Below are 66,155 nucleotides of genomic sequence, written 5' to 3'. Positions count from 1 at the left end.
GAACTCGGATGTCATTGCCAAATGTCCAAAGAGCCTGGATTCCTGTTTAATGCATTTTTACACCTACCTAATGCCTGAAAAATCTCAGTTTTAAATTGTGGTCTGGGCCAAATTGTCAAGGCAGGTTGGCGCTAGGGTTGGCATCAAGGGTTGGCATGATTGGTCATCAGCCAGGGGCCCATGTGCCAAAAGGGGGTCCACTGACAAAAGTCTCCTGCAGCAAGGAGGGATGGGGACCCATAATGGTTGTCTTGTTCCAGGCCCTCCAGATCTCAAGTGATTGGCACTGTCTTCTCTGGCCTCTCTTGTGAGGTGGGAGACATCTGGGAGAATATCATTACAATTCAAAGGAAAATGGGTTTATATGTTATTGCCCTGGCTGCAGAAAATCATCTAAATCAGTGGTGGCAAATATTTTGGCAGGTGTGCCACAGCATAAATCTAACGTACAAGATAATGTCACTAGAGTATGAGATTTGACTCTATGCCAAAGGCTCCTTTACAGACATGCCATATATTGCCATTGCCTATGTTAAGTTGTGGGTGAACATATCAGACGACACAGCGATTCTTCAAACAGCTCTTGTTTATTCACAGGCCAGAACAGAACTGAACTAAAGGGTTCAGCCAGCCTGCTTATATAGAGCTCCACTACAATGCAACAGTAACCATTTTCTGTAACTATCCAATCACTGAACGTCACTTTCAATCCCTTATTTGCATATGTGGACCTGAGTGAAACTATCTACAGTATCCCCCTGCTGGCCCAGGGTGAGAACTTCAGTACATAACAGCCTACCCAGCGGTGGGCACCTTGTGGCCCTTTAGTTGTTGTGGGGCTCCAACTCCCATTAGCCTTTGCAAGCATGGCCCATTCCAAGGTATGATGGGACCTGCAGTTCAGCAAGTTCTGGAGGGCGACAGGACAGAGCCATTTGTGGCCTTTCTGCTGCAGGCAGGCCGCCCACTAGCATAAAAGTTTAGCAGAAGAGTTTATGCAATCTCAAAAGAGTAATTATCCCTGTTGCAATCATCCCTCACATTCACATAACCTTTCCCCAGTTTGGTCTGCCTTATTTTAAAAAACTATTCTTCCTTCCATCCTTCTCAAATGTTTCTTCTTTCCCTCCGTTACGATAAGAGTGTGGAGAAAGGCATTGCAATAGGAGACCGGAAATTCTAAACTGTGTGTTTCAGCTATAAATTTCAACAATCTGTCACTTAATACCATCAGACTGTACAGTGGAAGTCTGAATTGCACAACCAGACGTATGTCTTTAAGGAAGGAGGATGCCGGGCAAATGCAACCTCGAAACGCTTGCACCATCCAACTGCTGAGAAAGGAAGCCTGAGCCTTAGTCATTGTCTGCAGAGACTCCAGGGAAGCTAACTAAATTCAGGCTAATTTGGGGCACCTTTTATAGGCATGAAAAAGATCTGCGCAGCACTTTTAACCATTCTTTTCTCCAGTTACAAACTGATTGTGCATGAGCCAGGAATCCAAGGAACAAAAGCTTTCAGATGTTGAATTTTATAAAGATATGTGCAACTGGCCTGTATCCATTTTTGAGGGAAGATTTGCTAAGGAAAACATGGCAATAGTTCAGTATCAAAGCTGGAACAGCTTTCAGGAATCAATGCATGCAGTCATAGCTTCCAATCCAGGCCACTACCCTGATAACTACATATGTCACGCCTCTAGCATTGCTTCTGAATAACAGTTGCTAGGAAGAACTTTCTGACAGTAAGAGCTGTTCAATAATGGAAGAAACTCTCACGAGAGGTGGTGGACTCTCCTTCCTTGGAGGTTTTTAACCAGAGGTTGGATGGCCATCTGTCATGTATGATCTAGTTGAGATTCCTGCATTGCTCTAGTTATCTCCCACTTGGACTACTGCAATGTGCTCCACGTGGGGCTACCTTTGAAGGTGACCCGGAAACTACAACTAATCCAGAATGCGGCAGCTAGACTGGTGACTGGGAGTGGCCGCCGAGACCACATAACACCAGTCTTGAAAGACCTACATTGGCTCCCAGTACATTTCCGAGCACAATTCACTGTGTTGGTGTTGACCTTTAAAGCCCTAAACGGCCTTGGCCCAGTATACCTGAAGAAGCGTCTCCACTCCCATCGTTCTGCCCAGACGCTGAGGTCCAGCGGCGAGGGCCGTCTGGCGGTTCCCTCATTGCGAGAAGCAAAGCTACAGGGAACCAGGCAGAGAGCCTTCTCGGTAGTGGCACCCACCCTGTGGAACGCCCTCCCATCAGATGTCAAAGAGATAAACAACTACCTGACATTCAGAAGACATCTTAAGGCGGCCCTGTTCAGGGAAGTTTTTAATGTGTGACATCTTAGTGTATTTTTGGTCTTTGTGGAAGCCGCCCAGAGTGGCTGGGGAAACTCAGCCAGATGGGCGGGGTACAAATAATAAAATAAAATAATAATAATAATAATAATAATAATAATAATAATAATAATTGCAGAGAGTTGGGCTAGATGACCCTCAGGGTCCTTTCCATCTCTAAAATTCTGTGATCTCAGAACCCTGGCATTTATACATTCAACACGGGGGGGGGGGGATACAAGATTGGTCCTAGACCGAGTGGTACCTACTTTCATTTGTGTGCATGATGCCTTGAGTGGATAGATTAGATAGCTTGTGATGGCTGCCCCACCTTCGCCCAGCATCCAGGGAGTTGCCCCCAAAATCCAGCTCAGACCTGAACTCAGCCAATTAAATCATTATTAATTATGAATGAATTAATAAATTAATGGATATGCAGCTTGATGACAAAACAGGCTTCTAATTAGTTCAGCGAAGTATGAAAAACCAATTACACACACATTAAAACATAAACCTCCATAATTAAAATACAAAAGAAAACAATCCCCTAATAGCACTGGAATATGAACATCGATGCTTTAAAAAAGCGATAAATACAATCCCATTAAAGCAAACACAACAATTAAAACAGGAGACTCAGGTTGAGAGATCAAGGGAACATTTGGGTAAACAGCTGCATCTTCAAAAGCCAGTGGAATGTTAATTAATTCCCTAGCTAGTCTACAGCAGTGCTTCCCAACCTTTTTCCTACTGTGGCCCCCTTCCAACCTTGTTTCCTTCCTGTGCCCCCCATGGGAGTAGCCGGGGGGCAACTCCCCCCCCATAAGTAAAAATCAATACAAATCTGAGGTTCTGCCCTCCCTAACAAAAGCCTGGCAAAAATCCTGACTACATCCATGCCCCTGCCCCCTATCCTGCTAGTAGAAAGGTACCGGTAGCTATTTGAATGTTTTGTATTTAAGCAGAACATGTTTTATTTATAATTTTTATAATTTATACAAAATACAATTACATAAAATGACAAGGACCTAATGAAATACTAAAACATCCCTGAGAGATGGCCATCCAACCAATGCTAAAAAACATCCAAGGAAGGAGAGTCCAGAACCTTCCGAGGGAGATCCATCTTCCATGTATTATAAAAAGTAAACAACCCTTATTTGACCCCCATTATTTGACACAGAGGGGGAAACCTACAGATAGTCCAAAAGGTGCATGGGGAGTTCTGTATACATGGGAGAAATTTAAAAAGCAAGTGGTCCTCATTGACTAGGTCCAAAAACATCTTGTCATCTGGAGGAGCCCTGGCTGCCTAGATAAAACACTGTGGCCCCACACACCCTTACCTGGGACTAAGGCCCAATGAACTCAGTGCAGCTTTCTTTTGAGTAGGCACTTAAGTTATTTACTAGATGCAAGTCAGCAGCACCAGAAGACCCCCCTCGGCTAGGTGCTGGGGTGGGTTTCACCCAACGCCTTGCAGAGCTGAGCTGACGCTTATGGGCCCTGCTCCCCTCAGCAACCTCCAAAGGCCCTGATCCGCTACGCGCTGGGGTAGATCGCACCCAGCACTTTGCAGAGTCAGGCTTTGCTTACCCAGTCTTACCATTGCATCCTTAATGATTTTTTAACCATCTTCACTGCAAAGCCCTGTGGCACCTTCTCCTCATTCTTGAGAAGTCTCTCTCCATCTGGTTTAATGTACTTTTATATTTTAACAGGGTTGTTTTTGATGACCTGAAGCCAAGTTTATAGCCGTATGAAAATTCCATGTTACCACAGAAAGAATTACCTGCCTACCCCACACATTACAATCCTTAATTCAAGTAATATTGATCTTTGTGTCATGTGACCAGACATTGTGCAAATTTATGGGCCTGCAGAAAAATAAGAATCAGGTTGGCTAAGCATAAAATTAAGAGCTGCAGATATATAGGATTGTGGTGAACCCAGCCCCATCTCACCAACTACATAGCGCAGAGTCAGTCTAAGAGATAGCAACAGAGATTATGTGGGTTTGCCACATTCATTTATTTCCCTACCTAGCACATATTGCAACTAGCTTCATTGTCTGGTAGTATATAAGGGAGAGAGCATGTCAGAAAGGAATGCCAATATCCTGCAGTCACATATCATTAGTGAGCAATTGCTGCCACTTCTTCCATGTTTGTTTAACATCTCCTTCTGAGGTCTGTTATTCTTGGCACTGCCAGCTATTGTATTATTTAAGTAATGCGAAACGAACTACGTACCAATGTGAAGGATACTGGGCAAGATACAAACTTAAAACACTTTTCTATCTCATTTATTTCAATGTCAGTGTTAATGCCTGAATTTAACTGAAAACAATAGGACTTGCAGTCTTTTTTTAATGCAGTGTTTAAAGTGATTAACTTTGACTGATTAGTGAACATTGTTTATTTCTCCTCTAGTTTCCAAGTAGAATACTCAACTGCCTTTTTTAACCTTTGATACATATCCCTTTAGGGTCTTAACATTTAACTGGAAAGAGGAAGTGTGTTGATAAGCAATATCTGTTAAGGAAGGAATGGCAACTCCTACATGATTTAAATCTCTCTCTCTCTCTCTCTCTCTCTCTCTCTCTCTCTTTTTCTGTCAATTAACAAACTTCCCAAATGACCGTTCACAGAGTTCAGGGTAGGTGGGGTAAAAGCTATGAGGATTAAGCAATTTCAAAACCAGTTTAAATTTGTAGTGCAAATGTGCTCATTTCCATCTCTTTGGCTCCACTGTCCATTGGAAACTAAAGAAATCACATATTAATATTAATGAATACATCTGCATCCCACCTTACCTTCAAGGAGCTTCCAAGCAGCATACTTGGCTCTTCCCTCTTCCATTTTATCCTCACAACAACCCTGTGAGGTATGTTAGTCTGGGAGATAATGACTATCCCAAAGACAGCCAGTAAACTCCATCGCTGAGTGCAGTGTTGGCTATTTACAGATTACTTGCACTGCAGAAAGCATGCTGGGGAGACCACACATTCAAGAAACGCAAAATAACACTTGCTAGGTTTTAATAACAAAAACAAAGACTCCTTTTACACTAAATTACAATATATCAATAAGCATGACCCATCCACCAGGGTACTGAGAGGGCTACATGCTGCTCTTTATATACTATACCCAACAGCTTAATTACCACAACTTAACAGCACCTGCTATACTGCTTCACAGCTGTAAAATTAGGTCACGTTATTTGCTCTGGCCTTGAAAGAAATACACATCTTGTGAAACAATAATGAACCGTCAAATTTAAAGAGACCATTCAACATGCAGTACCTGGCAGTCCTTCAAGGGTGTGGAACCTCAAGCCTGGGGGACAAATGTGGCCCTCCCGGTTTCCTTGTGTACTTTCCTTGGGACTTTCCCCATTTCAAACACCCCACACTGGCCTTGTTTCACACCTTCCCTGAATGTTTTTTCCTGGCTGGAATATGAACTTGAACTCTGATAATGCCTCTTCCAAGTCCGAATGGAGGATAGAGAGGGAAGTGTAAAGAAACTAGCCTACTGTATAAAGAGACAATCTCCATTCACTTCTCTACCCACAACTGCTTCTGGCCCCATCGACCTCTAGCATGTGGCCTTCAGCAGGCTGCCCAGAATGGATTGCTGTCCTCAGGCTGAAGAAAAGTTGCTCACCCCCAGGACTCCTGGGTCCCAGACCAACACTCCAACCACTGCTACACCATGCTGCCACAATCTGGGGGGGGGGGTTGGACTAGATGACCCTTGGGGTCCCTTCAAACTCTATGAATCTATGATAATCTACTCCTCTGAATGCAGCCCTTTCTTCACCTTTTGTTCACTAAACATGGCGTGCTTCAAATTTCTCTGCATTGCTTCTCTCTCTCATTCTCGCTCTCTCTCTCTGTCTCTCTTTTAATGCTCTAAGTATTTTACACGGCATGTTATACACAAATCATGCTGGGATTACTCTGCAGCATACATGGGGTTTAACATCAATCATCTGCAACAAATTCCGTGCATTTCACGTAGCCCTTCAGTCACTTGTTTCCTTTCCAAGAAGTTTGAAAAACACCCAGCAAAAGCGCCATTCCAGCACTTAATCTTCCCCGTCTCCTTCCCTCCAGCCTCGCATGAGACTTACGTCTCTCATACCGCGCGAGGTCAAGGAAACATTACTCAGCTTAAACCTTTCAACTCGCAAACAAACAGCTTAATCAGCGGTTAGTGGGATTTGCACACACACAGTAGGTATAACATCTGCAACAAAGGAACGAGGAACAAGGAAGCAGCTCTAGAAGTGGAGAAAAGGAACACGGTGAAGACTTTGCCACAAAGTCTTTCCCCCACAAACAGTTCTATAGCCAGGGGTTCCACCGACTGCAATGAATGAAAGCTTTGTGCTGAAACTGAACTTTTATGGGGAGTTCTGGCAAGAGCTGCCTATTTCATTTCATTTCGAACCAAGTTTTTGATTAATACAGCATCCATTGTGTTTGTCGTGACAATTATTTTCAGCAAGAAGCAGCTCTGCTTGGGCTGCTCGGATTTCATACGGGTGAGGGATGTTTGGGGAGAGTGTGTGCTTTGTTCAAGGAGGAACTACACATCTTAGGATGCTAAATTATGTCCAGTTACAGATAGGTAGCCGTGTTGGTCTGCCATAGTCAAAACAAAACAAATTCCTTCCAGTAGCACCTTAAAGACCAACTGATCAGTTGGTCTTTAAGGTGCTACTGGAAGGAATTTGTTTTGTTTTAAATTATGTCCCTCTTTGATTTGCAACCTGTCTTTCCTAGTTGTCAGTGTCCTGGCACAACCTCAGAAGGGAATGGATTCAGCTCAGTTGTGGCACCTTCCAGCAGATCCACATCACAGGGATCTGCGACTCATCAGATAAGATGGCTCAGAATTATGTTCGTTTGGACTAGGATTCATGTGGATAAGGATTCATGTTGCCTCAAAGGGGCACACTGCCCTATCATGGCCCCATTCTGACAGCAAATGAATTGTTAGCACCCCTAATTTGACAGTACAGTGGTACCTCGGGTTAAGTACTTAATTCATTCCATAGGTCCGTTCTTAAGCTGAAATTGTTCTTAACCTGAAGCACCACTTTAGCTAATGGGGCCTCCCGCTGCTGCCACGCCACCGCCACACAATTTCTGTTCTCATCCTGAAGCAAAGTTCTTAACCTGAAGCACTATTTCTGGGTTAGCAGAGTCTGTAACCTGAAGCATATGTAACCTGAAGCGTATGTAACCCGAGGTACCACTGTACAGCAATAAATAAGACAGCAGAACAGATGCAAGGGGTAACTGGAGCCTCAATAATATATACATGTGTCCTCGCCCCGGGATCAATGGAAGACATGGCTATAATATGAGCCACCTCCAGTAGCATGGGTGTAATGTACTGCACATAATATATGGCAAAACCTACCAAGATTTCAGTATGTGCTACAAATTAAAAAAAGACAAAGGAACTTGACGTTAGATTTTATTTGCAGAGGAATAAAACCATATTGCATTTCTACATTATAGTTTTACTTTTTCATAAATTATTTTGCAACATACATTTTCCCTGTATAAAATATACTTTCTGTATAAAAGCCAATTTATCACAATTCAGCTTTGTGATTTTGGAAATCAAACGCTATTCTCAAATCCCAGTGTAACAAAAAGCAGCAGGGGGCAAGGAACAATTTATCTTGCAATTCCTGGGAAGATGTCTACCTGGACCGTAGGATGGAGTGGGTTTCCTCCTCTGAGGACAAAGAGAGAAGCTTGCCTTCACATAGCGAGGCCCAACCCCATAAATCCTGTTTCCCATTACTAAAGAAACTTTCACAACCCTTGCCTTCCCTGAAATCACAACGCCAATGCTGATAGAAACTAACAGGGAGTATGTGTTGGGGACAGATCTGGGGAAAGCATGAATCCCAAGCATCCCAAGTCTTCCCCAAAAAACAATTCAGGAAGGAAACTACGCCAGCAGCGAAGCTCATATGGGGGAATTCAGTAAATCCAATCAAAATGTAAGAGGACGGGGGAGCTCAAGAGTGCTACTCTACTTTGACTTCCCCACTGCCAGTGCAAAACCAGCAAAGTACTGGATGTGGGAGGGGATTGATTAGTCTTAATTTCTCCCTCCTCCACTTTTATGGCTGCAGTATTACAAGGTTAAAAAAAATGAAATCCAGCCAGAATGCAACATTTTCCCATTTCATTCATTTCATTTGTTTTCCTTTTTCCGCTTGCAATCAGTGGAGCCTAAAAGTGTTCGACTTTTGTGGCATTGTACCAACAGCACATAGCAGACTGGTAAGATTTCTCAATGCAACAGCAGTTCCGGTGTATGGCAAGCTGTGTCTTGCAACAATGCAGGCTGCTTTTCTTTTAAAACAAGAAAATGATAGCAGCTCAGTGCCATGTGTGGGTCTAGACACGTACATCTTGGGATGAGAATAGTTACTTTTTGAAATGAGAAATGTCATTAACTAACCAGCTGACTGTCCCAAAGCTATTTTGTCTTTTTACATATTCTGATGTATTATTAAGTGTTCTCTCTCTCTCTCTCTCTCTCTCTCTCTCTCTCTCTCACACACACACACACACTCACTCACTCACATATACGTATAGTCACCTCTCATTTCTGCACCTTTTGAAACCAGCACGCATTTTGTCAATATCTAAAGCAGAGGGAAAGGTTGGACCCTTTGGTAGCTAAATCACACTGTTGCAAGCTTTAAGTTATGATTTCTAGAAGAAATACTCTCCTTAACATTTCAAATAAAGCTTACCGGATATTTTTTTAAAAAGTGTATTTTCCTTAGAAATGATAACTGAAAGCTTGCAGCAATGCAATTTCAACCAAACAAGAATAAAATAACGCACTGACTGTGCAGCAGTCTTCTGTGGTATTTAAGCATGAATGGCATCAGGCCCCCACAACTAGGGGTGGTGGAGAAATTTGATCCAGTTTGCCTTTATAGGCAAACCTAATTCTCGCTTTCCAAAACAATATGTGAACTAAAACTCAGCCATCCTTTGAAATTCACATTTCTCTAATATTTTCAGTGCAGTTCACCTGTCAAGTAATGATTAAGGGGGTGAATGCACTAGGTCGCATAGAAAAGCATGTATTTGTGAAAATAACAAACGAAAATGCATTATACTGAGGGAAATTGCTTTATAAAACTAAGCATATTGGGAGAAATTCGCACTAAAGGGCTGGCGAATTTTCATGAAGACTAAAAATAAAATTCACAAGAAAATTCACAAACTGATTAGGAAATGTGGGAAACTGAAGATCGGAAAAATGAGAAACTGAAATTTTCAGAGTGGCCCACAGCGCATAACCCAACAGCAGAACACAGACCAACAGGTATATCTTGTTGGCAATCTAGGACAAGAGAAACTGGACGTCAAGTCCCTGGCAGACCGTAGTATGTGACGGGTGGCTCACGCTTGACTCTACAGACTTGTGGTAAGTGTTGCTGTGTTTTACAGTGTATTTCTGTTTCAACTTCATATAGTAGTTTGAAGAACACATTCTGTGATACAACAAAACAGCTTCATTTCTGCTGTTCTAATACAGAGTTCTTACTGAACCTGTTTCAAGCTAAATCAGTTCTTATTTTGTGCAACTCGAGACAGAATTTTGGCCCAGGCTTGGCAATATACAAGAGGATATATTGCTCTAGACTAAGGCATAAACATAAAGATAATGCTGCAGACTGGCCGACGGCCATGCAGATTTGCTATACGGATGAGAGGTGAAGCATGTATTTTTTAACTACGTTCAGCATTTGTAACGAAAAACACACAAAGCAGTGAAGGCTCACGACAGCACATGCCCTATGCCATCCATTTCATCTGCTCAAGAGAATTGTGGCTTCCTTGCTCACAAACCTAAACAAATACCTTTCAAAATCACCATGACACTGTTTTGTCTTCCAATTGTGCCTTCTGATTGTGCCAAGGTCAGAAGGATGTGGTAGAGATTAGCACCAGGCCCATTATTTTGGTGGGGGAGGAGAATATCCACATCTTTTTGAAAGCAAGTAGGCTCAGTATACGAGAGAGGGTGCAAAACTGCTGATATCAAGTTTGATTTTTTAAAATTGTTGTTGCATAGAAGCATTTGCACACATTCCCCAGCTGGTTGCAAAAGTAACAAAATGGACACTTTTCTGAAAATAGAGACTCTCGAGTCAAAGATTGCATATTTTACCCATAAAACCCTAAGTCTACAAATGTGCATAGAAGGATACAAAGTATTATGTGATTGATAAGATATTTATGGTTTGGCTGTCACACCAAACCATAGCTTGGCAATACTTGAAAAAGCCCTGTGTTTGCACACGCCCTTCTCCCCCGTGTGCTCCACTTGATCCGTAACTTCCTGGTCTGGGGCAAACCATAACTTGCCATTACATCCAAACCAGCAAACTATGGCAGGTACAAACCCTGCAAGTCACGTTAGATATCAAGGCTCCATCTTTGTTCCAACATCTGTTGACAAGGCAAAAGCCTGGCCAATCTGGAAGTTTCACAGTGCTTATCAGAATGTTGCACCAATTCCCTGCTGTGATTTAGGGTAGCTCTAAGACCCCAAAATACACCCTCCTTGCAGTTCACCAGTTAAGCTAGCCTTTCTCAACCTGTGGGTCCCCAGATGTTGTTGAACTACAACTCCCATCACCCCTAGCTAGCAAGGCCAGAGCTCAGGGGTGATGGGAGTTGTAGTCCAACAAAATCTGGGGGCCCACAGGTTGAGAACTGCTGAGTTAAGCCCTAACCTCAGCCTCTAAACTACCTTTGCCTTTAGGACACTTCTGTCCCCAGCTATTTCTACAGGGATGTGGCCCTCTGCTTAAGTCTTGGCGGGTAGCAAGAGGGAAAAGGATTGAGAGAAGGGGGGCAGAAACCAAAAGAAAAGGTGGCAGAGAGAAAGAAAGAGAGAGGTTCACTCATTTCAGGTCTGACTCTGCCCACTTCTGGCTCAAGCCCAAACTACCCCTAGCATGTGGTGGTTAACCCCTGAGAGAATGCAGTACTCAACAGAATAAAGGCTCCTCACCCTGATGCAAGAGCTTTTGTGTGCACTAACTCTGGAAATACCAGCTGCTCCAAGCAGAATAGCACTGAGGCATGTTGGGAAGTAGGCACATCATCTTAGATATTCCCCCAATACTGCCAAGCCACCCAAAGTGGGATGAAGTGGCCCCTGTGCCTCTTTCTGGGGGTTTTTTGCTTGTGCACTGACCAACAAGATTGGACCTTAAGTATCTAGTTCAGGGGTGGGTTACCTTTTTAAAAAAAGCTACCTTCCCTTCTGGGCTGCATGCCAGTGGTGGCTGGGAGCCAGGAATGGACGTGGATGGAACAAGGCATGCTAATTCTACTTTTGTCCTGTAGGGCTGGATCTAGACACATCAAAGAAGCAATTCGGTTAAACACGTTGTAAACTTCATACAGCGAAATCCCGTTGGCGAAAGACGGGACTCCACAGTGCCATCTGGCGTCACAGTGTTGTTAACACATATAAAGCGCTTTATCTTTACGAACGTAGCTGAGTCCTATGTTTGTTTCTACACATCCTCACACATCCCTCTCTGCCCTCCATCCAGACAACTTTTCAGAGGACTCATTCTAGCCAGGCAAACAGACTCAGGGAGGATGCAAAGCAGGACTACTGAGGAGGGTGGTTGGGGAAAGTCCCAGAAGCCAGGTAAAGTTGCCTGGATGGCCACACTCAGCCCCAGGGTCTGAAGTTCTAGCTGAAAGTCCACTAAGATATTCACTTGACCTGCCAGGGCTTCTAATGAGGCAACAACCAGGGAATGCATATTTTAACCTAAAATAAATACATGCCATCAAAAGCAACCCAGTGTCAAAATGGAAAAAGCCCACATGTTCCTCAGTTGATGCAATAGCACACTAGACCCAATACTGGTTGCGCTTCAAAGTTGGGTTGGTTTTCCGACAGTGCTGGATCATTTCCGGGTCAAGTCTCGACCAGCTGCTTTGCAGAAGACTTTCTTTGGCTGGAGCTGGGGCAACTGGCACAGGATGAAGATGCTCCTGTCTGACCGCCATGAACGGGAAGGTGGTTGTTTTGCCTGTGCCTTCTAGCAGGGGTGTCATTGTGACCACGGGGACAGTCAAACGCCTTTCCTGGCAAAAGCCTGGGCTGCCGAGAGCTGCTGGCGGCTGGTCTGCAACGAGAGGCTTGGTCTTTTTGGGATTGTGACACATTAGGAAGACGCAAACGGCCACTGCACTCGCAATGAACAGAACTGCCACAGCGGCGAGCGGTACAATGATGAGCAGTCGGTTGCTGCTATGAGGGGGCTGAACCCAGGTGCTTCTGGAGCTTGTTTTGATGGTGGTCTCAGCCCAGGCAGATCTGCCTCTTGCAACCTCCTCGTTAAACCATGCCTCTTTATCATTTTGATGCCCCTGGTGATTTTGGTTATGCCACGGAGTGTGGCTTGGTCCTTCAGTGTGCCTGTCACCCTCTGGAAAAATCACAGGTTCATTTTTTGTAACGGTGTAAGTCTTTAAAATGTTTGCACTAGTACTTAAGAGAGGCATTTCCGGTGTAAACATCTGAATCAGCGAGGGATCGTGTGGCACTATGGCATAGTGAAACTGGCCCATGGCAGGCTGCACTTTGTCTGCTCTGAGCACAAATGTGAAGGAATCATTTAATACATCAACCCCTGTCATATTGGCATCTGCCTTGAGGAATATAGCACCCTTGTCGATGTCGCTCTGTGTGAATGCAGTTTCACTTTTAGAATTGCTTAATGACCTCCTTAGCAATTTCCCATAAGCTGGAGGCACCATCACTTCAAACTTGGGGTTGCTGTTTGTCAAGTTTGCCAGCTGCGAAGCATCCAGGTCGCTGGCTTTTAGCTGGTAAGTCGCCCTATTTGGAATGTTCAAGCCAAGTACTGTTCGCACAAGAGGCTGGATCGTGATGTTCATAGCTTGTCCTGTTAGATTACTGTCCAATGTGGACACCATGAATCCCAGCCTATCTCCAGTTGCGGTGAGGTCCGTCATACAATACTCTAATCTACTTGCATATAAATCGGCTTGGTAAAACTTGGTGACGCGCTCGTTGCCGATCAATAAATGTCCGTATCTGGGGGGTTCTGTTACTTCAAAACTGATCTCAGCGTTTCTCCCATTTGTGGTTGCCGAAAGGTGTACATTCGTAATAGCAGCACTGCTCTGCCCTTGTGAAAGCACCACCTCTGTTAGGTTGACCAAGGTGACGGACATGGGTGTCACCTCAAGGTTAAAAAGCTTGTACAGTGGACGGTGTTTTCCATCTGTCACGCTAAAGTAGAAGACCCCAGAGGAAGAAGTTCCATCTTGCACAAACCAGACTCTGCCACCATCGACATCAGCTTGTGTAAAATCCTTGATGGATTCGTTGAGATGCGTCTGCAATGCTAGGTAGCCATTTGCGGGATTGCTTATGATAGTGTATTTGATCTCTTTCGGGGTGTTATCCAAGTCTTCCACTTTTAGGTTTTCTGGTCCTAGAACTGCTGTATCTCCTTGTAAAACATTCAAATGTAGCTGCTTTGTCTTTAGCTCTGGAGTGTGGTCGTTCACGGGCACAACAGTGATATTAAAAGTCTCTTCTAAAACACCAGAATCGGGTTTCACTGCAGACTTGCCTTTCTGGTTTAGCCACACAGCAAAAATAAATTGGTCCATGAGTGATTCAGAGTCATCATGTATATAGGTGATTCCAAATTTGTTAAGGATGTATTGGGAGAAATTGGGTTTCTCCCTAGTAATGTTTCTTTCTCCCACCACAATTCTGCCATGCGGGGGCAATGATATCACTTGATACCATACTTCATATGCAGAACGTTGTGTCTCGGGTAATTTAAAGAGCAAATTTGAACCATCTAGGTTAGTTTTGTCAATTAAAACCTTGCCTCCTTCATGGACAACAGCACCTATTGTTTTTTCAAAGAAAGAAAAAGTAGTTTTAATTCACAGTAGCAAGAAATCATGATTTAGAGGGCTATGATAGATTATAATATTTTAATGAGTAGGGAAACACAAACTTCTCTCTGAAGTTCTTTCTATCTGAGGCAGGATCTATAATTTCCAAAACAGAAACTAGACAAAAGACTAAAAAAGGAGATGTAGGGGGAGAACGATTTTAGGAAATGTTGGGAAAGAAGTAGCCGTTTACTTAGTTTGCCATTGAAATGGAAGGAAACAAATTATACTTTTAACAATTTGCGCAGAGGAGTTGCTCTAACTAGCCAAAATAAATAGGAGGCCCAGTGCGGAGTAAGATAAGTGTTCGAATTTGTCAGCAAAACTTGAGCTCTAGTCCCTGCACATACATGAAATGACCTTGAGCCACTCATTCCTCTTACTTCACTGAGTAGTTGTGAAGATAAAAAGAACCTAAGACCATAGAAAGACTCCCACTAAATCAGGCCAAAGGCCCATCTTGTCTAGCCTCCAGTTCTCACAGTGCCCAACCATATACCTGTGGGAAGCCCGCATTGAGGACCTGGGTACATGAACACTCTCCCCACTAAAGATTCCCAGCAACCAGATATATAGACATTGGCAGTAGAGCAAGTCATTGTTTCTCATCTTCCATGAGTTTGTCTAATCCTCATTTAAAGCCATCTAGGCAGGTGGCTAAATCTTATGCAAGCAAATTCCATAGTTTAACTAAAAAAAAGGATCCTGGGTGGTTAAGTCTAGTCAAAGGCGACTATGGGGTTATGGTGCTCATCTCGCTTTCAGGCTGAGGGAACCGGCGTTTGTCCACAGACAGCTTTCTGGGTCATGTGGCCAGCATGAATAAAGTGCTACTGGCGCACGGAGGAGGACTGTGATGGAAGCCAGAGCACACAGAAACACTATTAATCTTCCCGCCACAGTGGACAGAACAACGGAAACTCAACCCGTTGCAGGGATTCAAACCACCAACCTTCTGATCGGCAAGCCCAAGAGGATCAGTGGTTTAGACCACAGTGCCACCCGCGGCCTATAGTTTAATTATGCACTGTGTGAAGAAGTACTTTACTCACTGTCAAACTTTCAGCTTCCTTAAATGGCCCGAGATTCTAGTTTTATGAGAGAGAAAGGGGTAACTTCATGTGAGCTGTCGTGAGTTCCTCAATCATACAAATGTGATTGAAAACAATATACTGGTTTTACCTGTATTTGCAAGTAGCTGAGTGGTCCGATCATGTCCTTTAATTTCGTAAGAAATATTAATGAGAAACACCTGAGGATCCAGAGCTGCTGGTGGGGAGGAGACTGTAAAGGTAAAATAATCCTGTGCATTCCAATAAACTGCCTCCTTATTTGCATGCTCATAGATGAGCATCCCTTCATCTACCTGTCCAGAGGAGAGAGGAAAAACAAATTACTGGAACATGCAGGTAAGACAGCAGAACTGGTCCAAAACAAGTTTCCAGCTAATTCTTTGGCCTACAGAAAAGAATTACTTCACATGTGGAATTGGGCCAAACCTCAGAGTTAAAACCTATAATCCTGTGAAAATGCTGTGGGAACTCCATGACCGCAAAACCTTAATTCTATGTGTAATACAAAAGGTTTACCCTCAAGCCGGCTAACAAATCCACTGGTTCATGGCAACGAGTGCTCAGTGGGAGACCCTGGTGCTTTCACAAGTGAAAGGAAGAATGCCTTCGAATCCAGAATCCCTTACCTAAGAATACTGTTAGGGAAGGTGAAAACCCATAAGGGAGTGCATTTTTAATTTTTACATTGTGGTTTTATTGGGTGTCTTCATGTGTGAATACTTCATATGGTACAATATACAATGGTACCTCAGGTTACATACGCTTCAGGTTAAATACGCTTCAGGTTACAGACTCTGCTAACCCAGAAATAGTGCTTCAGGTTAAGAACTTTGCTTCCAGATGAGAACAAAACTCATGCTCCAGCGGCGCAGCGGCAGCAGGAGGCCCCATTAGCTAAAGTGGTGCTTCAGGTTAAGAACAGTTTCAGGTTAAGAACGGACCTTCGGAACGAATTAAGTACTTAACCCGAGGTACCACTGTAAACTGCAACAGCAAGAAGAACAGGCAGGCACATTAGCACACAAGCAAGCTTCCTTCCTCTCAGTGGCACCACTAGGGTCAGACAAGTGACAGTCCCTGAACAGCCTTCCCCCGCCCCCAAACATTTCACAGAGCAGGCAATAAAGACGTCTGAGTGATGCTGCAGACAGTCATGCCTCACATCTTTAATTCTGCAAAGCTGGTGCACTAACCATCTCTACCTAAAGCACTGAAAACAATATTAGAAAAAGTGATCTGTTTGTCGAAACACGCCGGGGGGGGGCACACGCAGCCCCCGGAATGAGACAAACCTCTCCGGGCATCTTCCTTATGAAGCGCAGCTCGGGACGTCCATAAATCTTCAGTCCCAGCACGCTTCCAGCGACACATATCAGAAAACTATGTGCACGCTCACTCAGGAGAGTTTAGCAGAAACAAAGTGGAGCGTTGGTGTGTGCATTCTAAGTATTTATTAAGCGATATATACAGCACAAACCTAGACAGACAAACCTAGACAGCATCCTAAAAAGCAGAGACATCACCTTGCCAACAAAGGCCCGTATAATTAAAGCTATGGTTTTCCCAGTAGTGATGTATGGAAGTGAGAGCTGGACCATAAAGAAGGCTGATCGCCGAATAATTGATGCTTTTGAATTATGGTGCTGGAAGAGACTCTTGAGAGTCCCATGGACTGCAAGAAGATCAAACCGACCCATTCTTAAAGAAATCAGCCCTGAGTGCTCATTGGAAGGACAGATCCTGAAGCTGAGGCTCCAGTACTTTGGCCACCTCATGAAAAGAGAAGACTCCCTGGAAAAGACCCTGATGTTGGGAAAGATGGAGGGCACAAGGAGAAGGGGACGACAGAGGACGAGATGGTTGGACCGTGTTCTTGAAGCTACCAACATGAGTTTGACCAAGCTGTGGGAGGCAGTGGAAGACAGGAGTGCCTGGCATGCTCTGGTCCATGGGGTCACGAAGAGTCGGACACAATTAAACGACTAAACAACAACAACAACATATACAGCAAAAAGCAATCATGGCGTCTCTCCTCTTTCTTCTCCAAGAGAGAGAGAGAAAGAAATAAAGTACGACAGTATAACAGAGTAGAAGAGATAAGACTAGCTTCCGTTCTCACACTTTCCAAGCCTAGAAAGGAAACACAGACATGTGATGTAACAATCACACATCCAGCAACGGAGGAGTGAAATGCTAACACTGTTCACTCCCCACATGGCAGGTAAGGAGTGGTGGAAGAATATGCCCCTTTTTCTTTGTTCTGTTTTGGGGGAAAGAAGGAAAAACCAACCCATTCTCCCCCCTTCCTCTTACCATCCTGGTAGCAGGAAGGTAACAAGCAGATTATTTTTCCTTTATCCCCTCCCCACTGCAAAACGAAAGGAACAAACATCTAGCCACTACTTGGAAAGCAGGATGGAAGGAGCAACTTGGGCAGCATGAGGGGGCTGGGGGGTAAAGGAAGTGATGCTGGCGCCCCAAACCACCTCACAACCTGGCAGCACCATTGCTTCTGCTGCCTGCAACATGACTATGGAAATGTGCTGCTTTCAGAAAAGTAAAGAAAGGATCGACAAGAAGACAAAACTGTCTTAATTAAAACTGAAGTCAATAATCAGAATTTAGAGTCAGTAATATTGTGCTTTAGAATATTTTAAATACATCACATTTGTTGACATGGTTTGGCTGTATATATCTCAGCTTAATAAACTGAGACAGGCTCAAGCCTTGTCCCTGTGTGCTGTCCTTGCATTGCCTCTTCCCTGCTTTATTCTAAATGGGATTTGACCTAACTAACCATAGTTTCTCATTATGTCCGAACCAGGAAACTATGGTCAATCAGATGAGAAAGGTACGTCCCAGCCAGGCCATTGCTGCGATTGTAGAGTTGGAAGGGACCTCAAGGTTCATCTACTAGTCCAACCTCCTCCGATGTAAGAATCTTTTGCCCAATGTGGGGTTCGGATCCACACCTCTTTACAGCAATCTTGTAACCGTATTCTTAGGGCGACAACATTTAGCTGATTAATTCATTTAAATATTTTGATTAACTCTGATCTAAGGAACCTTCAGACAATCAGCAGAATTTTACTTGTTTTAAAACCAACACAAGCACTTATGAAAACTACAGGTGGCAAGTGCTGACTTAAAATACGCATTCCCTCCTGCGTAAGACAATAGTGTGGGGAAACCCTCTTTCTTCTAAGATAGTGCCTGCTGCATCATATTACCAAGAAACAAAGTCTGTTTTATTTCTTTAGAGCAACTTTTCTCATATGCACATTTTAGCTCAGGAGAGAGTAACTTGCCCGAAGTCACTTGGGATGCAATCATACTTTTAAATTAGCAGGTAGTAAAGCCCTCTTAAAAAAAAAAAAAAAAGTTATTACTTCTGAATAAATTTGTTTGAAACTGTTCTGCTAATCAGTTTACAGCAGAGGCAATATTTGAACTAGAAACTTCCTGTAGTTCAGCCTCTTAGCAACTATACACTGCACTCCCTCAAATTTATAAGGTTTCCCCAGAACAAATGCAAACTTGGTTTCTATAACGTTGAGGATATATATATTGCCATAATCTTCCACTCCCTTTTCTTACATAGGTTTAGTAAATGTTGACCCTTCACATTAAACTTAGCACACCATATAACAGTGGTTCCCAAATGCCCCCATCCCCCAAACCATTCATGAATTGTTGTGGGTCTTGGTGGAACACTTAGTAATTCTTCTGGCTGCTGTAGCAACTGTGTGATATTTAATTGTATTTGTACAGGCAAGCCACACAGACCATCTGAATTCCATCGCTCACGCTTTGGGAATCCCTGCTGTATAATATTGTCCCTAACAAGCTTCTGCCCATATTGATCAAATGAAAAGGGTAGGAATTTTTCTGTGAAAATATTGTCTAATTCCCCTCGAATAAGTGTGTAAACATAACGGACAGCAGAGAAGTATTTGTAACAAAGCCATATTGCCGACACCCATAGTAAAACGGACTCTTACCATGGATTGCGTAAAACTTGTAATATCCTGTGTGCTATTACCAGAGACACTGATGAGTCTTCCAAGTTTCGGGGATTTTGCAACAGTAAATAGTATAGTTCTGTTTTCCGACTCAGCTACTTCATTGGTGACAGCTTTTAGATGGTGAGATGTAATGAGTTTCTTAGAACCTGAATAATTATAAGCAGTATATTAATATTGCACTGAGCACTTTTTAGCATATAAATTGCTTAACGTGCAATTGTAATTGGCTGGCTCAAGACATTTTGCCGCCCAAGGACAAGGCAGTGGTCCCTCCCAATTTAATGTACAAAAGCCAACTGAACTCCCAGTCTGAAGTAGTATGGTCTAGGAAGAACTGTTCAACTTCTAGGGTGGTAGTCAACTAAGTTTTACTCAGAGTAAACCCACTGCAATGAATGAACATGAATAAGTTCATTAATTTCAGTGGGTGTCTTCTCGGTAAAACTTAACTGAATACCACCCATAATTTAACTGAATACCACCCATAATTTCTGCATGTTTGAATCAGCTCTTTGTTACTGTTCAGAACAGGTTCTCTCTTCATTTGTAGAAGCTCACTGCAGCAAAGTTTAAGGGGAAATTGATCAGCAGGAGAACTACTAAGTAACTTGTTTTATTTCTACCGAGAATTATAAAGCATTAAACCGAAATCTAGAAATGCAATATTGAGATGGAGAAATCAAGGTAATTAAAACAAAACTGATACATTGCTCCAGCAAAATATTGTCTGCAATCCACAATGATGTATTTCACCAATAATAACGTCCATGCTTATGCGGTTAACGTTTTTTGTTGCTACATCATGCACTCAACAGATGGCTATTATATAATGGGTCAAAGAGGCCAACCAGGAACTCAACCAAACTTACAGAAAGGACAGTAAGAATAAAGAAACCTTTTTTAAAAAAAAAAACAAACTTTTAAACTAGTTCAGTCTTTCACAAGTATAAGAAATGAACTGCAAATCATTTAATTGTCTTGAAATTGGCAGTATCACAGAATCGTGTATTTTAGAATCATACATCTAAGTACAGTGGTACCTCGGGTTAAGTACTTAATTCGTTCAGGAGGTCCATACTTAACCTGAAACTGTTCTTAACCTGAAGCACCACTTTAGCTAATGGGGCCTCCTGCTGCCGCCGCGCCACCAGATCACAATTTCTGTTCTCATCCGGAAGCAAAGTTCTTAACCTGAAGCACTATTTCTGGGTTAGCGGAGTCTGTAACCTGAAGTGTATGTAACCTGAAGCGTATGTAACCCAAGGTACCACTGTATATGATTTTAGTGTCTTGAAACAGGCAGTGCTTTGGGATGTTGTTCAGTTAACTTTGTTTTACTCAGCCATAATAGCCACTGGAAGACCTTGGACTGGTAACCTTCTCTCAGCTTAACCAAGACCACCTCCTAGGGTTATCATGAAGATAAAAGGAAGGGATACTACATATGCCAGCCTCAACTACTAACCAACACGGTCCTTGGGTTATGTTGTACTGTAGGGTACAATCTTGTTCCCTACATCTGAAGCCATTGGGTGTGGTCATTAGGAGTTCTGGAGCAAAGTGTCATCAGCATACTCATGACACACAACTTCTCCATAATATCTGAGTTAGGAGAGGCTGCGTGATCTAGAGCAGTGTTTCCCAACCTTGGGTCTCCAGCTGCTGTTGGACTACAATTCCCATCATCCCTGACCATTGGTCTTGCTAGCAAGGGATGATGGGAATTGTAGTCCAAAAACAGCTGGAGACCCAAGGTTGGGAAACACTGATCTAGAGACTGTTGCTTGAGTGAAATCATGGACTGGATGAGGGCTGATAATCTGAGCTTGAACTCTGGATGAAGACACTTTGGGTGGGGTAGCTCTTGTGTCCGAGAGATTGACCCATTGTTTGTTCTGGATGGGACTGCACTCACTCTGAAGGAACAGGTTTGGAGTCTAGGGGTGCTCCTAGATCCATCTTTATCACTGGAGGCTCAGGTAGCCCCAGTGGCTAGCTGTGCCATAGACTCAATTATTGCAATGTACTTTACTATGTGGGACTACCACTTGGTCTGCTCTAGAGCCTCCAGCTGCTGCAAAATGATTTATGCTACCAGTCAGGTTCAAGGTTCTTGCATTAACCTACAAGGCCCTTTACAACTTGGGTCCAGGACATCTCAAGGACTGCCTGATCCCTGATATTCTTGCCCGATCACTGAGGTTTTCAGGAGGTCACTGTTACTGGTTCCCTGTGGCTAAGATCCACGGCTCATGTTCACGAGGAAGCGTGTGCCCAGTAATGTGGGCCCAATTTTATGGAACTGTTCTCATTTGGGATAGCGTTCAAAAATGTGGAGTTACCACCAAAAAGGCCCTATCTTTCTGGAGGTGGAAGCAACATCGATTGAAGACTGAATAACAATCTAATGCCAAAAAGCAGACACAGCTCCATATATAACTTGCAGGATTGATATCCAGATGAATATATAAAGTAGACTTTAAAAGTGAACCTGAATTAAGAGAGAAGCACAGCACATTTTTTTGTTTCAATATTTGAGAGATTTTCATCTGTTTAATAACAATTGAGCAAAAACAGGGGGGAAGGAAGACTGAAAGAAAGCCTAAGACAGCTTTTGTCAACTTTTGGACTACAACAACCAAGAGTGGGCAGGCAGGAGGTGATGGGAGTTGTAGTCCAAAACATATAGAAGGCGCCATCTGGGCAGAGCCTGGTAGAAGAAATGCAGGACAACTGAGAGGTGAATCAAAGTAGCCAAAGCTGTGTTTAATTTATATGAGCACTTTTCTAACTCAAAAAGTGCTCAAGAGAAAATCTTGGCAGTTATTGCAGCCCTAGCAGAGCAGAGCTGAATGTATGGAGAGATCCATTACTTTTCTCACATGGGGAAAGTGGAATAGTGGAACGGCTCCTTCAAAACTGCACCAGGAATAGTTTGCTTATAATTATCTTTGGCTTACCATAAAAACCCCTATAAAAGCTAATGCCTGGAGCTATCTCGGAAGACCAAAAGTAACTGCGGGGACAGGGGTTTAGATTTTAAAAGCCTTACCCATGCAGCTTAATACGATCACATTTATTCAGACTGAAACCCAAGTCTCATGCTTTGCTTCTTTTGTTAAATCAGCTCATTATGAGCAGCTCTGCATTTTATTTTCATGGTTGGTAGTTTTTACTGTTCAGCACCCAGAGAACATTAAGTTATTGTGAACTGTGCAAATGTTGTAAATAAAATAAATATATAAATAAAAATATGCTGAACCAAAGTAAAACCCAAATGTTGTAAGCATACTGAATTACACAAATTAAGTAAATTTGTGTGTGTGTGAGAGAGAATTTCATATATTCCTCTGCTTCCAAGATTTAGGATTCATAATGGGAAACATACAGAATGTCTCATGTTAGCAGCATCCACCTATAGGGTCTGACAATATATAGTCTTTGAGAGAGTTCATACGTGACTTGAGTGAATGTGCATATGACTATTACCAGATATTAATTATTGTTGACCTAAAGTCAACTACAACTTGAACTACAACTCCCATTGAACTACAACTCCCATTATATCTGACCATTGCCTAAGCTGGCTGGGGTTGATGAGAGTTGGGAGTCCAATTTCTGGAGGACACTAGGTTGGGAAAGGCAGGAATGGGAAACATGTGATACTCCAAAGGTTCTTGGGTTCCAGCTCCCAGCAGCTCCAGTCGACATAGTCAATGGTGAGGGATTATGGGAGTTGTGGTCCATCAACATCTGGAGGACCACAGGCCCTCAACCCTTAGCTTAGGGGCGGGCTACAGCTCAGTGAAGCACATGCTTTGCATATAAAGGGCCCCAGGTCCAATCCCTGACATTTCCAGGTGCAGCTGGTAAACACTCCTTTCTGAAACTCTTGTGAGCTACTGCCAATCAGAGCAAGCAATACTGAACAGGTTGGACCAATGGGCTGGTTTGATGCAAAGCAGCTTCCTGTTTTATAACATGGTGTGGGAGCTCCATGTTTGCAACACCCAAAACCCTTTTTCCTTTCTCATAAAGCAAGAGCTAAACACTGAATATTGGGTTAGACATTCCATAGCCCCAGAGTTTATTCTTATTTCCTGGATATTTAAAAATGAAAATATAAAGTCTCACCTGGAAAGACAGCCAGTCCATTGTTATTTTCTAAGCGAATAACCAGAGTTCGAGCTGTGATGCTAAAAATTTGTCGAGGTGCAAAGTTCAGACCGTCTGTCACTTGAAAATTGAAGCCTCCAGACATGGCCCCTGAGGGAAGATGGATAGACTCTTATAACAACAAAAATTATCCAGAAACTTCTGAAAGTAAAACTAAGTAACTAAGAAAAAATATATAAATCTGGAATGACTATGATGGGTTTCTATGTACAGACAATCTTTGTACCTACAAGTGGACCTTGGACAATGGAGTCCTTTTTATTCTTTTTTAAAAATCTGAACTTCAGTATTTTCAGTCAGCAGATTCGTTCACATATCATGGTAAGCCATAATTGAAGGTTTACCACAATTGCTCCTTTCTGGTATGTTTGTTCCTCCCTGCTAGCATACCGATGAAACAAACCACGATCCCCAGCTAATCGTTATCTGAACCATGAATTGTGGCTTGTTTTACCATCAACAAACCATGATAAGTAGCTAAGGTTTGTTCTTGACTCGCTGGTTGTCATTTGTTGCAAGCAAAGCAAACCAAAATGCCTTGTTTGGTCATAGTGATAAGCCAGGGAACGCAGTTTGTTTTCTCCACATATTAGCAGAGGGAGACATACAGTCCAGGAAATGTATTTTTTGTGTTTTATTAACTATGGTTTACCATGACATGTGGACTGGGTCCCTATGTTCTGGTGTCCATATCGAAGTGAAAGATTTGAGTGGGTGATGGACTCTACTTACTACTCAGTGGAATAAACAAGACAAATTATTGTGGCATTATCTACAGAAGGTGGGATTAGTTCGTAATGCATCAGAAGTTTTCAGAATTCAAAAGAGATCCAATGGAAAAGGGACAGACAATGGCTCAGTTTGCACGTACTGCTAAGCCAAACCATAGCTTAGCACATATGAACAAGAATGTGGGCTTCTGAAGAGATCATGGCAAGTTTGCTCATCCTGATGGACTGCAGAAAGAGAAGCCATGCTTGCCTTCGTCTGTCATCCAAACCCAGGCTTGTAGTTGGTCTCTTCCAGTCAAACTGCAAGCTGGAAACCAAAACAAGCCTTGCCTATCGATCTTGTTTTGTCTGGAGGAGACTAACCATGAGCTTGAGTTGAGACAAGAAGCTAAGCCAACCTATGGCTTAGCTCACAGCTTCACACCAGTACCAGAACTGGAAGCAGAGCAAAGTAGCAGGGATGTCCTCTCCAAAACCTTTCACACTCACACGGTCACACTATGCCATGGCTTAGCACTTATATGCAAACTGGGATGGGTGGTGGAGGTCTGGTTTGCACGACTCGGGTGGTAGCAAGTCACGACTACACTTTTCATTCAGCACCCTTATTCTTCTGGAATTGTTAGGCTTGCAAAAGAAAAAAGAAAATTTGAGCAATCTTTGTAAGGTGATTGAGAAGTATCATATAGTATACCATTGCTCCTTCCATATCCCACTTTCATATCAATGGAATATGGACAGAATAATTTCCATGGGGGGTTTTACTTGTCTTAAAATTTAGCTTCCTGATTTCTGAGTTGTTAGTATGTATTTCCATCTGACATCAATGCTGGCTTGGGCTGATGGGAGCTATAGTTCGAAACATCTGGAGGGCACCAGATTTGCCAAGGCTGTCCTATATTATTATGTTGGGTTATACCGGCATCCTTAAATGAATTAAAATGTAAGAGATATATCCAAAAAATAAATCACAACACTCAACAGCTGATACATGAACATGACATACCATTATGGACAAACACTAACTGTCCTTCCTCAATATGAGCTTGGGTAAAATTAAGGGTACTTTTGTTTGGAGAAGACTTGAGTGCCAAGTGACCATTGCTTGGAGGAGAAATAGAGTACAAGAGTTCTGCGGGAGAAGAATCTTTATCTTCTGCACAGAGGTCATTCACAGTTATTTCAGTGACTGATCCCACCCAGACCTTTAAAAAAAACCACACACACACACAAGAGAAAAACAGGAAATAATTACACAAATTGATTCCGGTTACCCCAAGTGGTTAAATGTACAGCTTTGCAACTAAAGCAGGTTGGCAAGACCTAGGAAGGTCCATCATTAAAATCATTTCAAACTACAAAGACTTAAATAAGATATTGAACCAGTAGGAGAAGGAATTGGGTATAGCCTGAGAGCAGCTGAATGCTTACAAAGATAGTCTGCGTGACTCACTCTGTCTCGATACCTATCTCAATAGCAGCAGTGTTTCATTGAAGTCTAGAACTGCAGGCCAATCTATGACTGAAACAAACAGGGAAATAGATGGGCTAATGCTGATGCTCTGCACCTCACAGTCTGGGTCAAAAGAAAGGCGCCAGGAGAAAATGGCTTGGAAGAATGCCAGAAGCAATAATACCTTGGATATCCGCTTGCAATGTGCACATGGCCGCAAGATAGTAAAAGGGAAAAGGGGGAAAGAAACATACACACATGCTGATGCGGCAATAAATCTGTTAGTCTTTAAGGTGCCACAACATTTTGTTGTCCTTGATGCAAGGGATTAAAAGAAGTTACCCCTCTGGGCCAGGGTTTGCCTGCTGTTCTGCAAGCTCTCTTGACCCATCCCCAAACCGCTCTTTAGCCAATCCGCTAAGCCTTGTCATAAATGCATACTCATCAGACATGACTAATTTCTGGTTTCTTCAGAGGCTGCTCTGTTCTCCAGTTTGCGCCATTTCCCCCCCTGCCACACAATGAAGCTGGCTCCATCTAGCAGCAGCTGTGTGACAATTATGGAAAAGTGTCTGCAACATCAAAGAGCAAATAACAAAGCTGGCTTAAAAGAAAGGCCACCTCATTACTGTTTGACAAGTCAGCTCGTGATGGCTCTTTGGAGATGTTACTTTTGACTAACTGAGAAAAAAAATGGGGGCAGCAGATTTTAATTAACTTTTTAAACTGCATATATGTATGTCATTCCTGAAGAGGTGTTCCATTCTGTGTGAGAAAGATGGGAGAATGCTTCTTCTAAGTTGATGTCTTCTGTGTGCATCATCTAACAGCAAAGTATGGTTTTCCTCTTTAAAACTATTATTTTTCTAATGCAAAAATTTATGCAGATTTAATAAATCAAATCACCTTTGAAGGCCAGTTCCCCCTTTTCTCATGCACAGGAAACAATACTTCCCTCATTCAACATCTAAACATCTTTATACGTACTCACAGTAAAAATTACTTTAAAAGAAAAAATACAATCTGCTGCCCTATTACAGTGGTACCTCTAGATACGAACAGGATCCGTTCCAGAGCCCCGTTCGCATCTAGAAGCAAACGTAACTAGCGATGGCACGTCTGCGTGCGTCGCTTTTTGCCACTTCTGCACATGACGTCATTTTGAGCGTCTGCACATGCGCAAGTGGCCAAACCTGGAAGTAACGCGCTCCGTTACTTCTGGGTTGCCGCGGAGCGCAACTCAAATGCGCTCAACCCGAAGCGCATTCAACCCGAGGTATGACTGTATAATCAGGGCCATATTTTTAGTTCATTAAAAATGTGAGGGGAACTCCCTTTCTTATAAGACTACTCTGAGCCCACTTAGCATTTCTGCAATGCCTCAAAGAGCTAAATATCTCCCAAACTAGACCTTGGCTTCCCTATTCAGTAGGTCTGCTTTCTGGCACAATAACAGGCTTGCTATGGTCCTCAGTACTGCTTGCAACACAGATTTCCAGCTCTTCACCACCTCCCCGACCCCCAGTCTCTTCCACGTCACTGGTAAAACAGTCACGGAAACTTGCTTCATGCTAGGGGGTCTTGCTCACACCTAATTCTGGACCTCCAAGATAATCTTCTCCTGGGACAGTATCAAAGTCTCCACTTCTGCATAATCCCCTCAAATTGTTTTTAATCAATTACTCTGATCAATTAACTAAATATTGTTGCTCTGGTTATAAATATATAAGGATAAACCCGGAAGAGAAACCTGGGGATTGACTGTCCCATCAGTATGTTGTTATCACAAACTGTTTCGGAAATTCCCGTCACTGGTGGTGGTGGCCTCGGATGGAAACAGGGACTGCGATTTGAGAAGTGCAAACGACTGCCCCTGCACTCACAGTTACTTGTACCCTGGCCACAACATTTCAGAACAAATGCAAGCACTGCAAAAGAAAATGAATGAAGCTAACGACTGAGAAAAGACACCCTACGCCCAATAGCACCATTCACAAGAAATGCTCCTGGGCTGAATCAATGGGTGAGTGGGAGTTATATCATGCAAGCAGGCTTGCCCCACCCAACATTCACATTAGATGTACAGATATTGGGTGAGAGGTAATCTGGCATCCATGATGTCAGAGGCAGAACTAATCAATGTGGATCTGCTCACATGTTGACACAGGATTATCACTGTTTCATGAAAAGGCTAATGTCTCCCTCTTTTGTCTTTCATCCTTTGTACATACTTATAATTTCACATTTTATTGTAGCCCCTTCCTCATCACGAAGGAACGCGTCAGATGTTAAGCTGCTGTTGGGCAATAAGGTTTCATGTAATATTTAAAAGAACCACAGCAATCTTTGACAAAATTCATTCTCATGTTGAATTCAATAGAAACACCGCCACCACATCAAACGATACCTGATGATGCCTCTGCTAAGGGAAAACAGATACTTTAATTGTGAAATGGGATCACCAGAATGTGTGTTTAGAGTGAGACAACAAAGTAGCCCCTGCCTCAAAAAGGGAAAGAAAAAAGAATGTAGGTTATTGTGCAGAAATGTCTAGTTGCAACCCTTCTCGACGGGAAGCAAACAGGAACCCCTTGCCATAAGAAATGATCCAGTATTGCAAAATTAAAATTAACTCTCCAGCTTCCTGCTTTCCTGTGCCCAGAGAAAATTTAAAAACCTCAATGTCTTCAAAATGATGAAATGATTTTAATATTGAATTTTTCTATTGTTGTAACGTAACTCTGGGACCACAGTGGGTGTTTACCATCTCCCCAAATCCTGGAAAGGTGTTACTACAGTATTACAGTGGTTACCAACCAAACATAACTGGTTAAGAAATGCCAGGTGTCACTGAATCCAACGTGGGCAGGAAACCCTTAGAAATGGATATAGCCATCATACAGGGAGACATTTGCTTGAAGAAGATCCTATTTATGGCATATATATATATATATATATATATTTGCTTTCGTAGATTTTCACGGGTACAGGAATGCAGGTTTTGGTGTCCTCGGGTGTCTTCCCGTGTAAAAGTTGGGGTGTCTAGGCGACGTTTCGACGAGGTCTCACTCGTCATCTTCAGGCTGGTGCTTTCGGCTTCTTGTTACTGGAACAGGGTGTTCCAGTAACAAGAAGCCGAAAGCACCAGCCTGAAGATGACGAGTGAGACCTCGTCGAAACGTCGCCTAGACACCCCAACTTTTACACGGGAAGACACCCGAGGACACCAAAACCTGCATATATATATATATATATATATATATATATATATATATATATATATATATATATATGCCCCTTTATAACCAGGCTTTTTTTGTCCCTTTCACTTCACCCCCCACCCCCAAACGCCTCCCTCCATCTCTACTGATTTGATTTCATCAGTGTTATTGTTGTATTCTGTTACATAGGTCATAGTCAACTATGTCTTACTCAGAGGAGACCCATGGAAATTAATGGCTAAGTTAGGTGCATTAATTTCAACAGGTCTGTTCTGAGTAAATCGATGGGACATGTTTTTTATGACTGAGTCCTGATTTCAACGGGTTTAAAGCAGGGCTGGCGAATCTGTGACCCTCCAGAGTTTGTGGGGCTGGAACTGTCCATGTCTTCTGGGAGTGGGGGAGCCCAACAACTTGTGGACTGCCATGGATTCCCAATCTTTACATTACTACCTTCCTCATGGCCCAGCCCATAAACTTCAGGGCATTCCAAAAAAGGATCATTATCTGTTTTCCTAGTTTTGTCTCAACACATTCTACAAATATAATACCAGATTCTTTTCTCTTTTTTTTTTCACTTGAGTGGATCTGAGGGAGGGAGTATAAATTATGCCACCGTACAAGGGATTGTTGGAGTTCATGGATATCCAAAGCTCAAAATGTATCCACAATCATTTAATTCTGTCTATTTATTCTTTAAATTCTAAAAGTCACCTGCTTTGAACTGACTCTGCTTCCATGGGGATGTTTCTAGAACGGGGGCGGGGGGGTGTTGTTTACGCCTCACTGCTGTACAATTAAATTAAATACTAAAATGGTATGAACCATCGTCAGGGCACCTTCTCACATTACAATTCTATGATTCTGTTTTCTGATGACTGGAGAAGCTTCCACAAAAATGAAAACATGGCCCCCTTGTGGTTATACAGATATACTACTGTACTACTGATGAACTTCTGTACCTATGCTTGAAATGATGGCCACCTTAGATCCTAACTAAGTGAATGGGAAGTAGCAGATCTTCCCTCCCCTCTGCTTCCTGTGGCTTCTTGAAAATCTGTTCTGGAAGGTTGGGGAACTTTCTGGAGTAGTGTGTGACATAAGAGCATAGGAAGCTCTCTTATACTGGGGCAGAAGAAGAAGAAGAGTTTGGATTTGATACCCCGCTTTATCACTACCCGAAGGAGTCTCAAAGCCGCTAACATTCTCCTTTCCCTTCCTCCCCCACAACAAACACTCTGTGAGGTGAGTGGGGCTGAGAGACATCAGAGAAGTGTGACTGGCCCAAGGTCACCCAGCAGCTGCATGTGGAGGAGCGGAGACGCGAACCCGGCTCCCCAGATTACGAGACTACCGCTCTTAACCACTACACCACACTGGCTCCCAGACAGACCATTGGTCCAACTACCTCAGTACTGTCTCCCTGAATGGCAGCAGCTCTCTAAGATTTTCAGGAAAGGAATATTCCCTGCCCTACCTGCAGATGCCAGGGATTTAACCTGGGATATTCTGCACACAAAGCAGATGATCTGGATGGGGAAGGGGAGATACCGTATTTTTCGCCCTATAGGACGCACTTTTTCCCCTCCAAAAATGAAGGGGAAATGTGTGTGCGTCCTATGGGGCGAATGCAGGCTTTCGCTGAAGCCTAGAGAGCGAGAGGGGTCGGTGCGCACTGCCCCTCTCACTCTCCAGGCTTCAGGAGAGCCGCAGCGCCAGCCCCACAAGGTCGGGGGACAGCGGGGAGGCGCAGCGCGTCTTCCCGCTGTCCCCGGACCGCTCCGGGGACAGCTGGGAGGCGCAGCGCGTCTTCCCGCTGTCCCCGGACCTGGTCTGCAGGTGGGCGGCAGGGAGAAGAGCGCTTCTCCCCGCTGCCAGTCCCGCAAGCTCCGGGGACAGCTGGGAGGCGCAGCGCGTCTTCCCGCTGTCCCCGGACCTGGTCTGCAGGTGGGCGGCAGGGAGAAGAGCGCTTCTCCCCGCTGCCTGCCCCGCAAGCTCCGGGGACAGCTGGGAGGCGCAGCGCGTCTTCCCGCTGTCCCCGGACCTGGTCTGAAGGCGGGCGGCGGGGAGAAGAGCGCTTCTTCCCGCTGCTGGCCCCACAAGCGCCTGGGGGGGAAATAATTTTTTTTCCCTTTATTTCCCCCCCAAAAAAACTTGGTGCGTCCTATGGGGCGAAAAATACGGTAAGTGAAAAATGCCCCCCAAAAAAACTTGGTGCGTCCTATGGGGCGAAAAATACGGTAAGTGAAAAATGTTGCACTACCCCTGGTTTCTCTAGCCGAGAAACAGGGTCCCAGTTTCCTCCAGAAATGGAAGGAGGCCTTGCACTCATGAAAGGCTGGTGAGGATCCAAGTTGATGCCATCTAGATGAAATTGAATTCCTGCTAACTTGAAACAGGCAGGATATATATATTCAAAGGATATATATATTCAAAGGCTTAATAATCCAAAACAGAAACCACATACTGTATATCACTCCCCAAGAGGCCAATCATGAACATGTGATTAATCTTTTGATTAAAAAGGGCTTGTGAATCATTCACTCAGATGGATTATTCCTCCAAAAAGGAAAAGGTGAAGAAAGTTTCAAATGGTAAATTGTCAAAATGACTGATCGTTGCTGAACTAACCACTCCTTCAGAATATCTAACAGCACATTGCACAAGTTGGAAATAACTCAGGGGAGGGTTACAAACGTTGTGAAGGGATAAAGGGCAAATCTATTGAATACCAGAGGGTTGGGGTATTAAATATGGAGAAGCATTTTAAAGCATAGCATGATTTAAGACTCAATCTCTCTTTCCAGGTTATTCTGGGAATAATAGTTCTATGGGGTCTCCTAACAACTCTCACCACCCTTAGCAAACTGCAATTCCCATGATTCTTTAGGGGCAGCCATGACTGTTTAAAGTGGTATGAAATGGCTTTAGATGTGTAGCGCAGATGGGGCCTAAATTAAGTTCCTTAATTTCAATGGCTCCACTCTGAATAAAACTTAACTGGATACTAGCCAATGTTTTTCATGCATGTAAGGTAATTCTACAGAATTTAGGATGACCTTTTCAGTTCTAAAAGTGCATGCTGTCTTTTACAGAAACAAGGCACAATTAACCCAGATGAAAAACTTGGAAATAATGCAGGTCTTACCCGAAGTATTTTGTTTCGTCTTATAACAGGACGTTCATCATTTACTGGTGAAACAGTCACAAATACCATTTGAGGCAAGCTTTGCTTCCACAGTTCGGTGCTGTTTGCTATGATGGTGAAATTGTCAAGTAGCTGTTCGCTATCATCATGAATATAGAAGATGAATCCTTGTTCTAGCTGAAAAGGGAGAGTAACCAAATTAAGAATCTAGCCTGTTCCAAAAATTAAACTGCAAGGATTCAACCACTACATGTACCTAAGTAACAGTCATGTTACTTTTCACATCATTCTTGTCCTGTTTTATATGCAATAAACAATACAATATACAATAATGGAAGACAATATGTTTCTTTAAAATGTGGGAGGTTTCTCATTGTCAGAAGCAACATACTGTTGAGATCAATGGAATATTGACCACTCCCAGTTATACAGTTCCCAAATAATAATCTGAACTGCTTTTTAAAGCAGTAATCTCACCTGTTTTCTGGTAAACTGAGCCAGTGCCATTCCAGGAAAGTTAGAGTTTGCAATCCGCCCATGTTTCGGTGGCTCAATCAAACCAAATTCACATTTGAGCCCTGCAAAATGGCTATTAGGGATTTTTATAACATCTTCATCCAAGACTTTCGAACCCCCTTCGGTGACTGTGAAGTTGTGTACTTCTAATGGGATCACTTTTGGAATGATGTCCACAGCAATTTCTATTCCACTGAGTCCACGAATTCCATTGGTCACGTCCAAGGAAAGCCAGTCTTGGAGTTGGCCGGAGACAGTCTGCACATATTGGATGTTACCATCATTGATATCTTCCTGGTTGAAGGACAAAAGTGGATTTTCTTCTGCTCTGAGGTAGCCTTCCTCTGATGCAAACTTCCGAAGGTACCCATACATTGGAGATGACCTTACTTTGAACTCTATCTCTGATGGCAAACTGTTTTCATGCACAACCTTGAAAAGTACATGTACAGTTCATTAAAAGCATAGAATAACCTTCTTTCTTTTAAAACAGTTTTCACATTTAATCCTTAGAAAGTACAACACAACACTCCTCCATCTATGAGATTATTCACTGAGTCTGTCCAAGGCTTTTTGTAAAGGCTGCTTGCTTGTGGAGAGTTGGTAGGGTAGAGACACACCACCATTTGGGCAGCTGTTGCTAAACTATGCATGCGTATAATCTGCATTCTGGCACAGAATACAAATGTATGAAGCTGACTTATACGGAGTCAGACTTTTGGTCCCTGTAGCCCAGTGCTGTCCATTGTGAGGGTTTCCTTTCCAGGCTCCTTTCTCCAGCACTGCTATGCGAGATCCGAATACCGTGTAGTCAGCCACTGAACTATGCTTGCCCTGCCTTTTAAAAAACAACAACCCCAAAGTATTTTAAAAATGGACCATACAATCTTTCACTTGAGAGCTCAAGCACCAATGCTTGCAAAATAGTGAACATTAAGACAAGAAGCATCACGCCTACTAATAACAGGGACAGGGACCTTTTTTTTCAGCTCATGGGTCACATTTCCACTTGGCTACACCTCTGGGTATCAGGGACTGGGCAGAGGAGGAATGGGGGAGACCGCCTCCCCAGCCTGACCCTTCCAGAGAAGAAGGAGACAGTTCAGAATTACAGCAGGGGTTTGAGGGAGGTCACAGATCAGAGGCAGATGAGGGGGGAAGCTGGGAAATAATGAGAGAGGAGGAAGAGGAAGCACCAGGGGGGCGACAGCTGATGGACACAGTGTCTTTAGAAAGCATTCCAGACCACCCCCCTCTCCAAGAACCAGGCGAGCCTTGAAAGTGGGAAAGCAAAGGGCTCAGAAGCAAAGGGCCCTCAGGGCCACCCGTAGGGGAGAAGGTGACAAATGAGGAAGTGGAAGAAAAAGGGGGTGGAGAGTCACTTGGGACAACAGCATTACTCCAAGAGGCTGCATTCCAAACATCTCTCTGTAAATATTGAATAAAAAGCAGCCGGTAAGGACTTTTCCTTGTCTTATCTGTTCCTGGCAACCTGCTGTAGGGGGATGGTTCCTTTATCACCTGACACTGGGCTTCAAAATACAGTGGTACCTTGGGTTAAGTACTTAATTTGTCCCGGAGGTCCATTCTTAACCTGAAACTGTTCTTAACCTTAAGCACCACTTTAGCTAATGGGGCCTCCCACTGCTGCCGCGCCGCCGGAGCACAATTTCTGTTCTCATCCTGAAGCAAAGTTCTTAACCTGAGGTACTATTTCTGGGTTAGTGGAGTCTGACTGAAACCTGAGGCGTATGTAACCTGAAGCGTATGTAACCCGAGGTACCACTGTATATTGTTAAAATGATTAGACAACTTCAGCTTACCAGCAATTTCCCTTTAGTGATCTTGACTGGTTTCCCTTCCTCAACCAAAAGTCTGCCGTGATTTATGATCACTGGTGGACGCTGATGACTTTCCAAGAATATGCGGATGTTCATTTCGGCATCCAACTGGGCACCTTTAGCATAAACTGTAAAGTTAAACGTGTCAACCAAATTGTTACTATCATCATGTCTATACGTCACGTGCCTTACTTTGAGGTCATGCTGAGTGAAAGTGCCCACTGCTAAATCATTTACCAAGACCTGTCCATACTTTGGAGGTAAAGAGACCTCAAACGTAATTTCGTGTTCACTTCTAATATCTTGGTTCGTGGCAGCGCTCAAGTTAGCTGTGGTGATCACTCCCTCTTGTCCTTTCTGGATCAACAACCCAGTGTTGTTTGCTAGACGGACGTAAGGGTCGGAAGCACTTACTTCAAGAAGTGAGGAAGTATAATGCTTCCCATCAGTTACAAACAGCACAAAGCGACCGTAGTCTGCCCCACGATGCATAAACAGGACTCGCCTTTCTGCCAGGTCCTCTTGCTTAAACTGATACAGCCTACGAGACGTTTCATTGACGAAAACCAAGTCTCCATTAGGAATGCCACGCCTGGTGTACAATAACTGATTATCATCAAAATCAGTATCGGGATCATGGTAACAAAGGTCAGCCAAGGTCAGCAGTTTCTTTCCATTCTTAACAACATGAAATACCTTATCTATGACACGAAGTGGTTTCTCATCATTTTTCAGCTTGACAGAAATGTTAAATTTGATCTCTGCCGATAAAGGGGGTTCCATTTCTGAGTCTGAGCTCACCTTTTCCTCCGACTCCTTGGCAGTTGCTGTGATATGGATTTCATCATATTGCGTCTCAGAATCATCGTGTGCATACATGAGATATCTACCAACTATATCCAGATCTGTGAAACTGCTAATGTTATTGTTACTTTCCTGGGAATCTGAAAGATTAATAAGCATCAACTTTCCATGACGTGGACTCTTTGTAACTTTATACTGGAAGGTGTTATTGGCGAAGGTTTGTGCAAATAATTCTGATTTCGTGATCAGTTTCCCTTCACCCTCAGTAACACTGAGGCCATTGTTCGTCAAAAGAATGTTTCGTGGGTCTGCTTTAATGCTGATTCTGAAATCATAGATATTTGATTCCACATATTTTGTAGAAATTAAGAATCGAAACGAGTCTTCCGTTTCTTCGCGGGGCCACTCGGTTAACTGATATTCTACATTATAATCAGAAATGTCCTGCTGGCTAAATGCTGAATTTATTTGCAAAGGTGTGTTATAAAGCAGAAGGTTTCCTTTCTCAGGCAAGGACTGCAACTTGTAATAAAGTTCATTTCCTGGCACTTCTACTTTTCCTATCACAGCAAGAAGATGATCTGAGCTAAGGTACTCCCTCTTTGATTTGTCAATTACCAGTGGCACATGTCTCAATAAATTGTACTTCAACCATTTCACCATGACCGGGAACAGAAACTCTTCACTTCTTTTACTGCCAATGCTAACTTTAAATTTAAAGTGTTCAAGGGGATTATCTTGCAGAATCTCTTTGAAGGTAGAAGCGTATCTCACGCGGCCACGTTCAATGGAGCGTTGAGAAAAGGAGTTTGCCTCTTTCCATTCTCCACCGGCTTGCTGTCTCTGAATTTCCCCATAACGGGGCGGCTCTGTGATCTCGTATCGTATATCCAGCTCTTGTTGGAAGGCATTTGTTTCGATGGCCAGATTGCTGGGTCTGATCAAGGCTGCTTCGCCTTGTAGCGTATCCACCCCCGTGTTGTTGACCAACTTATACTCTAAGGGAACTGCCATGACACGCAACACAACCGTGTTGCTGACTTTTTCCCCATCGCTCGCTCGCAGAACAATCCTGGAGTTTTTGGCTCCAGTGTGGACAAAGAAAACATTACCATTTTGTAAGTCTCTGTAAGGAAAGGCAGTAATGGCCTTGCCAGGCATCTTGGAATTTTCTAGAAATCCAGCATCTGCACTCAGGACTGTAATACTGAGATCTGCAGCACTTGTATCATCATCCAAAATATTTATTGCATCTACACCCAGGCATTTCTTTGAGTGCTCAAAAAGAAGAAACAAGTTTCCATTGGGGAGTGTGAGCTCTGGAGCATCATTTATTGGCTTCACCGTAATGGTGAACATGTAGTTCTTGTTTCCTTGCAAATATGGAGGCATCTCTTTTTTACCGCTCGTAGAAACTGAGAAAGTAAAATAATCATAGCTTTCCTCAGAGCCATCGTGGACGTACAGAACTCTGCCTTGCCATAAATCTAGCATGGTGAATGTAGACTCTTCCTGCTCTGGCTCAACATCCAACCTCAAATAGCCATGAGATGGCTGGTCTTTAACTTTAAAAAGGATTTGCGACTGCCGAATCCCTAATTTCCTGAATTCGATGTTGACTTTAATGTGCTTAGATTCAAGCGCTGCTTGCCCACCCTCTGGAACAATCAAGTTGTTTACAACTACAAAGTGGTTGTGACTCTCTTTCCCGTGGAGTTTGGATGCTACAGCACTGACAGCAGACATGGAAGCTGCTGTTCCAACAGGTTGTTTTTCAGGCGCTACAACTGGATTTGTACTAAAGGCGCTCTTGGTTTTGCAGCCTGGTGAAATATCCTTAGTCACAAGAACATCCTTCAAGGATTTCCTTTCCGAGTTAATTTTCAAATCTCTCAAGCAGCCTCTGAATGATCCCCCTTGAGCATATCTCCCAGAAAGTGAGGTTAACCCCAGCTTCAGCATTCTGGCACGGATAATATCATTCACTCCACCGATATAAAAGGCCTCCTTGAGGACAGGAAGCTTAGTGTGCGAGAGTAATGATTTTTTCACTGTTTCCTTGCCTAGCATGAGTTCAATATATTTTGCAGAGATTTTCAGTTTGACAGAGTGCCACTGGCTATCATTGACAGGGCTAAGGGAAGAAAGCTGAAATCTGTTCTTTCCCTTTCCAAGATGAGCTTTAATTAGACCATTTTCAATTTCCATTCCAACGAAGTCTCCTGCTGGACCGGAACTATACAGCAGCAAGCCTCTCTGAGCTGTGGTCTGCACTGTACACTCAAAGACCCTTTCAGTCTGGGTGTTCCAAAGTGGAAAAGAAACATACGACTTCGAGCTAAAGAAACTAATAGGTTCCTCTTCGCCTGCAAAAAATTCATCGCTGCAGCCCAGTGACACTTCGTGGACATTTTTAAACCTAGGAGAAGGTCTCAGGGATGACAGGATGTCATGCTGGTTAAATATCACATCTTCAATGCATCCTCGGAAATTTGTTTGTGCGCCATCGAGGTAAGGAACATCAAGGTCACCACGTCCGCCAACATAGAGGCCGTGCTGAAAGTTTAGTTCAGACAGGACACCGGGCAATTTTGTGGCAGCTTGATCGTTTTTGTTAGTCACCAGTATAACATTATCTCTTTCACAATGGACTTCTATAAGGTGCCGCGTTAAATCATTCAGCTGGGAACTTCCTTGGGAACGGAGGACTTGTTCTCCTGCTCCAAGATTGATTCTCACCTACAGAAAAAAGGATATAGTTTTAATTATTCCAGTGAGTGAGTTTTCCAGCATTAAGGAAAAGCTAACAAACAGCATAAGCACAACAATTTCTAATCAGGAGTAGGTCCTACTGGGTTCGATGGGTCTTACTCCTAGGTAGGTGCACTTAAGATTGCAGCTTAAACTAACTGCATGCATGAAACATAGATATAGATATGAGGCAACTCTTGGGATCAGTGCAGACACCTTGCCTTTAAAAGAAACAGATCTTCAAAGTTGCCTACCCCCTACACTAAGTCATAGTTTAGCATTGCATCTGAATCAGACTAGGATAATAAAGGAAATAACTTGCCTTAAGCACTTTAAAACAAAGTAGAAAGGTGGTAAATAAATATTTCAGATCAATCGATAGGCATTTCAAGTGCATGATGCAATCTTAGCCCTGATCACTTAACTGCAATTTAAACCATGCTTTCTGTATTATTTATGCATTTACAAATATAATGTCATCCATGTTCATGGCATTTTATCCTTGTCACATGAACTGTATGAATTAGCGCTGGTAAAGCTCAAGATGACCTTATCTTCCCATTTTCTTTTTGGGTTGCCATTTGAAAAAGAGTAGCCACAGAACTTTAGAATGCAAAGTCCTTTGGATCAGGACGTAATACGTAATGCAGCTCTGAAAACTCCGCAAAGTCAGTTGACGCCATACAAATGAATCATAAAATGCGCCATCTACATTTTCCCCTCCAAAACCTCCTGCAGTCATTCAACTGGCACCACCTCACCCAAGCAGCCATGGCCTTATGTGAATGACTGTAGGTCCTAACCACTTTCAAAGCATCCCTGTCCGTACCATGAAACAACGCTCTTATTCTAGAAGAACAGATGGCTTATAGTTGAAAGGTCCTAGAAACAGCATTCCGCTTCATGATGAGAAGGAAAGGTGTCAATAGTTGCTCCAGTATACGTATCTAGTGCTCGTGTGAATTGTCAAGGGCATAAGAAGTCTTTTGTGCCTTGGTCCTAATAGGTAAAGGTAAAGGGACCCCTGACCATTAGGTCCAGTTGTGGCCAACTCTGGGGTTGCGGCGCTCATCTCGCTTTATTGGCCAAGGGAGCCGGCGTACAGCTTCCGGGTCATGTGGCCAGCATGACTAAGCTGCTTCTGGCAAACCAGAACAGTGCACGGGAATGCCATTTACCTTCCCGCCGGAACGGTACCTATTTATCTACTTGCACTTTGACGTGCTTTCGAACTGCTAGGTTGGCAGGAGCAGGGACCGAGCAACGGGAGCTCACCCTGTCACGGGGATTCGAACCACCAACCTTCTGATCGGCAAGTCCTAGGCTCTGTGGTTTAACCCACAGCGCCACCCGCGTCCCATTTGGTCCTAATATTGAGATATAAATACACCATAGAATCTGCTCCTATAGCTTTAATTTCAATCAAATGGAGCCTGCATTACCTAATGCTGGAAGGCCCAGAACTCATGCTTTCTGTGCTTGAAGCCTCAGGTTTAATGCCTGGCATTGCCAGTTAAAAAGGATCTCAGTGGCCTTCAGGAATGGCCAAACTGGTAAGGCGGTGCCATGGAGCAACCCCACTGCTGCCAGAACCATTGCTGTTTACCTGAATGGCGTGTGGGCAAAGCAGAGCAATGGCAAGGTCAGGCTGCATGGCCCACTGGCAGAATCAATCCAGCACTCTTGTATAGCCCGGACCCTGCTGATACCTTGCCTCCTTCCCATATAGTCCAGGTAAGAAGCAGCAATGCCAGTGTTGGGAGGGTAGTTCCAACCAACAACAGCTCCTCCTGGTGGTCTTGCTGGAGAATGTCCCTGCCTCAGACCTTGGAGAGCCACTCCCAAAACCAAAGCAAATGAGCCACAATCAAAAGGAAATGGAAAGTTCAGGTCGTTTTTGGTTTTACCAGTGCTGGCATATGTAATTTTTGTCACGGAGGACCTTCTGTTCCCTCAAAATTGGCAGTGCTTAGTTAGACAGGCAAATTGTCTGGCTCATAAGACATCTTTGTTCGCATATAATCTTACCTGCACATTTCCGGAATGTAGTTCCACCAAAAAATAAATGTCTTTTCCTGCAGCGAGAAAAAGTAACCCATCTGGTCTGCTTGTTTGAAAACGTAATTTCAGTGAAGTTGTTGAGGACGATTCGGCAATGTTTAAATGCACATAGCTTTCGCCGTAAAATGATACTAAAAAGCAAAGATCAGAAGAGAACATTATTGCACGCTTGCCTATAAATAATGGATTCCACACATTATATGCAGATGGTGCACCTAGCAGTAAAAAATGTGTAGAATTCATTCTTCCTCCCAGTCCACAAGCTTTATGGCTTGCACAATGTTTACTATGAGTTTGTGTTCTACATTCTACCACCATTAACAGCATAGGTTGTGATGTGGTGAGCTCCCTAATCCTGACAGGCTTAAGGAGTGGCAGTTTCTAGAGTGGCAGCTTTTGTCAAACAAGGAAGAATAGAAAGAGGCTTCAGAAGCGAGTAGGGTCCCTCTACCAGCACAGAGGAGATTAGTATGCTGGGGAGAAATCTAGGTTAGTATTCTCCTTGCCATGATAGCTTCCCATGAACAAGGAGATGTGGTTAATCAGGATCTTTCGTCCATGCACACCACCACCACTTGCATTCAGAAATGGTAGAATCCTTTTTCAGAATGTGGAGCTCAGTCCTTGGAGTCACTGCAAGTCAGCCAGGTTTGCAGAACCACAATTTCCCATTACGTCTGAACTGTAACCATGGTTCAGTCTCTACTGTTATGTTGTGCTTAGACAAACAAAAAAGAAATCTGCCTGGCCACAGCGCACATCTGCTTACATGAGTTAAAAGGAAATAAATTGTTTCTTCTTTTAGTCAAATATATATAGGCATAATGCATCATGTTTTTAATGAATTTTATTTATCAACCAGCCACCCCAAAGACTTGGGTCAAATAACCTCAGAAAAACAAAATAAACCCCACCAATCTCATTTCCCCATCTGTTGCTGATTTAACTCTCCCAAAGACTGTCTGAAAGCCAAGCAGGTAGGTTTGGAAATACAACGCATTTGAAATATGGGAAGCAATTTATTTTTTAATCATATATGCTGTGGCCTTTATATGTGCAAAGCGCTTTGCAACCATTTCTTTTCTGTGCTATTTCATTCTCTTTCACAGAAGACAGAGGAGATTACAAGTATGTGGCGAAAGGTGGTCTCCTAAATAATCATGCCTCGGCTAGTTTACTTGTTTTATAGGTCTCACAGAAGCTGTTTGTTAGGAGACTGGTTAACGATGCAGCTGCACCTCATAGCTCTGAACGGATCTTTTTTTACTGCATAACAGCAACCAGGATAATAAAACCCTCTAGTGAGTACGTTGCAAATGAATGGCATTTGCAAATCTCCAAAACACTACCATAATAACAGTAATCAGTGCTTCGAGAGAGAGGTTGCCTGCCACCTGCAGCTGTTTTTCCTCCAGTGGAAAAATGTCAGGGGCATTGAAGGAAATAAAAATGGTGGTTCCCCAGCATCTATTACAGGCTTATATTACATTACAGTCCACAGAGGACAGGCCCAGGTTACAAGGGAACTAGGCCCAGGGCCCCTCAAGCTTGAAGCCTGCCCAGATGTGTACCTGTGTGCATACAATGTGCACCTGACTCATGTTAGTCTGTAAGGTGCCATAGGAAGCCTCTCTGCTGTTTTGGTTGCAACACAAAGAAGAGCTGAAAGTGGTCTACATCCAACCAAGCTGCCTCAGGTCTACCTGCCTGGTCCTCCTGCACTCCCAAACTGGACTTCAAGCATCATTCTAGCATGTTTCAAAATAACAGCAAAGCAGAAATTAAAAAAATATAAAATACTCAAAAGAAAACGTTTACAAAGCAATCCTGGGGATGCCTATCCAAAAATAGGGTCAAGGAAAATTCAGTGAGTCTTAAACCTCAGCAAATGTTCACAGGGTTGCAAATGCCTTGTAACATACAGTTAATATAGGATGGAACAAAAACTATGCCATCTTACATCCCTACCCATGACATTTTTGGTTTGTTTTAGTGCTAAGACGTTCTAACACAAGGTATCAATTTGGCTGAAGAAAATTGGCCAGTTGCCTATTCTGGATAGGGTTGTGCACACCCTGAAGGAACAGGCTTGCAGTTTGGGGGTGCTTCTGGCTCCAGCTGTGTCACCAGAGAGGCTCAGGTAGCCTCAATGGCTAGAAGTGCCTTTTACCAACTGAGCCTGGCTTGACAGTTATGGCCATTATTGGAGCGGGAAAGTCTTGTCACCGTAGTTCATGTGTTGGTTTGCTTCCAGACAGGATTACTGCAATGCGCTTTATGTGGGGCTTCCCTCATGCTTCATCAAGAAGCTGCAGTTAGTGCAGAATGCTGCAGCACAATAGCTAACAGGAGTGAGGTCTTGCAGCGTATAGAACACCTGCGCTCAGAGGTCTGCCCATTTGCTACCAGATTGCGCTCAAGGTGTTAGGTAAGGTAAAGGGACCCCCGACCGTTAGGTCCAGTTGTGACCGACTCCGGGGTTGCGGCACTCATCTCGCTTTATTGGCCGAGGGAACCGGCGTACAGCTTCCGGGTCATGTGGCCAGCATGAGTAAGCCGCTTCTGGCAAACCAAAGCAGCGCACGGAAACGCCGTTTACCTTCCCGCCGGAGCAGTACCTATTCATCTACTTGCACTTCGTGCTTTCGAACTGCTAGGTTGGCAGGAGCAGGGACCGAGCAACAGGAGCTCACACCATTGCAGGGATTCGAACCACCGACCTTCTGATCGGCAAGTCCTAGGCGCTGTGGGTTAAACCCAAGATGTTACTATTAGTGCCCTTAACAACTTGGGAGCAGTTCACCTACGAGATCGCCTGACCTACATGTACCCCATTTGACTGCTTTGATCAGTGGAATTGGCACTAATACAGGTGCCACATAACACCCATTTGTAAGCACTTGATCGTTTAGTGTGAATTAATAAAACAGTAACTTGCCAATTTACTACAGCCACTTTTCCTATCAGCAACTCTCATAATAGAAATCCACAATGCTCTTTTTTCAATGATGTTTTAAAAGCCAATTTGAGGTATAGGGCTGGGGAGGAAGCTCAGAGGCATGTACCTCTGAATCACGTCCAAAGGGTGCAATCTAAATCCCATTACTGTCAGTGAAAAAACTACTATTGATTTCAAGTGTTTTGATTTGCTTCCAAAACCTTTTAATGATGTGTGATTTTAAAAAAATGCAGCATAAATACTAAAGATCAAAGAGGCAATACATCTTCTGTCCTTTATGGTCAAATAGCTAAAGCCTCATCTATCATACTGTAAGGCTCAGCATGAATTAATTTAGAATCTAATTATTCAGAAATCTGATCCTGCAAGTTCTTTTCCTGGAATGGAGAACTGCAAGATGAACAGCTCAGCCTGCAAACCAGTTTGAACAGAGCACTTGCCTTAAGCCTGATGTCATCCTGTTGAAGACTACTCTGAAGTAATTCCAAAAGCCTCAGATTGCTTCAAAGTATGGCTTTTAAGGGACTTACCTGGCAAGGTAAATAAGCTTGAAGTCGCACAAAGTTATCCATTAGGTAGAGTCCTGTGAAACTCAAATACTTGCTAATCTTGGTAACACAACTTGTCCAATAAAAGGGCACTGACGGGGTGGGGGGGGGCAGGTATAGTGTGATGCAGGAGAAACTTATGTCAACATCTTGCCTGGTACATGGGTTTCCAAACTTGATGTAATGCACTGTGCTAGATGCTGGTACACTGCAAAAAGGTGGTAGTCACTTCATTGCATTCCACTGCTGATGACATTGATATCATCCTTGGTTGTCAAAAGGCAACCAAAGTACCAGAATGGGGGGGGGGGGAGAGAGAGAGCACTTGCCATCTCTTTCCACTCTTTGGCTCAGCAGATTATTTCTCAGGTTCTAGCAGGATTCTACTCCAGAAATTAGTTATTATGTTAGGTCTTAGTCTTTGAGCACGAGAAGCAATATACCTGAGATTAAGGTCCCGGTTTACAAACCAAGTTTTGTTTCCGCACTGGTGTGTGCGTGTGTCTATTTATCCAATCTCCCATTTCAGTAAGAAGTTTTGCATCCAAACTATTGGCGTTAACAATACTATACAGCCAAGCTGCAGGTTGCTTTGGTTGTAAAACTTGTTGAAGCTCCCAGGAGAGACATGCGTCTTCTTTGTTTTCTTTTAGCTTCGATTACAAGCCTGGGCACCTGGCACGCATCGTGCCCCCAAACTATCATTTCGTGCGCGCCTTCCCCTCCCGCCTCCTCCAGCCGAGTGTCTGCTGCCAGGCTACAGCGGGCACGAGCCGCAGCCCTCGAGGGCCAGCCTGCGCCATGCGCCGCATTCTTGCAAAATGCAACCGGGACTGGCCAATCGCTCGCAGAGGCCGACGGGTGGGAGCGCAGAGCGGGGAGCCAAAGGGAGGAGCCGCGCGAGCCCTCGGCAAAGGTAGCTCTGCAAGTCCGTAGAAGCCGCGCGGCCCAGATCCGCCCGCGCAGCCCCCACCTTCCCTCCTCGTCCCCGGACTTTTTTTTTTTGCGACGGCGGGGAAAGGGGGTGTCGCGGGCACCCCCAAGCAGGCAGCGTGGTTTCTGACCCTACCTGCCAGCGCCTCTCGGCTAAGGGAGAGCAGCAGCAGCAGCCACAGGGCGCTCCCTGAAGCCCAGCCCGGGGCCATGCCGCCCCGTCTCCGGGGAAAGGGGAGCAGGCGACGGGAGGCCCCCGGGAGCGGCGCCCGCTTGCAGCGCCAGGGAGTGGGAGCTCCGCCCGCCGACAGCTGCCGCCTCTGCTGCTGGCGGGCTTGTTGCTCAGGTCAGGTTACACAGCAGAGGGGCGAGGAAAGGGGGAGAGCGGGGCGGGCGGGCGGGCGGGCGGTGCAGAGATTGGGCTCCTCGCCAGGTCTTTCCCAGAACAAATGGGCTACACTTCTGGACTGCCTTTGGGCCTGGGCTCAGCCCCGGAACCTTTTCTTCTTGTAAGGGCAAGCCTGGTTCTAAAGGGAGCGAAGTCAAAGGACGCGGCATCCTGTTGTTGTTACTGTTATCATCACCGTCCTCTTATAATAAAACACTACAGCATGGCTGGACAGAGGGTTACTGGGAGAGCAACAGGTTGCAAAGTTACAGCCTCAGCTGTGGGTTGTTCACTAGATCAGTGGTTTTCAACTTGGTCAGAGGTTCCATGGGCAACACTGATGGTCAGGGGTGCCATGGACAACACTGGCCTCTGGGCCTCCTTCCTTCCTTCCTTCTTTCCTTCTCTCTCTCCTCTGATGCCCTCTTGCATCTCTGCCTTCCAAAGGTTTGCACAGTTGTTTGTTGCAGCAGCCCTGGCTACAAGCGCCCTGGGCAAATGGTGCCTCCGGGGCTGGCCAGGGGGCACTGGTTGACAGGAGCTGAGGTGGCCTCCGATTAAGCAAGCAGGCGAGGGAGCCTAGCCACCAGTCCTCCAGCCCTTGCTGTTGTCTGTTTATTCCCAACAGCACGTCCAATCCCACACCCCTGTGGGGCAGTGGAAGGAGGCACCTCTCTCTGTGGTAGCGAGGAAGCTCAGAGACCAGGGGTGGCAGCAGTAGCTGCCCAGAGGACTCCCAAGGAGAGGAGGCTGAGGGAACACTCCACAAAGAAGGGTCTTCAAAACAGGGTGAGAGACTGCCAGCTCTGCAGGCAAGGGGTGACATAACTGGGCTCCTGAGCCCCACAGGGGTGCCGCAGAAAGAATGTACAGTGGTACCTCGGTTTACAAACTTAATCCGTTCCAGAAGTCCGTTCTTAAACCAAAACTGTCCTTAAACCGAGGTGCGCTTTCCCTAATGAGGCCTCCCGGTGCCCTTCAACCGTTCAGATTCTGTTCTTAGACCAAGGTAAAGTTGGCAAACCAGGACACTACTTCCGGTTTTGCGGAGTTCTTAAACCAAATCGTTCGTAAACAGGACTGTTCTTAAACCGAGTTACCACTGTAGTTTGTCAAGAGAGCCGTGGTATCAAAAAGGTTGAAAACCTCTGCACTAGATAGCTGAATGTAGTCCATTGGTAAACCACTGTTGATCATCTACCTGTCCCTGCTCAAAAATATGTGACAGACTGTAAGGGGCCATAATAATAATAATAATAATAATAATAATAATAATAATAATAATAGATCTTCGAATTCAGGTGGTTCAAAGCAGCCAGTGTCATTTATCTTCATACAATTGCATTTCTCACAATTCATGAAGAATCTCCCATTGTTATACACCTTCCACCTTTGAATTTTCATGCTAAAGCTGTCACCTGATTAAATACTTCTCAGTCCATCAGTTGCCCAGGTTTTTAACTGATTAATCATTTAACAACCTATTAAATTGACGTAAGATTTCTTGTGGATACAAAATAATTTTGAAGGAGAAGGTGAACTCTGGGGGTGGGGGCAGGCAGATGCCTCTTCTGTGATAACCGCCCACCATGTTTTTCATAAGTATGTGCATTAAAAATAATTCAATTTTTAAAAATCAACATTAAAAAAAATATCAGTCTAACCAATTTGTTGCTGCATTCTGATGTATTTCTGCTCAGAAATAAGCACCACATAATAGGAGCCAACTCCCAGCCCACCACCCAATAAATTATTTGAGGGGTCTGGGTCCCCACAGAGTTTATAGGCATTGCCATTCAAATGGTGTGTGTGCACCACATAATGTGATCAATTATGTGAGGTGGAGCTTACCTGGGCCCCTCCAATATTTTGTTCAAATTGGCACCCTTGGTCTATAGGATTGCAGCCAACATGTTTTAGCTCAAATTAATGCTATTGTGCGACAAGCATCCCTCAAGTGTCAGGCTTAGTACTGGATTCCTTTTTTAAAGCTCATTTGCTCGTAGCTATTTGTGGGATTATACTCTGCTTTCAATTAATCTGTGACGTTTCACTGGTTCTAACTATAATCTCATAAATCGCGTTTGTTCTTTGTAGAGCAGGACAACAACTGTGTGAATTGGTCACTCTTTACTGAGCTATACTTGATTCAGTTCAGTCTCTCTGACATTAATATATCTTCCAGGAGCCAATATAAAATGAGCAAACACTCTTTTCTGTGGTTTAGATTTGATGACTGTCTGAGCCCATTGAACTGAAGCAAACAGTGGTTTAGTGTCTACAAACAGCAATTTCCAGAGGGGCAGCCCTGCTAGCCTGTTTTTGCAAATACAACAGTGTCTTGTGGCACGTTAAAGACTTAACAAAATTATGACATTAATTACATTACATTAACTTACATTAACTATTGTCCTGTTTGTCAGATGCATGAAGTATTAACCCTGACTTACAGGTATATGTATAAAAATGAGAAGAGATTCATTCATGTTCACCTATAGATAGATCTATCCACACACATGTAAACCCTCTATAGTTGTAGCTCAGGATGACACTTCATACATCTGATGATGGAGAGACTCTAGTCCATGAAAGCTTATGCCATAATAGACTTCTTGGTCTTTAAGGTACCACAGGGCTCTTTGTAGTTTTTATATACAAATAATGATTTGCAAATTCTGAAAAGTATTTGCATGTTATACATTATATTCACGGTTCTCAAAAGTGGAAAGTAGGCCTCCCTAAGACAACACTAGGGACGCGGGTGGTGCTGTGGTCTAAACCACTGAGCCTAGGGCTTGCCAATCAGAAGGTTGGCGGTTTGAATCCCCGCAATTGGGTGAGCTCCCGTTGCTCAGTCCCTGCTCCTGCCAACCTAGCAGTTTGAAAGCACGTCAAAGTGCAAGTAGATGAATAGGTACCTTAAAAAGCGTTACCGTGCGCTGCTCTGGTTTGCCAGAAGCAGTTTAGTCATGCTAACTGCATGACCCGGAAGCTGTATGCTGGCTCCCTCGGCCAATAAAGTGAGATGAGCGCGCAATCCCAAAGTCGTCCACAACTGGACCTAACTGTCAGGGGTCCCTTTACCTTTACCTTTAAGACAACACTGGCAATTGCTGAAGTATCCATGGTATACTTTCTAAGTCTTTTCTTTTTCAATGAGGAGCAGTTGCCATGGAGAGGGATTTATTTCTGCTTGGCATCCTGTTCAGTTATGCTACACACAAACGTTCTGCAGTAGCAGATTTATATCTGAAGTTAAAACCCCATCGTTGTGATATAGGGCACTATTACCACTGGAGGGCGATCCAAGGCTGAAAACCATGATGTAGTAGTATAAAACAATACTTTTCTTCTTTTTAAAGCAAATAGAATAGTGTGTCTGTAACAAAACAAAGCAAAAAGTGTTATGAAAAGTGTGTTCATAACAACTTACTTGTTGCATAACATTGCATTTCAGTTTTGTCCTGTTGGATAATAGTGAACTTCTAAAATAGCATCCTTGAGCCCAGGCAGATATTCATCTCAATTAAATTAAATGCACTTTGCTGGGGGTGGGGGGTGGGGAGGGAGGAGTAAACCTTAAAATAAGCATCAAACATTACAACATTACACCAAGCAAATTTATAACTAAGAATGTTTCACGATAAATAACATAATTCCAAACAATGTAATAAAAAGGAAGGATGTATCCTGTGGCACAATGGGTTAGTGCATCTGGCTGTTAACCAAAAGGTTGGTGGTTCGATCCCACCCTGGGATGGCTGTGGGCAGGTTTCCTGCATTGCAGGGATTAGACTACCGTTGGGGTCCCTTCCAGCTCTGTAATTTTGTGACCTAATCCAGCATCCTGTTCCTGCAGTGGCCCAATAGATGCTTCTGGGAAGGCCACAAGCAAGACCTGAGCACAGCACAACAGCACTCTGCCCAGCTGCAATTCCCAACACTGGCTTTCAGAGGAATACTGTCTCCAGCGATGGAGATGAAACATGCCTTCATGGCTAGTCATTTTAAAGCACCTAAGTTGGCATCAAAGTCATAAATACCAGTTCCTTTCTTTTGAGCCCAGGTGGTGCTGTGGTCTAAACCACTGGGCCTCTTGGGCTTGCTGATCAGAAGGTTGCCAGTTTGAATCTCCATGATGGGGTGAGCTCCTGTTGCTCTGTCCCAGCTCCTGCCAACCTAGCAGTTCGAAAGCATGCCAATGCAAGTAGATAAATAGGTACTGCTGTAGTGGGAAGGTAAACGGCGTTTCCGTGTATTCTGGTTTCCATCGTGGTGTTCCACTGCACCAGAAGCAGTTTAGTCATGCTGGAAAGCTGTCTGCAGACAAACGCCAGCTCCCTCAGTCTGAAAGCAAGATGAACGCCACACCCCATAGTCGCCTTTGACTGGACTTAACTGTGCAGGGGTCCTATACCTTTCACCTTTTTATATACCAATCCAATGCCATTTACAGTTAGCTCAATTAAAAACACCTGAAAATTCCTACACTTAGCAATGAGGGATGCAGGTGGTGCTGTGGGTTAAACCACTGTGCATCTTGGGCTTGCCAATCGTAAGGTCGGCAGTTTGAATTCCTGCGACGGGGTGAGCTCCTGTTGTTCGGTCTCAGCTCCTACCCACCTAACAGTGGGCAAGTAGATAAATAGGTACGTACCGCTCCAGCGGGAAGGTAAACGGCGTTTCCGTGCGCTGCTCTGGTTTTGCCAAAAACAGCTTAGTCATGCTGGCCACATGACACGGAAAAACTGCCTGCAGAAGCGGACAAACGCTGGCTCCCTCGGCCTGTAAAGCAAGATGAGCGCCGCAACCCCAGAGTCATTCGCAACTGGACTTAATTACCGTACCTTTACCTTGCACTTAGGAATATCCATGTTCCATCTTCATAAGTGAAAAGTGTCCAACAGTTTTGAAAAAGAGCCATATTCCGTCTGTTTTCTCTCAAGTAGATATATTTTGTTGGTATAGAGATTTCTGCTGCTTTTGGAACTCTCCTTTAAACTCCTTTGTATTATTATTATTATTATTATTATTATTATTATTATTATTATGCAATGAAGGTTCTGTGGTTGATAAATTCTACGCTATTATATAATATATATATAATTAATTCTACAATATGCCATATATCATAAAGACACCACATTCTCTGCTTGTGCCTCAGTCGCAAATGGAAACACAAACCCTGGGTAACCCCTGGAATCTCACACTGTTCAGAGATTTGTGTGGGGTGCCACAATATATGGAGTAGCAGTCAACTACGATTTACTCATATGAGCTCCATTAAATTTAACGGCCTTACTTACCCATCATCATTAATGTCAGTGTATCCGCTCCGAGTGAAACTTTGTTGAATACCATCCCTTGATTTTTAGCACATTTGTCTTCCCATTCATTGTAATGGAGGGAGCATACTGTATATGTACTCAGGGAAACATGGATAATCTTCCTTTGCCAGAATGAATGGGAAAGCCCTCGTGGGCATAGGAGGTCAGTGGATATTAGTATCTTGGAGATTCTGTGTCTGAAACAAACTGCTCATAACATTCAAACAAGTACTTTAAATAAGCATTTTCTGTTGCAGTGAAATAGCACTGTGGTTTTAATGCTCAGCATGACAAATATATTCATTCTCTGGTGTTATAATTGTTATGCAGTCATATAGAAATGCCGGTGTTATTTTATTTTTTTAAAAACCCTACAGCTGCTATGTGCTCTGTGTGTTTCTTATGGACTGCGCCAATATTTTTGCTTTGTGTTGTCTCGGAGGGGAAATATTAAAGCTAATAGCTGCAGTTTCCTGAATCTAATTTGCGTGGGTTTTCATTTCATTATAACAGGCATTTAGCCTTTATTTCATTATAATAGGCATTTCTGCTTCATCCTATTAAAAGAGCTTTCAGTTGGAAGGAATAAATTGCATTTGGCAGAAAAATGGTCGTGAAAGAAAATTTAGTTCCTAGTGAGGCAGAGTGGAGGGCATGTGAATTGAATTTGTTTCATTGCTTTCCTCAGAGACTGGTGGAAGCATGTGTTTCCAGTGAAGAAATGTGATGATCCTGACTCCATTTTGGGAACCACTGTTCTAATCAATAAAATTACACTCGCAACCCACCTTCCTTCCATGGAGCTGAAGGTAACATGTATTGTTCTCCCCTTTTTAAATGCTCACAACAATCCTGTGAGGTATGTTGGCTGAGATGGTGACTAGCCTAAGGTTACCCAGTGAACTTCATGAATGTCACCCTGGAATTATTGGAGTATGATTAATCACAGTTGCCATGTATTACGGATTTTGAAGTCTTCATGACATACTGTATAAACAAACCTGAGTGTGCATGCTGCCAAATCTCGAGGACACTACAGAAATCTTTGAACATTGAATCTGTGACTTTTAGCAAGCCTGCTAGCTATTTCAGAACATCGTACCACAACCCTACCTACGTGTTTCTTCAGCGTGTCAGTTGATGTCAGAAGCTGCTTTCTAGTTGACTAGTGGTCTTTCTAGCCCACCGCAAGACCACCGCTAATAAGGCTGACAGGAAGTGTAGACATTTCCTCTGTCTTTTGAACAGCTCTACATTTGCTGAATCAAGTTTCTATTTCAAGTTTTTCAACTTTATACAGCGCATTTTCATACAATGCATTTTACTGTTATTTTCATCAATGTATGCATTTCTATGCACGCTGCCCACTAATATATGCATTTTGGTACATATTTTTTGTTGGAGAACTACATTAAGAGAAATGTGAATTTCAAAAGTTAGCTGCGTTTCAGTTCATGTATCCTTTTGGGAAGTGACAACTGGGTAAAATATGAACTGAACCAAATTTCTCCCCATCCCTAGCTATAGCAAATCCAGATGTTCCTTCATGTCCAATTCTCACAATGCATCCATTGCAAACGGGGTGATAAGAAATTCCAGAGGGGACACAGGAATTTTTGAAGAGCAATTGCACAGATTTCTTTGCAGGATAGTAGTAATGTTAAAATGAAGGGCTGCCTTCAGATGTGTTCGGAACGTTCTTTATTTCCTTGACATCTGATGGGAGGGTATTCCACAGGGCGGGCACCACCACTGACAAGGCCCTCTGCCTGGTTCACTGTAACTTCACTTCTCACAGTGAGGGTACCACCAGAAGGCCCGTGGAGCTGGATCTCAATGTCCAGGCTGAATGGTGGGGGTGGAGACGCTCCTTCATGTATATCATAAATCTTCAGTCAAAACCTCTTCAGTGAAAATTTGTTTTTCAGATGCTAATACTTAGCATTATTTCATAGAATGTTAACTCATTTCTGCAATAGTGACACTGGGTGGGAAATTCATTGTGGATTTTTTCCTTCAAAAGCTGTGGATAAAAACCTCTCATCCTAAAACTGATGCTGACCTGAACAGACTTAAGCTTTACAATCTGACAGACCAGGCTAGGATTATTTTCTGCACAAGTTATTTTTTTCCCAGACTTCTTCACAAAGACTGCATTGTTCTAAGTGGCCTTTACATAACTGCTTGCGTGATTATCTCCAAAATATTTTGGGAAAGAAGCTGGATAAAGCAGTGATGCAAGACCCCACAGATTTTTTTTTAATGCTTTTCTTCTTTTCGGTATGCAGAGTTTGTGAGAACAAAGTGACACAGCACAATGTTTGAAAGTGCATTTAATTACTAAATTTAAGTAATACAACAATTTAACCATGTATTAAGGTTTCATCACTCACTGCTGAAGAAATGAAAGAAAGTCGTGTATGCACTACAAAGTGGACCATACGCCTTACATCTTAGCAGATCTCAGCAGCATATTTTTGTTTAGCTGGTAAAATGCAGCTTTCTTTCTTTTCTAAAACAAATTGCTATTGATTTTTGCAACAAAATATAAACAAAAAATAGATTTCTCCACACTTCCCCACCTACCCAGGAGCAAAAGATTGGCTTATCAGATTTTGCCATAAGTTTGTTTGCGAGTTTGGTGAGACTGTTCATTTGAATAGCTTACAAAAGAGTACCATATTTCAACAAAATTATCCACATCACTTTCACTGTTCAGGGCAAGCATGTTTTTTGTTAGTTTTTCAGATAAGGCAGTTGTCTATACATTCAGTCGTCATCGTGTGATGTGGAGATGCTCAAGTCCTTTCCAGTTCTGTGTTATTTTTCCATTTATTGTTTTTACATGCCCTGCATCTGTAAATGAAACAGCAAAAACAAGTTAAAATATGCACACAATCGTATTTAGTGTGCTTCAGGAAAGGGAGAGTTTAACATCCTCACCCATTTGCCCTTTTCACTGTAAAAACTAGACACACATGCACCACAGTTGTAGGCATGTGGGAAAAATTTGGGTTTAAGCCAACAAACCTACCACTTCTTGTTTGTCCCTAAAATCATCCCCTGGGGAAGGATTTGAGGCTAGGTTCTCACAGGTCCAGTGTTCCCAGTTGCCAATCAAACCATTCTTCCTTCCAATGGCAAACTCTGGCAGAAGACTGTAGCCAAATGGGGCCACAGAAAGAAGAGGGTGGTGTCTGTTGCTCATTTAACTCTGAGGTTTTGTACAAAAAGACGCTTGAAAACAAAGTTTCTCCCCCCCCCCCAAAAAAAAAATGCATTGAGGACCGAATATGTTCAGTAGCCCACAATTGAAGAAGAAATGTCAGGAGAGTAAAAAGAGCTGTCTGGGACCCTGAACAGGAATACTGACAAGGAACTGTGGCGAAGACGTATCCTCAAAGCTTTGCATTTATGCAGAACCTCCAGCTCAGTCCAAGACCCCTTGACCCAGAAGCTTCATAACCATTTACTCTTTGCCTCCCACCGTTTCTCCAGCAATCAAACCACAACATTCCTCCACTGCACTGGGCAAAAGTTCAAGATGGTTATTGAAAAACTAGTCCTCCAAATGCCAAACCTATATGGTAAATGCCTTTCGTGGAAGTGCTGCAATCTTGTCCGTACTATTTGTGCTTGTGTGCAATCTCAGCACTCAAAAGGAAGTCGACCGTCAACCTCCCCACCCCCCACCCCCTGACCACCAACTTACTTCCCTTTTAACATTAAGACTTTCTACCACTGATATTTTTACTTGGATCCATGTATAGCTATCTAGTTGATACCCTGATGGGTTACAATCTGTTTTCAGCAGCTGACCCAGACATAACATCATCGTTTCCTGATTAGATTGATATGGGTTTCTATTATTTGCCTTTTCTTTGCACCCTGAGAAACAATTCTTTTTTGTTGTTGTGCAGTAAACAACATTGCAAAGCCCATATTAAATCATAATTATTTACCATGCTGTTCATGCACCTTTGTCCCTGAGGAGCGTGGTGACGTGAATTTACAGGAAGATCGGGGTATTTCTCACCAACAGCTTCCTGTTATTGATATGCTTTTGTTCAGTTCTGATCCTTTTTTAAGCCTTTTGGATTCTCAAGGGAAAAATAAACTAGCACATTCCATTAATCACAGGAATGGAGCCCATAGTTGGGTGTCTTAACAAAATAGTTTTAATTCTGGCCACTGAATTCCGCACTATATTATGTCAGGGTTTAAAAATAAATGTGCATGTTTTTATTATTGTTTTGATTGCAGTGCTCAAAATCCCATAGCCTGGAGCTCAGCCATAGAGTTTCTGCTTTGCATGCAAGTAGGACTGGCAGAGACCCCCGTCTAAAATCCTGGAGATCTTCTGCCAGTCAGTGCTGACAGAACTGAGTAAGATGGACAAGTGGTATGACTTCATATATGGCAACTTTTATGTTCCTAGCTGAGAGTGCTCCAGAATAAGGTTGTGCATATGAATACGCCAGAATGGTGTCTTATTGCAGGTGTATTCTGCAACATGCGCTTGGCACAATAATATTTGCCCTAGCGGCAGATCCATTCTGCTTTATTTTATTCTGTGACGCTTCCTGAATGTATTAAGTGAAAAAAGTAAGCAACTCTTTTAACAGCAGGAATGTTTATCAGGCTTGCAGCCTCAGGTCATTTTCATGTCTTAACGAACAGTACTTCTGCCGTCTTCCTCACAAGGAAGGCTATTCATAGGACCTTTGGCTCCATTCTATCTGAAGGTCACATTGTTTACACCAATTGTGGATGAAGTTGCGCTTTTCCTGAGGAGAACATACTTCGAGGGGGGTGGGGTGGGGAACAGAATAGACTTCAACCAGCACAACATTGTTGACAAATCATGTATTTTAGTCACAACAGGGGTTCAAGTCATCAGTCAATAGGGCCCCTCCAGATATCCTTTTATTGTGCATTTATGATTATTTGTGATCATTATGCAGTATAGCATACAGTGGTACCTCAGGTTAAGTACTTAATTTGTTCTGGCGGTTTGTTCTTAACCTGAAGCACCACTTTAGCTAATGGGGCCTCCTGCTGCCACTGCACCACTGGAGCACAATTTCTGTTCTCATCCTGAAGCAAGGTTCTTAACCCGAGGTACTATTTCTGGGTTAGCGGAGTGTGTAACCTGAAGCGTAAGTAACCTGAAGCATATGTAACCCGAGGTACCACTGTAGTTAGTATAGTAGGAGTCCCAGACTAGCAGTGGGGAGAACTGGGTTTGAGTCCTATACAGCCAAGAAATTTACTAAGTGATCATTGGGCCACTCACTCTCTGAACCTAACAGGGTTGATGTAATGATGAAAGAGTGTGTTTGAGCACTATCAGCACTTTAGTGGTAAACTGAGGGGGGAAAGTTAATAAACAGACCCTCCAAGTGTCCCTATTTTCCAGGGACAGTCCTGGATTTACAGAAGCCGTCCTGGTTTCTGATTTGATCCCGGAATGTCCTGCTTTTCCTTAGGACGTCCCTATTTTCAACGGAGAAATGTTGGAGGGTACAGAGTGATGCGACCTCCCGAGCCAAGGAGATAAGTAACTATGCAACATTTAGAAGACCTCTGAAGGCAGCTCTGTAGAGGGAAGTTTTAAAATGTTTAGTGTTTTATTATGTTTTCATATATGTTGGAAGCCACCCAAAGTGGCTGGGGCAACCCAGTCAGATGGTTGGGGTATAAATAATAAAATGATAGTGGTGGTAGTGGTGGAATAGGACGTCCCTACTTTCATGGGAGGAGAATGTTGGCGGGTGTGAATAAATAAATAGTGACCAGAGAGTCACCTACTTCCAGAACACATTAAGGAGCTAGAGTCCCTCTGCATGGGTTTTGAATGCGCTCAAACTTGGGACAAAAAGGAGAAACGCACTAAGAGGAAGGCATTCTTGGCAAACCCTCACCATGATCAACTCACACCCAGAAACCTATGTCCCCACCATGGAAGGTTGTGTGGATCTAGAATTCTCTTCCATAGTCACGGACTCACTGTTAAAACCGTGTTTATGGAAGACAATCTTACTCAGCTATGAGTGATCACCAAAGAAGAAGACAGGAAAGAGAAGCAAGGAACTTAAGAAGAACTCTGCTGGATCAAGCCAGTCCAGTCCAGCAACCTGCTCTCACATCAGCCAAGCAGGACCTGAGCTTAATAGCCCTCTCCACTCCTGCAATTCTCTACAACTGGCATTTAGTGACAAACCACCTCCAGCAGTGGCTAATTGCCATTGATAGTCTTAACAATGATGAAGAAGAAAATAATCTCACAGCTGTTATGGCTAAAGGATTGTAACAGCTGTGAGCTAAGTAACTCAGTCTGCAGGTACCCAACTGTGGATGGGTAACTTGCTGATGGCTCTCTGTTCTGGTGGTTCATTTTCTTTAAACTGGACAGCTCTCCAGAAAAATGATTACTTCTAAATAGAGGGTAAAGTAAAGGTAAAGGGGCCCCTGACCATTAGGTCCAGTCCTGGCCAACTCTGGGGTTGCGGTGCTCATCTTGCTTTATTGGCCGAGGGAGCCGGCGTGCAGCTTCCAGGTCATGTGGCCAGCATAACTAAGCCGCTTCTGGCGAACCAGAGCAGCACATGGAAACGCCGTTTACCTTCCCGCTGGAGCGGTACCTATTTATCTACTTGTACTTTGCCGCGTCCCAAATAGAGGGTAGTTCTTTATAAAGGAGCACACCCTCCAACATCCCAGTGAGGGAAATCGGGACACAACCTTGATGGATGCCCCCTCTCACTCAGACCCTGCCCCCCCCAGCTTCCTCCCATTGAAAATCCCTTATGCACCTTTGCCTGCCTGCCCTTGCCCCCATTGCTGCTACCTTGAGGGCCACAGTGGCTCAGCTTTCCAGCCGATGTACTTCTGGAAGTCAGCACCACACCTCTGGATGCTGGCACCGCTTCCGGAAGGAGGAAGAGGAGCGGACAGTGCGTGGGAGCAAAAAAAATGACATTTGGGAATGGAATAAGAAGCCAGAGTGGCTTTTGTAAATCTGGGATGTCCCACTTACAATGGGACAGTTGCACAGTATGACGTAGGACACGTGACCACCCTAAGCGGCATCCAGCATCCAAAATTCATCTGTTCCCCCCTGCCAAAGGGATAATATCAGAACAATGTAGAATTTCAAGCCTGGCTTATCAATGTTCTCTAGGCCTCCTTATCTCTATGAAGCCCAGAATATTAGAAAGCTGAAAAGCATAAACAGTTTTCCTAAATAGACTAAAGCAAGAATCTCACATTGCCAAGACAAACATGTCCTCCTTAAGCTGGCAAAGAGTCCCTGTGTTTCCTTTAGAGGAAAGGAAAGAATGTATGAAATGCACTCTGTAAGGAAGAGCTATAAATGAGTGAGGGGATGCAGTAGGGGAAGCCAAGTGAAATCCAAAATAAAAAATCAGGAATAGAAAACTAAAAATAACAAGGAGGAAAATGTGTCATAGCTGTAGGGACCCTCTTGCATTCCTCTTTTTCCATTGTACTTCAGTCTTCGGGAACATGCTAATATTGTTTCTGGATTTCAATAGCTTTTCAGTTTGTTTGTTTGTTTGTTTGTTTGCTCTGCTCTTCCAAAATAGGCCTTTTGCATGCAAGAGGGCAGAATCCTTTGATACGAGTTTCAGTCCATGTGTCCATTTTAAAACGTGCATTTCCTATGAGCTTGAAGAACACAGAACTTACATCGTTTTGGAAATAAGAGAGGAAATTAAAGTTTATTTTTCCCAATCATCTTACTGTGATAGTGTTACCTTCAACAGAAAGGGTCACTTATGCATTGTAAAAAAAGGGGGGGGGGACGCCAAAATACATTTGCATAAAAGTTGCAGATGCTAATGTCTATTTATAGATGAAGAATTAGATATAGTGACTACAATTTAAGTGAAAATGCAATCCATGTCAGCAGGTGAGCTGTGTGGCTGCTCAGTTTGCTGTCCTGGTGCTGTTGACCATGTTTGGCACCAGCTGGACTGCAGGAGTTGCCAGAAGGAGGCAAACAAGGCACCATTCAACTGTCTTAGGGGCTCCACTCCCAATTTGTGTAGGGTTTTCTCCTTGGACTATTCTTCTCCCGAAACTATCCTGCAAGGCAGTGGAAGTTTAGGATCAGAGTTTTCCTTCTCCTACATGGGCTACCAGTTGATGAGCCCCATCTGCCCCTCTCTTCCCTCTACAGCACATGCAGAAACTGCCTTCTGGATCATTGGACCCACTAAATTGGTCTCATCAGCTCTGAGAACATAAGAAGAGCCCTATGGGCTAATAGCATCCTGTTCTCATAGTGGCCAACCAAATTCCTGTGGGAAGACTGAAAGCAGGACATAATTCTCCCCACTTGTGATTTCAAGAAACTGGCATTCAGAAGTACAGTGGTACTGTTATGTACTGAAGTTTTCACCCTGGGCCAGCAGGGGGATACTGTAAATAGTTTTCACTCAGGTGAATAAGGGATTGAAAGTGACATTCAGTGACTGGATAGTTACAGAAAGTGGTTACTGTTGCGTTGTAGTGGAGCTCTATATAAGCAGGCTGGCTGAACCCTTCAGTTCTGTTCTGTTCTGTTCTGGCCTGTGAATAAACAAGAGCTGTTTGAAGAATCACTGTGTCGTCTGATATTTTCAGCCACAACTTAACAGGTACCTCAGGTTACAAACACTTCGGGTTACAAACACTTCGGGTTACAGACTCTGCTAACCCGGAAGTAATACCTCAGGATGAGAACAGAAATCGTGCGGCGGCAGCAGGAGGCCCATTAGCTAAAGTGGTACCTCAGGTTAAGAACGGTTTCAGGTTAAAAACGGACCGCCGGAATGAATTAAGTACGTAACCAGAGGTACCACTGTACACTGCCTCCAGCAGTGGAAGTACTGCAATCTGTAATACAATCTGTGAAATAAGAGGTTACTTGTTATCCCTGGAGTCAAAACATTTGCTTTTAGGCTATGTAAAAATAGCATATTTCTGCGCTAGAAATAGACTTGGAAGTAATAGTTAACTTAGTGACAGCAGCGGAAAATCTCCATAGCCAAAAAGTGGAAGAAAAGTAACCCTCCACCTGCAGCAGAATGTTTGATAAAATCTGTTCTGAAATAGTAATGGTTAAGAGGACATATTTCAGAAGGAGCATCTAATGAGCAAAGCAAATAAGCTTTTGGAACATTGGTTGCTTTTCATCATGTTTTGGAACGATAGATACAAGTATAAGGATAATGTGTGTTTTGTGTTACCATAAACATTTCATTTGTATATTTGTGTAAAAACAAGAAATCAATTGTGTACAAAGAACAAACACAAAATAGGCAGAATTTAGGTATTGTGACTTACTGGAGGAAGAAAGAGGTGCTGTGAGCTGAAAAGACAAGCATCATCAGCACAACAGTGACCGACTGTAAAATGCACATCTTCTATCTGTGGCTACTCAAAAGTTAGTACGCACTGTATTTCCTAAGGGTAACTTTCACTTAAATGCTCAGAAGATTGCAGCCTATGTCAGTGTTCTTGTTCTGTGTATGTGATTGTTCTGTGTTGTATTGATTTGTGGTTAATTTTTAGAATATTTTCATCGTGTTTTAAAATTGTTGTTAGCCATCCTGAGCAATAGCAGGAAAAAGAGTGGAGTATAAGAAGGATTAATGAATAAATAATATTACTCCAATGGGAAGATTTAATAACACTCCTGTGTACCAAAGACTATGCATCTTTGAGTCGGGAGATGTCGAGGACATTCAACCCTTTTTGCTACAATGCCCTTTATATACATCCCCTAGACAAAAATTAATCAATTACATCTTTTGCTCTCTCTCTCCAACTGACCTCCCCTTGAGCAAATCTCTATTTTCCTGGCTGGCAATAACGTACTGTATTTATAACTGCACACAGGTTGCAAAATTTGCCTTGGCTGCAAGTAAGTTGAGAGCTAGGCACCAAGACAAGTATCATAAGGGTGTGTGTGAGAAGCGGAGTGCTTTAACTTATGCAGGTGTGATATTTTGCATTTCTGTATGTTTGCTTTGCTGTTGTTGCTGTTCAGTTTTAAATTAATTATTTGTATTTTACGCATTGTGACCAATTGTGATGGCTTATAGCTTTTAGCAATAAAGATTTCATTCATTCATTCAGTACTCTGCATAATCAGTGTACTCCTATGCATGTTGATACAGAACTAACTTCTGGCATTTAGGATGGCAGTCATAAAGAATGAAAAGATAAATGGGATGTATGAAAGTCTGCACGTGTGGTTTTCCTGTGTGAATCATTAAGGGGCTACCGACAAAGCATTGCACATTAAAAATATGTTTGTATGGTTGCAGATCTCTGCTTGTCAGTATTTTGAATAATGTCAAAACCTATAAAAATTAATATAGCGTTAGCACAATCATTTCATTCAATTGCGATTTTGTTCCAAGAGATCATTTATTTCAGAGGAACCCCAAAATCAGATAGTTTTCTTTTGACCTCTTATGACAAGCAAAACACATCCATAAATACCCAACTGTAAGCCTTCTAAGAGCCTGTCAATGAACCAGTTTCAACTTGGAAAATTCCTGTTTTCTCTAGACACAATAAAAACAGGAAATATTTACGAAATTCCCAGGTGTCAGGAAATACTTTCAAAACATTGTGGTGATCAAAAACAGACCATTTAAAGACATCAGATGCTGTGTGCAGGTGTTAATAATGGTATTTTCATTCAAAATATATGCTTTGGCACCCCGGAGATGGACTAATCCATGCTCTTTAGCACCCTATAAAAGTTCTATTCATGCTGATCTTCTGATGACAGTGATAAGGAAGTCAGTTTTTCATACTCGTGCCCATGAATTTTGAGCTATTTGTGTTTCAGCCTGAACTACACTAGCTACAATTTTCTAAGCTTAAATTGTCATTAGAATAGCTTTATTTATTTTTAAACTTATTAACAGCAGTGTGTATGTCACTGAGTTATAAAAAGGAAGAAGATCAATCTCTGAAGAGCTGGGGGGACACTCCAGAGCAGTGGGACTGCAGGCATGAGAAGAGGAAGTCCCATTGTCCAAGTCTGCTTAGAGATGGGGGAAAAAAATTGATTCAGTCCCCCTTTAAAATGAGGCTGCTTAATTTGCATTATCCAAAACCCGTGTGCAAACATGACACAGTGTCCTTTTAAGCAATGTGTGCAAAACTTTAGATACTAGGAGAAAGTGTGCATATAAATGCATATATCAGCGAAATAGTATGCAAGAATAAATACTATTAAGTAAAATATAAATATTGGGGGAAATATGCTTTGCAAAAATGTGCATGTTAGGCAAAATTGCATACAAAAATATTTATATCGGGAGAAATTCACATTAAGATTCTGATGATTTTTTATGAGAGCTTTAAAAAAACACCTCAAAATTTGGGCAACTGATCTTAAAACAGGAAAAACGATAAACTGAAATTGACAGACTTTCCTATGGCATAGGATTTCACCTATAGAACCATGCTTGCAAATACTGTAAACTTGGAGAAGGAAGGCAGCAAACTGATCAATTTATGGAGTCTTTTTATCCTTTATTCAGTATGACAAGATTCAGAATGCATTCCAGCCTCATTCAACTCTCTGTTGTGGGTATGTGATCCTTAGTCACTGATTGTGTCAGAACCTTTTATAGAATGCGTTTTGGATTATACCTCCAGCCACCGTTGCATAACATTGATCAGCCTTCAAGAACACTCCTTTATCCAATTGTCAGGATTGTCTCACTAAAGAGGAAGCTGTTTGAGGTGAAAGGGGCCCCCAATAATTAGACCTCAAGTGAAATTAATCAATTTTCCAGTGTATAGAACCATAGAATTGTACAGTTGTAAGGGACGCGGGTGGCGCTATGGGTTAAACCACAGAGCCTAGGACTTGTCGATCAGAAGGTCGGCAGTTCGAATCCCCGCAGCGGGGTGAGCTCCCGTTGCTCGGTCCCAGCTCCTGCCAACCTAGCAGTTCGAAAGGACGTCAAAGTGCAAGTAGATAAATAGGTACCACTCCGGCGAGAAGGTAAACAGCGTTTCCGTGCGCTGCTCTGGTTCGCCAGAGGCGGCTTAGTCATGCTGGCCACATGACCCGGAAGCTGTACGCCAGCTCCCTCAGCCAATAAAGTGAGATGAGCGCCGCAACCCCAGAGTCGGTCAGGGGTCCCTTTATCTTTACCTTTAAGGGACCACTCCCCCTGTAACACAGGAATCTTTTGTCCAATGTGGTGCTTGAACCCGTAACCCTGAGACTGAGTCTCATGCTTTACCGACTGAGCTTGTTTTGCTCTGTCTTAAAAATGGAAAAAGGAATGTAACTCAAAATTAGATTACATGCAGAAGGTCCCAGTTTTAATCTCTGACACTTCTAGTTGTTGTTGTTTAAAGGATCATAGTATATAGTGACATCAGGTATTGCAGGGATGGCTAACATGTGCCTTCCAGATGTTGTCAGATTACAACTCACATCATCCCTAACTATCATGAAGAGAATGTGGAAGCAATATGTTTCTATCTGATTTATTGGGCAATAATACACATATACACTTATAAACATTGAGCTTATTACATGCACATTCAAAGATCCATCATGTCACAAATATCTGACAAAGAGCAACAATAAAAGAACTAAATTCATGAAAGTATTCACAGCACTATTTAAATAAACTCTCTCATTATGCCTGCCAAACCACATTTATTTGACTGAAAAATTTCCCGGAGGAGCCTCAAATCTGACTTGCTTCGAAATGATCCATTGACTTACACAGGAATTGTTTGCACTTTTCTGTACTGCTGATTGTGTTGGCACTTCCATTGTGAACTCCCGTCTTCAGGTTGACAACTCAGCCTTACAAATTGAAGCCAGTCTAAATGTTGGTCTACTGCAGCAGGGAAAAATTGGTTCAGCACCAATAAATACATTAAGAGGCCTAAGGGGCTGCCCCTAACTTATTTTTTACACTTTGATGACCTGTAAGAGTTTCCTCTTATAAAAACTCCACGTCTCCTACAGAAAGTTCATTTTAATTCCAGCTTCCTTCATTCTGTTTCCACAGATGCATTATTTACAATATTTGCTCTAGTGTTTTTACATAATCAGTAGCTCATATAATCTACTTAGCAGTTGAATCACTGTTTAAAACTGCTGTAAACCTGCCTGGGTTTGTCACACTTGAGATGTGTATTATGGGCTGTGGAAAGTTAGCTTGTGGTCTTTCTTGTGTAAAAGGAATCTAACAAAACTATGAGGGTGCAATCCTGCAGACAAGCGGCCTTAATCCCATTGAATTTGATGGGATTTATATCGCTGAAATATGTGGTTTTAAGCCACCATTTAACACTGAACGAAGGGCGCTTAAGGACATGGATACATTTTCACCTGGGTAAAGGCAGCAATGTGACTTACCAGAGAGTAAGGCCCATTGAACATAGTAGCGTGTAACTCCAAGTAAACATACACAGGATTCAACTGCCTGCAAGTTTAGCTGTGTCTTGGATTGTGACAGTACAGCCTGATCCTAGGCATGCATGCTTACACAAAAATAAGTCTCACTGAATTCCATGGCTCTTACTTCCATGTCAATATGCGTAAGACTGTAGTCTTCATATTCAAAATTAATACTGATTTTAGTCCCTTTTATTACATTCCTCAGTCTACCAGGATATCAGCTATAACATTTATATTTTCCTAATTTTGGTGGACTTCTGTCACCATACAATTCCTATGTTTTAAATGAATGAATATTTTGTGTAGGGCTTGCAGATTTGATATGACTCCTAGATTCATGTGTCCTTTCAAAAAAGTTTACATTCAACAGTTCATAATGTACTTAAGTATTCTAATGACAATTAAGATGTGTTCTTTAAAACATGTACACTGTACACAGTCTTATTCTCTTTTCCTGAAGTTACAGACTGGATTCGGTTATTTGTTTATTACACATTACTATTTCCTTTGCTGGAGCAGATTGCTGAACATTCATTATAAATGTGAAGAAAGCACATCAGTTTTGAAAGTCCTGCCCATATAGGCTAATATCAGCGAGGGTTTAGCCATTTCGTTATTGGAGAGTTAATGGCTTTTTCTTTGACAAAATCCTCTTTTACAGAATTGCCATCACCGGATCCCATATCATTCTCTGAAAGTTTAAAATAGAGAAAGATTATTAAATAATTTTCCCCCATTCCTTTGTGTCTTCATCTAGAACAGGAAACCGTTGGCCCTCCAGATGTTGCTGAACTACAACTCCATCTGCCCCAGCAAGCATGGTCAATGGCGATGGATGATGGGAGTTGTAGTTCAGCAATATGGGGAGGACCACAGGTTCTGCACACCAGATCTAGAAGATATTTAAATAACATGGCTACAATCATGGAGACCTTGTCCCTCCATCCTCTTCTGCTCTTCAGCTTAACAATGTATCTGGAAATCATTCTGCCATGGGAGACTCATGTGTAATATCTCCCACTACCATACATAGATCTAACCCAAACTTGGGTCTCCAGCTGTTTTTGGACTACAACTCCCATTATCCCTAGCTAGCAAGACCAGTGGTCAGGGATTATGGGAGTTGTAGTCCAAAAACAGATGGAGACCAAAGTTTGGGAAACACTGATCTAACCAATCTGCCTTGGGGGTCCCTTCCAACTCTACAATTCAATGACTCTATGATTCTATGCCCTTCAAAAAGGCTGTGCATGCAGAATAAGATACTTGCACATGCAGTCCTGGAGAGGTGCATGTGGTTGTGTAGTCTGATGACTGGGTGTTATGGATCTCCAAAGCACAACTATGTTAATCTCTTGGGACAAAGGCAGCAAGGAGTCTTGCCGGCCAACAGATGCAGAAGACCTCCAGGTTGATCCTCTGATTTCTCCAGCAGGGGTCTTCTGTCTGAAACCCTGGAGAACTATTGCCGGTCAACGTAGATGGCAATTGATCTCACTCGGTATAAGGCAGTTTCCTATGCTCAGATGCTCCTATCAGAAAGCTCCCCTGCATAGTGCCACGGTGCTCATGCACAGCTCCTGTTCATTCAACACACTTGCACAGGAGGATGCTCTCTTGCTTGGATGGGAACCTCCAGACATGGTTGCGCTACAACTCTCATCATTACTGGCTGTTGTCTATGCTGCCTGGAACAGACAAGAGGTGGAGTCCAACAACATCTGAAGGGACCAGTTTCCCCATTCCTGCTTTGAGCAATTAACACGTACCTGCATGTGGAATTAGCTTTAGTCTGCTGGGGGGCTTTGATGCAGCCAGTTGGAAAAATGAAAATTTCAGGCATTTCCCAGTTACTCTGTCGCATATGCCAGACTGGCAGTTGCAGGTTCTTCGGCACTCCAGTCCATAGGTCCCATATGGACACTCTGCAAGACAGAAAAAGAAACAGCAGTGAATCTATTATGAATCTCAGGGGGTTGGACTAGATGACCCTTTGGATTCTTTCCAGTTCTACAATTCTATGGATTCCTAATTATGGAAGACACTGATTATATACCTTGAACTTCACTTCTCCCCCCCCCCTTAATGATTCAAAGATCTTCATAATAAAACAATTTGAAAAGCAATATGAAAGCCATTTGAGAAGGAAAAAAAGCAACAATGCCAACATGTGTGTGTTCATATCTCTTCATATATTTTCCACAGTTGCAAGCATGTTAATAACATTACTTTATTACTTGCAAAAGATATGTTCAGTTAAATTGTTTTATTTGCCTTTCCTGAAGGCTAAACAAAGATTTCAATCTTCTAAAATATATATAATCAGGAGGAACAAAGGATGCTAGCTAGAGATAAACTGGTT

At 43.1% G+C, this 66,155-nt stretch overlaps 2 protein-coding genes across 2 annotated transcripts in view; both read right to left on the bottom strand.

Annotated features, from left to right (window-relative positions):
* Positions 1–7,824: 7,824 nt before the first annotated feature.
* LOC309352680 (chondroitin sulfate proteoglycan 4-like) lies at positions 7,825–45,251 on the bottom strand. Its single transcript, XM_081881329.1, has 10 exons — positions 44,753–45,251; positions 40,144–40,307; positions 34,543–38,103; positions 32,681–33,151; positions 32,204–32,380; positions 25,388–25,586; positions 23,609–23,740; positions 19,451–19,620; positions 15,559–15,742; positions 7,825–14,327 (listed from the first exon to the last, which is right to left on the bottom strand). Exons 1-10 carry the CDS (start codon positions 44,826–44,828, stop codon positions 12,283–12,285), a joined length of 7,179 nt encoding a protein of 2,392 aa, XP_081737455.1. The 5' UTR covers positions 44,829–45,251; the 3' UTR covers positions 7,825–12,282.
* A 17,600-nt stretch (positions 45,252–62,851) lies between these two features.
* Positions 62,852–66,155, bottom strand: part of ESM1 (endothelial cell specific molecule 1) — an 8,133-nt gene continuing 4,829 nt past the window's right edge. The window contains exons 2-3 of the mRNA XM_081881721.1: positions 65,563–65,718; positions 62,852–64,484 (exon numbers count right to left, since the gene is read on the bottom strand). Coding sequence (XP_081737847.1) covers positions 64,384–64,484; positions 65,563–65,718 — 257 coding nt within the window. The 3' untranslated portion in view covers positions 62,852–64,383. The remainder of the gene's footprint in view (positions 64,485–65,562; positions 65,719–66,155) is intronic.

This window comes from Podarcis erhardii (assembly GCF_964252035.2).
Source record: "Podarcis erhardii genome assembly, chromosome: 11".
Lineage (NCBI taxonomy): Eukaryota > Metazoa > Chordata > Lepidosauria > Squamata > Lacertidae > Podarcis > Podarcis erhardii.
This window is presented reverse-complemented; position numbering and strand designations above follow the sequence as displayed.

Bases quoted from the DNA above. Each gene is read 5' to 3' on its own strand.
- LOC309352680 (XM_081881329.1), bottom strand. From the start codon at position 44,828: ATGGCCCCGGGCTGGGCTTCAGGGAGCGCCCTGTGGCTGCTGCTGCTG. The intron at 32,381-32,680 runs GTGAGATTACTG...CTCCCTTTTCAG, and splicing joins CTCAGTTTACCAGAAAACAG to CTAGAACAAGGATTCATCTT. The intron at 15,743-19,450 runs GTAAGAGTCCGT...TCCTCTGGACAG, and splicing joins CAAGTTTTACGCAATCCATG to GTAGATGAAGGGATGCTCAT.